The 72,089-nt window shown below is 38.8% G+C and overlaps 3 protein-coding genes across 3 annotated transcripts; 2 read left to right on the top strand and 1 right to left on the bottom strand.

Annotated features, from left to right (window-relative positions):
- The first annotated feature begins 6,698 nt into the window (after positions 1–6,698).
- Positions 6,699–31,878, top strand: mkrn1 (makorin, ring finger protein, 1). The gene is made up of 8 exons (XM_084710718.1): positions 6,699–6,856; positions 8,834–8,965; positions 18,717–18,898; positions 20,905–21,128; positions 24,035–24,249; positions 26,742–26,852; positions 27,421–27,565; positions 31,068–31,878. The coding sequence occupies exons 1-8, from the start codon at positions 6,783–6,785 to the stop codon at positions 31,278–31,280; spliced, it is 1,296 nt and encodes a 431-aa protein (XP_084566844.1). The 5' UTR covers positions 6,699–6,782; the 3' UTR covers positions 31,281–31,878.
- A 3,965-nt stretch (positions 31,879–35,843) lies between these two features.
- Positions 35,844–40,281, top strand: tmem121b (transmembrane protein 121B). The gene is made up of 2 exons (XM_084711274.1): positions 35,844–36,454; positions 39,652–40,281. The coding sequence occupies exons 1-2, from the start codon at positions 35,906–35,908 to the stop codon at positions 40,279–40,281; spliced, it is 1,179 nt and encodes a 392-aa protein (XP_084567400.1). The 5' UTR covers positions 35,844–35,905.
- Positions 40,282–51,891: 11,610 nt separating this feature from the next.
- il17ra1a (interleukin 17 receptor A1a) lies at positions 51,892–64,605 on the bottom strand. The gene is made up of 11 exons (XM_084710951.1): positions 64,380–64,605; positions 61,732–61,756; positions 61,236–61,382; positions 60,062–60,183; positions 59,080–59,206; positions 58,287–58,334; positions 58,047–58,201; positions 56,446–56,532; positions 56,282–56,351; positions 53,732–53,842; positions 51,892–53,631 (listed from the first exon to the last, which is right to left on the bottom strand). The coding sequence occupies exons 1-11, from the start codon at positions 64,473–64,475 to the stop codon at positions 52,181–52,183; spliced, it is 2,439 nt and encodes an 812-aa protein (XP_084567077.1). The 5' UTR covers positions 64,476–64,605; the 3' UTR covers positions 51,892–52,180.
- Positions 64,606–72,089: the final 7,484 nt, after the last annotated feature.

Raw genomic sequence — 72,089 nt, 5'->3', positions numbered from 1 at the left:
CCTTCAGCTTCAGCTGTACTGTTCTAGTTGGATCATTTTATACTCACTTCACCTAAAATCAGACTAACAGTGTGGTATCTTTGGAGACTTTTGAGATCTAACAAGAATTTAAAGCTGTGGCAGGCAGATTGTTTGGTGTCACCGGGCAAAAATTCCATAATAACCTTTCGGCATATTGAAATTCAAGTGGTCTGAGAAAACTAAACTTCTGCACCTCTCTCTGCTCTGTTTTTTCTGTTTTTGTCTTGGTGACGGTCGTGCCATGGAAAGTAAGCCATATGATGAGGTTTGAAATAAACCATTGAAAAAAGGTACTGGTATCAAAATTCTGTAAACTATACCCAGTTCTAGTTGGAAGTGAGTTGCTGCTCCAAGCGACGGGATTCAAGTATCTCAGGATTTTGTTCCTGAGTGATGAAGTTTGAGATGGACAAGTAGATTGGTGTGTTGTCAGAACTAATGAGGATGCTGTACTGGACCACTGTTGAAGGCAAAGTCGAGCTATGTTCAAGCCCTCATCTATGGTCATGAGCTTTGGTTGGTGACCAGAACAATGAGATCACAAATACAAGCAGCCACAGTGATCTTCCTCCATAACCTTTCTCTAGTGTTAGGGTTGGCACTGACCTGTTTTTAGGTTTTAAATACATAAAAGTACTACATATATTTGTTTATTGCATCAAGACTTTTTGACTTTGTCAGGAACTTCTATTTAAACAAAATATAATTTAAAAAAATGAATTTTACTAAATTATAAAATACTTTATAATTTAATTAACTTTTGAAAATTATGTCCTTTGTGTTGTTAGGGTCAGTTTTGACCCAATTATAATATAAGATTAAAAAACAATAATAAGTGCCAAAACTGAAATCATAAACACACTATCAGCCAGCAGCTCACAGCCAGCTGTTCCTCCAACCACTTGAGCTTCAGTTAAGGGCTTCTCTCTTTGCCTGTTTGACCAAAGACGGACATGTCCAGGTACGTAAGGCCAATTCAGTTTAGAGTTGGTGACTTGCAGAGTACACATCTCCAGTTTACAACATGCAACAATAAGAAGATTTACTGTAAGGACAGAAAGACAAACACATTGTGCTTCACCTGCAAAAAATATCTCTGCAAAGAACACACTAAAAGTGTCACTTTTTGCCACACATGCATGAAAACACATATGCATACACATGCATGTTCTTGCACAGAGAGGCTTTTTATGGACCTAGTACAAATGTACTGTGTCTCTTCTGCAAAAAATAGCTCTGTAAAGTGCTAGTGTCACTTTTTTTATCACACTTGCATCTAAAAATACACAAGTACACATACATGTTCTTGCACTGAGAGTCTTTTTATGGACTTAGTACAAAGGAATTGTGTCTTTTCTGCAAAAAATAGCTCTGCAAAGAACACACTAATGTCACTTTTTGCCACACATGCATCTAAAAATACACAAGTACACATGCATGTTCTTGCACATAGAGTTTTTATGGAACTAGTACTTGATTTCTGTTGGTTTGATTTGCTTGATTGGTTGCTGTTTGTTTGACCTTGCAAATCTACATTTTGTATTATTGCTAGCTCTGCTTTTCATTTTGTATTTGTATTAAGTTCTATTTTTGAAAATATTATTTTTGTTTTTTGCCTTTTTCTTGAAGTAAATATATATGGGTCAAAATTGACCCGTAACACCATAGATGTTACTATAGTTAATAATATTAAAATTAAAATATATTTTTTTGAACATTTAAGAGATGTGTTCTAATACCCCTCAGTAACAGTCAAGTAACATAACAACCTTTTATTTATTTATATAATTCTCTTGAGGTTCATTTGACAGTTTTTTTATATTGAAAACGAGAGGTATGCTGTCGAAAGAAAGGCCCAGGGGGCCACAACAAAAATATTAAAACCAAACTTTTCATGGATAAGGAAGCCTAACAAGGTAACCAAGAGGTAAGAAACAAACTGGATGATAAATAATTGCTTTTAGGGTTTTTTATGGCTGATTCAAGACACTGGTCAAAACCGACCCGTTAACATAAGAGATAGTACAGAAAGCTAATACAAGAGGAAGGCTAGGTGGCTTGTCTCAGCCTCAGAGATAGGGTGAGCAGCTGGAACATCTGGAAGGGAGCTCGGAGGTAGAACCACAGATCTGTCTCCTTGCTTTGAAAATCTTTGTTTCCCCCCTGTCTCTCAAAGGTGATGAGAGCTGACTTTCTGATTGGTTTATTGCATGTTCGGCCTAAGCTCTCCTGTGAATTAATGAGGGCACTTGGGTACACGCTTTGCACTGGTGACGCAAATGGCGGGGCAGGGCAAATTATCACTCCCACCTCTGGCACAAGATGGCAAAGGTGGATTTGGACACACCTTGAATAGATTAAATCCATTGCACCTTGTGCTTTCCACTTGCGCTTTAGATCAGTGTAAGATAGGACCCTCTGTCTTCCTACTCTCAGAGTGTTCCCATTCTTCTTATTCCTCCACCAGACAAGCAACAAATGCTTGAGCAACGCTTTGATCTGATGGCCAGTAAGTCAAGAGCCTAAATGATCAAGCGTACCTCAGCAGTCGTAATGCTGCCCCTGCTCCTTACAAACTGAAGATGAAGGGTTTGGGACAAACATGAGACATGGGCAGAAAAGAAGTCAGTCATTCAGCTGAGCCTTTGTGCTGTAAACTCGATTTCCCTTCAAGGAAACCTTCACCACACTCCCAGGAATGTTACTGTGGTGGAGAGAGAGATAAAGTCCCTCTGTTTTATTGGAATGAAATGAGCAAATTCATGTCTCAAGTCAGCTTCTCTAACCTTTGGGCCACTGCTAACCTAACCTAACTCTGATCATCTACAATAGTGCAAGACCATCCCAATAACAATCCTCCAATGCACTGACACATGGCTGTATAACTGTATAACAGAACATGTCCTCAAGTGACTCTAACCTGGCCTTGTGGCTCTGTTTGTCTTTGGATTACACCTCAGTGAACATACCCAGAAATCATTGGTTGGTGGCAACAACACGACACCACTATACGAGAGATTTGAGAGAAGTGAATGTGCACAAAGGAGGAAGTACAGAAAGAGGACATAACACTCTGTAAACCCTGGCATTACTGAGACATGTTTACTCCGTGGTTCAGTTGTTGCTTATCGCTTGTTGCTTTGAGCAACAGGTGTGGCTGTGTAACATCCTCAAAAGTCTGGTCCAATGTCTGAATGCTGCAAAGCCAGTGTAGGAGGCCTGCAAATGGTAAATGCAGTAGTGGGTCTAATAAAATGTTATGGTTGTCTTGTAGTTGGCATTAGAAGAGTGATCAGGGAATGTCACTCCATCTGAGCCGATGTAATATCTGTAAGTTACATATATTTTGGATACACAGACAATACACACTAGACCATAAACTTTATTGCTGGTTTTTGCCTCTTTCGGGAAATTGAGAACTACACAATAAGGAACACCATGGCCATTTTACAACAAGGGATCTGAGGTCATTGTTGAACGTCAACAATGCCATATCTATTGTAATGTTTTAAGAATAGCTTTGCTAAAGCAACATGCCTGTTAGTTCCAGTTTGTTCTAGGCATTATTGTGTGATTGACATTGAAACAGGAACCTCTTCCTATTGAAGTCTTAACAGATTCTGATGCTAAGCTTCTGACTTCCTTTACCTGTGATTTCTTATATTCTTATTTAGAGAGGTGGAAGTAACTAAGTACAAATACTCAAAATATTGCCATTAAGTAGGTTTTTTGGGTACTTGTACTTTTCTGAGTAGATTTTCAAGTCTGTACTTTTACTTGTAGTATGCATTACAAGATGTAATCTACTTGGTTACTTTAAAAGTCATAACTTAGTATTAAGTACAAGTTGAATTAATATCCAAAACTTTCATTTGCATTTTAGTAGCCAATAAGGTGATCTGATCACAAATGGGCCAATGAAAACAAAGACATATGAATGAAGAACAAAACAAAATGCTGTTTCAGCACACGTTTGGAGTAACAATGTTAATGACTGATCATTAATCAATTAATTGCCGTAAGAGTTTAACTAATTAAAAAAGTATTCATGGATATTTAATCAATAGTCATGGCAGTAATTGCATTTCATTTGACATTGTTTTGTCTGACAGAGACATTTGTTGAATAAGGAAAATTAAACTTAGACTTAAAATTAGAAAAAAAAATGGCCCCAAAAAATGAAAATGAGGAAAAAAGCATGTGTTTTGTATCTTATGAATTACTGATCATTTATCGAGTATCAGGGATTTCAACTATTGGTTCAGAAAATTGCAAAACGATTCCCGCACACTGACGAACTTGCAATATATTGTTTATTTGTGACGTTTTGTTACTAGACCTTCATCAGACTAGTATCGAAACATCGCAAATAAATGACATATTGCAAGTTCAACAGTGTGCGGGACTCCTTTTGCAATTTTTTGGTCTTCTCTCTCCAACACACCTGTCTTATTTAATAGATGCACAAAGTGCTCCCTTTGTTTCTAACTAATGGTTCAGGAAAATGCACAAAATTTGCAACCCTAGCTTGGAGAGGTGACTGTGACACTGTGAACGGTTAAAGTAACTACAACTCTGAGTAGATTTTGTGACAAATACTTTGGACTTTTACTTAAGTATATGTCTAACAGCAGTATTTTAACTTGCAAAGTAAAATATTTTCAGTGCATTTATTTAACTGTTGCACAGAATGATCTTTATTTGTTTCTGCCCTGACAATTATCAGTCTGGTTGAACCAATGTACAGCATTTTGTTCTTCACATACGTCAATACTGTACCACCTACAGACTACATATGGACATGTTTTTGCACTGCTTTATACTTGCTAGGTGCTATTGTAGGCAACTGGACTCAAAGAACCGCAAGCAAAATCTAGTAGCCTGTGATAGCTCCTAGTGAATGCCATGACCTGGATGACTGAGACTCTTCACAGAAACTGTTTTATACATTTTATATTTTATTGATGCATATTGTTCATGTTTTATATATTTTATACTTTATTTTGTACTTCATTGATGCAGATAGATACACAGATTTCGCACACTTTCTACCTAAAATATCGCTTTTTCTTGCAAACCCTTTATACAAAATAACATTTAAAGAGGACTTCCTACAACAGACCATTCAAAAATATATAGAAACCCAGTCAAGCTTTAGTGGCAGGTGATTCCAAACAGCATCCACCAGTTATTTTGCTTACTCTTTGCACATAACACCAAGCACACCTCCCTGAAGTAAACAACAGGCCTGAATGGGGATATTTATTCATTCATTTATTCGTACCACAAAAGTGTATTGTAGTGGTTCCTGGTCCCCACTAGAGGTCGCCACAGCTTCACAGGCATCAGGCCTTCTTGATTCACCTGCTTAGTTTAAGAAAACTTTTTAAAATATACAGAAAGCCTATTTCTCAACATTATATTAATTTCTGGAAATAAAGTTCTTATGTTTAAAGTGTGGATAATTTTTTATTATGTAAAACAAATCTGAGAGGATAAAGGCACAGTGAAGACCTGAACACAGGCTATATTCACTGCTTAACAGCAGACTGGAAAAACAACCAAAGAGCTGACACAGCAATGACCAAGCATCAGGGAGAAGAAACCACTGAATTTGTTATAAGACTATTAAGTATGCATGGATGTTAAAATGAATAATAATGAACTAATACAGAGAGAGAATTGTATAAAAAGTTCTTAAGTTCCTAAAAGTTGCATCAGAGATTAATTTTCTTATCAGAATACTCATCTCTGATGCAACATTCACAGGAAATAATACTCAAAATTCATGCATATTGCTCAGTTTACACAAGCTTGCAAGAGGGACCTTGTGGAAAATCATCTCAGTACCTTAAAACTAACGGGACACGAGTCCTCAGAGCTTATGAGGAAGTGAAAATATTTCATAACACATAGAACAGTTATTTTTTCTTTTTGTGTTTTTTTTTTTTTTTTTTTTTTTTTTTTTTTACATAATTTTTGTTATGTATCTAATGTGCCTTGAATATAAAGTGGTGTTTATTGTTCTTATGACTATGTCATGTATACAGTTTATCTCTCTCTATATATATGTAAAATGTTAAGGCCTATTTATTTATGTATTTATTTATGTATTTACTTACTTACTTACAAAAGAACAAGTATACACACATACACGTATAAAAGCTATGCTCTATATCATAGTATCATAGTCAAGTCCCATGCTAAAGCCTGATATTGTTTTTTTTTATTAGACCTATTTTACATTTTCTATCATTTATATTTCATAATTTCATATATATTTAATTTTATGTTTTCTTATTGTAATCTAAAATAATCAGTCTCTTGATATGTGTAATTATCGGCATTCTGTGTTGACATGGTGCAAATATTCTGAATACATGTTTCATATCTGTCTTACACATTTCTCTTGTGTTGTTCTTTCACATAACTAAGTAGAACTGTAAAACATAAGCTATGTCAAATTATATGAGGGGATCCCCACTATGTTTTCTGTGTTGTAAGGGGTCTTTGGCTGACAATAAACTGAGAACCGCTTTAATGTTTTCTTGTTGTACAAAAAACCCAAACAACACTTATTTTGAGAGCCTTTTGCAGAATTCATACTGACAATGTGACTGTAACAATGGCGCCCCGCTGTGATCAGCACCCGGCGCGAGCTTCTCGGTAAACTCCGACTTGAATCGAACATATGCGAAAGAAGCCGAGCGGGAGCGGAGCTGTCCGGAACAGCCGGCCGTCGCTTCTCAACATAAACAGCAATGGCGGAGGCAGCAGTAGCGTCTACGGCCACTTCACCAGTAACAGGAGGTTGGACCAAACACGTAACCTGCAGGTGAGACAGGACAAACCATTGTTACCATACTGAACATGATTCCATCGAGTATCGTTTGACAGCCGGACAGTAGTGATTCGGCGGCTCCCGAGCCGCTGACAACAGCGTGTTGCTCGGCTCAGCTGTTGGCTAGCTGCTGGTTAGCTCCAGCCTCACTGTTGTTATGTTCACTGTGTTATGGTACACAACAGCTTGTGTGTGTTTGGGGGGGGGGTTAGCTGCCAGACTGCTAGCTACATTTTCAGCCAGTAACTCGGTTAGCATTGATGTCAGGCTGTAATGTTAGCCTCAACAAAACAACTGTCACATAACAGACACCTGAAAAACCCTGAACGCTAATGTTAATAGCTGTTCACAGTCAACCTATACACTTTCACTTTACAACTAACTACCGTTAAAACCAGCCAGTTTAAATGTCGTAACAGTCACAGCACTTGATCAGTGTTTCTATCACAATATAGTCTAACGTTATGAGAGGAATTAGTTGATGTGCCCGTGTTAAGATTAGCAGGACTGTATTCCCAACATGAAAGTGAAAGACGACATTCTCACACATCCGCCTCACTTGGCTACATGTAGTAGGAGGCTGTTGAGCAATTTAAACATTCAAACTTAAGTTGGACACGCAGATTTGAAAATTAACCGATACTCTGTCTAATGTGGAAGTTCTTTTCCGCCATGGTGATGACAGAAAGATCCTGTAGCTCTAAGTTATAGTGCGAAACCTCATTATAATGAGTTTGTATCTCAAAATAATTAGTTAGTATCTCTAAATAATAAGAAACCTTGTCAAAATAACGAGTTGATATCTTTAAATTAATGAGTTGGTATTTCTACAGTAATTAAAAATGAGATAGTATCTCAAAATAAAGAGAAACTATCTCAAAATACTCCCTTAGTATTTCAAAATAAAGAGATGACATCTCAAAATAGGAACTCAGTGTATGAAAATAATGATTTACTAGACTGTCTCCAATGAATTGAGTTCACTTAGTATCTCAAGAAAATAAGAATTTTCCTAAAAGTAAGGAGTTAGTATTTAAAAACAATGAGTCAGTATTTGAAAGTGGGGATTTTTCTTAAAATAAGGAGTTGGTGTTATAAAATAATGACTTAGTATCTCAAAATAATGAGAAATGTTCTCAAAGTAAGTAGTAAGCATTTTAAAATAATTACTTACTATCTTGAAATAATGAGATTGTATTTCAAAACAATGAGCAACTATCTTAGAATACTCTTAGTATTTAAAAATAAAGAGATGGTATCTCAAAATAGTAGTTTGGAGGGCTGTCTCAAAATGAGTTGGTATTTCAAAATAATGAGATAATATCTCAACATAGTGACTCACAATGTGAAAATAATGATTTGCTAGACTGTCACCAATGAAATGAGTTAGTTTTTTAAAATAACAACTTTGTATTTCAGAATAAGGAGAAACTGCCTCCAAATAATTACTTAGTATATCAAAATAATGAGAAATGTTCTCAAAATAATGAGAAATTTTCTCAAAATAATTAGTTAGTATTTCAAAAGTAGGATAAACCTTCCTATAATATGGAGTTAGAATCTTTAAATAATAATAAGCTTTCTAAAAATAAGGGACTGGTATCTCTAAATGAAGAGTTAGTATTTCAGAATAAGGTGAAACTTTCTCAAATAAGGAGTTAGTATTTTAGTATCTCAAAATAATGAAACCTTTGCAGAATAATGATAGTACCACATAGTAATGAGTTAGTATCACAACACACTGACTTGGTATCTCAAAATAAGGAGAAACTTTCTCAGTATTGAGTTAATGTCTCTGAAAAATGAGTTGGTATTTCAACAGCAAGTCAAAATTATGAAATGGTATACAGTGACTCAGTTGTCTCAAAATAATGATTTGCTGATTATTTTGAGAAAGTTTCTCAGGATAATAACTAACAGGTCTAGTTTTCTGTTGAAATTGATGGGATTGTTTTTGTTGTATATTTTCAGATATTTCATGCATGGTCTTTGCAAAGAAGGAGACAACTGTCGATATTCACATGATCTGACCAACAGCAAGCCAGCAGCTATGATTTGCAAGTTCTTTCAGAAGGGAAACTGCGTGTTTGGAGACCGTTGCAGGTAAAGAACAACTCAAATCCAAATTATTTTAAATAAAAATACAAAAATGAGTCAAATGTGGATGTGGTTTAAAAGGCTTGGGTGTTTAAATTCAATTGACGTGTTCAGACTCAGCTGCCACAGCCTAATAACAGTGGTCCCAGTTGTCAGTTGAGCTACATTATAACTCCTTTCTAAAAGTGGCCATGCTCTTAGCCAACTGACAGCACAGCAGCTTCACTGGCAGGGCTTCTCAGAAGTGCTACAGCCTGCTCCTCAAGTGGATCTGACACCTGAGACTGCTGCAAACCAATGTCAACATGTTGTTGTTCTGTTACATTTACCTCCAAGAATCACTTGTCTGTGGCGTTACAGCTTTGCACTGCTGGATGAAACTGTGTATTTTAGAAAAGTTTGTGGAATAGGTATTCATATTAAACAGCTTCCTTCTGGTTGTCCTTACCATAGGTCTTCGTTAAAAAAAAATAAATAAAAAAAATAAAAATAAAATAATAAAAAATAAAAATAGAAGGGACAATGATTGCAGCACATGTCTTGCCACAATTGTTGTCCCTTGGCTGATTAATAATGGAAATATTCTTTTGGGCAAATTTGTTGTTGCATTCTGTTTGTCTTGTTGTGATCTGAATATGCTGAATGGAAGTGTTTTTTATTTGTGGTATATAATCAGAGCTATAACCATATAGTTACATGAAGCTGCAAAGACTTGAAACTTGGTTAACTGTTTGCTAAGGTAAATTTGAACTTGATATGGAACAATATACTAACTAACAATATTCTAAGAATTACAGTATACTTAAATATACAGATATAAATGTACGAAACTGTAAAGAAACTTGCATAATAAATTCAAATGATAAATGAAACCTAACCATGTGAAATAAGTTAACACTAACAGTTACAGTAACAGGAAAATGAATTTTAAGTTGGTATTCTACAATCTCAAGCATCAGACATCAGCAGTTCTTTTTAAAAAATATGATCATATTTGCTAACCTGAGGAGTTGTCATCATCAACAGTGACATCATAGATAGTATAAGATAGTGTTTTATATCTATTCTTTCCATCTCTGGGGTCAGGGACGCCCACACTGCTGGCTGATGTGCTTGCCACACAAGCAGTCGAGTACAGTGCGTCTCTCTGCTTTCTGTAGTGTATCCTGTGCCTTGCTGGATGCTTCCCTCCTTTGCGTGCAATTGTGCAACATTTATTGCACGTTCCGCCTGGTGTTTGAATCAATGCAAGTGAAATTCAGCTGCATTTTTAGCTGTGTTTACCGTAGTTCCTAGCCAATGGTAGGCTATCTCCTGCCAGGGTCATGTGGAGAGAATGTTGCTGTAATGTTAACTAGTGGTTTGATGATGCATCTGTAATATCTGCACTACAAGGTCACTATTTCAATTGAAAGCTGAGACATCTGGCACCGAAATAAGGCACTGAAATCTGCCTTGCGATTCAGTCTGGTAGGTAAGTAAGGGATAATGTACAGTGAGCAGGTCATTATTGTGAAATAAATCCTGACAGGATGATGCAGAAGGGGTTTTTTCACAACACTGACCTGCCCACTGTAGATTATTCTACTTATTACATGTTTACTTACCAAAAACAATGTTTGGCACACATTTATGCGACACAGAATATGAATTTTAAAATTAGTTTATGGTTTTATTTTGCAACAGTGGTCACTGTTTATTATCCTGCTTGTTAAAAAGCAATAATTTTGACAGAATATACTAATTTTAAAATTATCTTAGTGGTTTTAAGATGATTTTTTTTTTTTTTTTGCTTCTTCAGAATCTACGATAAGAATTGTGTCCAGTCTGTTCTTCATAACATCAGTCTATACATAGCAATGGGCTGCTATACAGAAATAACAGACATTATAATGCTGTAATTGACCAATCAGAATCAAGTACAAAACCATGTAATAATGGTCATATAGACCCTTTTACAATGAGAAAGCTACACTCACAGTTTGGCAGTGGAAGTATGGTGGACCACAACAGCCTGTCAGTGTTTGCTGCAAACACAAGTAGTTTTGATCACGTCCTCAGTTCAGTCAACATTGTTGATTGGACTGAAATGGTCATGATCATGTTGGAATCCTGTAAAACTTGAGTAGACCAGAGGAATATTGATTCTATCGATCCAACAGCCAGACATTTTGGTGCTAGTAAAATTTCCGTTGCTAAAATGTGCACAGCTTTTTTGATGGTGTCAGCTGTAAAGGGTCTATAGGAACAGGTTTCAGAACCCAATCCTAGTTCTATACTTCTTCGACATACAATGTGAATTCCCTCAAAGATCGGTGGTTTATGAGGTCCACTGCAGGTTTAGGGCTGGGCGGTATGACAAAATTTTCATCACGTTTTTTTTAAAAAAATCATATCGGTTTCACAGTACTTGATGGTATTTTTTTTTTTATGCAACAGTGTTCTTACCCTTTTCTTCTAATGAGAAAAGAGTTACTGCCGTTGATTGTCTTTAAACAGCCAATTTTACTGTCATAAGGATTGTATCATGTTTTTTTCATGTCCAGACACAGGTAGAAGCATGACTCCTTTAAAGTATGGTTACCATCACATGGCAGGGACGACTATACGATTAAACGTCCCCACACACACTAGTCGGCACCAGAAAACTAGTAGTTTAAAATTTTTAAAAATAAAATATTTTAAATATTTATCAATCTTTTATTCAGGCATGATGCCAGTTATCTGTTGCCTCTAAGATTTTATGCAGCCGTCCACCACTAGTCGGGGCTGCGGCTCTGTCAGACAGCAGCTCCTCTCACCCAGCGCGTATGAACCGATCGCCCTGGCAACCCTGGATGTTTACATCAGCGAAGTCGGACAGATGAATGTAGACTGTGACAGAATAAGCTGATATATATTCACTCGAATGGAGAAACGTGACCACATTAAGCACATAAATAGACATAAACCTGCAAGCGGAGCTGCTGCTGCTGCTAACGTTAGCCACACTGTGTGTCAGGCTGGCAGCTAACGTTAGCCACACTGTGTGTCAGGCTGGCAGCTAATGTTAGCCACACTGTGTGTCAGGCTGGCAGCTAACGTTAGCCACACTGTGTGTCAGGCTGGCAGCTAACGTTAGCTCTGTGTCCTTTACCTGCAGACACTGTGACCCTCTTAGGTCTGAAAAGGTGAAGCATTTATTGAGTTGTTGTCATGTTTTGTACATTAATGTGTAAAGCTTGTATTGCACAGCGCAAAGTAGTGCGCATCTCAGCGGCATTTAAAGTACGATTTGGTGATTGTAGACTGTGACTAACAGCTTCAAATGGCTCTTAATACACACACTATTTTTTTTCGGACAGTGTTTAAAATTATAGATTAATAAATTCCGCAAAATTTTAACTGCTTTCTGTGTGTTTTCTTAGTGTTAGACTAGTCTAAATTAAATTTTGCGTTTAATCGACAGGGAATTTAGTCGCCAGGAACATCCCTAGTGCACACGCTCACGGAAACACGCCTGTAGTGTTGGTGTGTAGCAGTGAAATGGGTCCCCGCTAAAACACTTTACCGCTGCGCAGGTTCTGGACGTTGTTTGGGCTATTCACTGGTATAGCGGTATATGAAAAATGAATATCATAACGAAAATAAAGACTGGTTTTCGGTACAAACCAGTATACTGCACAGGCCTATGCAGGTTCTTGAAATACAATTTGGTACTTGGCTGTGTGAGTTCCCACCATCACATTTAACAATTCTCTGATTCAGCTTCACCTGTGTCAATATTTTCTTTACTCATCTGTAAACTGAATATCTTTGGGTTGTGGACAAAACAAGACATTTGAAGATGTTACCCTGGGCTTTGGGAAATGGTGATAAACATTTTTCACTATTTTCTTCAAACAAGCCATTAATTGAGAAAAAGATACTGATACTGAAAATAATTATTAGTTGCATCTAATGTGTAGACTGAAAAGTCAGTATTTATTGATGGATTGCCTAACATAAGTAACTTTCCAATCTATGCGACCTGATTTTAGACTGAAACAAGTGTCAACCAGTGGCTTCCTTTAAAAAGTCCCTGCAGCATGCTGTGAAAATGCTCTGCAGTATGTATTGGTAATAAAAGGGCTCCAACATGCAGTGACGTGGTCCTTTGAGAAGCAGATTAGGCTGCCAGTCTGTTGTCAAGCTTGAGTGTACCCAGACAGCAGCAGCCAGCTTGTACAGACACTGTCTGCTCTATGTCTGGCTTCAGGAGCATCCCCATAGTTACCGAGACAGTCGGAGGACCACCCCAGCAGCAGCAGGGGGACATTAGTTCCACACATACTTGATCATTTTTCTTGAATAGTCAGCCTAGTGCCTGCAGGAAGCCTTTGGTGGAGCATATACAACAGTGAGCTGTTGTTGTTGTTGTGGTGTTGGTGGTGTTGGTGTTAAGTCACATTCCTCCATCCTTGTGATGGAGCTGCAGTAAGGAGGGTGTCCTCATTATTTGTGTGACCCCGTGGGGCTATGCACCCTGTATTAAGAGTTGGGAGAAAGGCTTTGGCTGTGGGGGTTTATTATGGTTGAATTCCCTGGGCTCTGTCTATTGTGATGGGCTCTGTCTCGCTCTCTCGCTCTGTCTCTGTGTCCCTCTCTCTCTCTTTCCTGCAGCCCTCAGGGCCAGACAGAGTGCACTGCAGCCTGCATGGCAATTGCATAACACTCTCTGTCTCCCTCCTGCTCTCTTTCTCTGAGCTGCTCCCCCCCTCTCCTGTGCTGTTGCTGGGTTCCCCAGGTTCATTCTGCTGCAGCACCCCTCTCATTTATGTATGCAGAGCTCCAGCAGCCCTCCTCCCCTCCCCGCTCATCCAGTGCTCCAGTTGCTTTCTGGGAACAGACTGGTTAACAGTGTGTTGTGATGGAGCTCGCCATCATGGAGGCGGCTGGAGGAGGGATAAGCAGGTCTTCCTTTTGTATGTTTGTGTACAGGCTGTCATGACCTTTTAGTCATGCTGTATTGTAGCTATGACTTGACTTGTTTTCTATACTGAGGCCATTCTGACAGATTGTTCCGTGAGAACAGTTGAGGATCTGTTATCATCAGGGCTTAGGCCATGGTATCGGTGCACAATACCTTGAAGGTATTGATTGAAGTAACCCAGTACCAAATAATATCAAAACTTATCCAATCAAATGATACCTGCAGTCAGTCCTTTTGGTACCCAAATCCAGAAGAAAATTACTATTTGTTTAGGTTTGCTCGCAGCCAGTCGTCACAAGTGTTCCTCATAAAGAAGTACCATTGGGGAAAAAAGAGACAGAATGAAGTAATGTTGAAATGTCACTGCCTTCACTAGTCAGCACCAGAAATACTAGTCGGTTAAACTATTGAGCAATATTTTATTCCGATGCAACACCAGTTTACTGTTGCCTCTAAGATGTTATGCAACTGCATACGACAACAACAGCCCCTCTTGTCCAGCACCAATGCCCCGATGGTCCGCCACAGATGACAGATGACAGCTTGTGAAACCAATGTGATTTGTCAGTGTTTTGATAGTGAAAATGAAAATAAAGTTGAACGCATGCCGTGTCAGAATAAACTGGTATTTAACTACTCGACTGGAGTAATGAGTGACCACATTCAGCACAGACATGGACATTAACCTGCATTACCCAAAGATCCACACATTTAGGAATATAAAATATGATTTGGTGATTGTTTAATGGACAGGGAAATTAATCACCAGGGACATCCCTACACCATTTGTGATTTTGAGTCATTTGTCAACCTAATCTCATTCTTACATGACAGTGGTTGTCCATACGGCTACCCAGATCAATCAGATCCTGATCTTGATCGTCTGACATCACAAATTGCATAAACTGACAATGATGAAAAAAACTTCAGCCCAATCTCAGCTCAGTTGGTGTTATTGTGGCATGTTTATTAATCAAAGGAGCACTTCACCCCTAACATGATTTGTATATGAATTACTCACCCCGTGTAGCCTTGTCTTGCCTCCATGTGAATATAGAATGAATCCAAAATGCAGTATCCAGACTTGTTAGAGTTGATAACTTATTATGTATACACTGTACAATCATGGAGCTGAGAACAATAGAAATAGTGTGTGTGGATTTTCAGAGGTGTAGAGTGGTAAGTTGCTAACTGATACATTGCTGGAAAGTTTCTTGTTTTCAACTTTGCCTGTCCCCGATAACTGTTATATACAAATTCTTTCTGTATTTGTTTCAAATTAAAAGTTCTCTAGCATTTAGTGGACAAAAACCCACTATTCCTTAGTAAGGCTTTTATTGTTAATTATTTACAGGAACGTGTTGTGTAAGACTCATTGACTGGCGTCTCCACTCTGATTCATGGGCTCTTCTGGGCAGGGTGGGAAATTAACTTTTTCTTGTGAAGTACCAGACTGTTACAGAGAAATGTTCAAATTCACCAGCCCGATAAATGGCCAAACTCACCAGCCATTCAAAAAAATAATCATTATTTTTTTGGGCTGCACAACTTTGTAAAAAAAAAAGCCATATTGTGATTATGTTGACTGAAATTGTGATTGCAATTCGATTAGTATAAATCAGTGGTTCCCATCGTTTTTTCCTTGGAGCCCCCTATTCTTGTATCTAAGGAAAGCTGAGCCCTCCCAGCCTGAACACAGACTTGTATAAATTGCAGGTTTGTACAGGTGCTGGAAATCCTTGAAAACACTTAAATTTTAATATAGTGTTTTCAAGATTTGAAAAGGTACACAGGTACCCTGATATGCCAGGCATTTAATTTTGTTTAATCAGTCCGATCGTTGTCGGCAACCTCTGGTACTGAAAAAAGAAGCCAATGCAGAAGTGCCCAAAACTGCAGGTCCCTGGGTCTTTTATACAGTCTATACTTATTATTCATACAGTTATGTATTGATTTTTTTTCCCCTAGATAATTGACCATGATGTAGTGTGTGTTAGTATTCATATATAGCATTTTGGTAATGTGTTATTCTCTCATGCTACACCGTAGCCTGTTTCCATCCTGTGTTTGTGCAAGGTCCCAGAAAACTTTATCTGAGCTGGGAAAAAAACATTAGACATAGATAGATGTATCTGTCTCTCAAGTTTTTCTTGAGGTAGGAGACTGTACAGCCCAACAGGGGAAATGCCACAGGAAATGCATTCCAGTTCCATGCTTATTATTTAGGGAAGAACAAAGAGAACCAAAATATTATTTTCAAGTAGAAGCACTAGAATGAACAGCTGGAGACGTGTCTCAGGTCCTGTCTTTAACAGAGGCCTTATCAAAGTACAAACAGTGCACTGGTCTGCACAAGCTGAACATACTGAAGGTCAAGCTCAGTATCTTGGAGTTGTCTTTGTCTTCTGTGTCTGTAAGCTTCGGTCTCACTTCACTATAAAAGGACATACCACAAACATTATTCAGGTACAGTGGCTGATCCATAGTGTTTAACAGTTTTAAAATTGGAATCCATTTTATTCACATGCATCACAGGTCAGAGAGGTTGAAAATGATTTAATTGTATTCATCTATTCAGACATCACAATCAAGAAGTCATGTTTATGGCATTTTTCAATTTGTGTTGCCTCAGTGTCACTATCTCAGTAATATGTTAAAGGAATTAATAAATAATTCAAGTTGTGAGTTTAAAGTGACCCGGGTACTTTTCCTAGACCTTACATGTCAAACAGAGAGGTCAGTCAGCAATAACTACATGGCTGCAGCGACATAGTCACCTGCATGAGACTAACTTCTATGGCACCAACAGAATAGTATCAAAATATGTCCATTCTAACAACTGGAGTCACAATGACTCCCAACACTCTTCTTATCTTTGTTTGATATATCCAGTGTGTTTCTGATTCAATGCAAAAATTTCTTGTCTCATGAACATGTTGAATATTAAATACATTACAAGAGCAGCAGACAGGAACGGCTCCTCACCTGCCATGTTTGTGGGATACAGGTACACGTGGGCCGTGGTCAGGAATGACAAAATGACCAAACGATGGTCTGTTAAACACTGTGTTGTGTAGGCTTGGACAGTATCAAGGTTTTACAGTATACCAGGGTATTTAAAAATCTTATATTATGATTATATATGATTTACAATACTGTCATCACAAATAAAGTCTGAAACACTGCAGTTCAACTATTATATATATATAAAATAAAATACTAGTATCAGGAACATGGGGAACTTAGCCAACAGAAGAATTATTTGGCAGTAGAAAAGAAATAATTGGCTGGTCAATTCTACTATATATATGTATCCTTGCTCATTAATTAAATATCAGTAGATATGAAATCATGAAAATATTGCCACATATAACTCAAAATAATTTATTGGCCACATGGTACATCTGTAAATCATCTCTGCTCAGCCAAATGATGTGTTTGTATGCATCAAGGGTTGTTGGGTTGTAGCACAAATCAACAGAATAAGGGTGCTTATTGCATATGTACTCATTATTGTATGGGCCAGTATCTAAACCCTTCAAGACTTGTCTAAGAAGGTTAATTACATATAAGACTTCTCTCACCAGCTTTTAATGATTTGGGGTTTTTTTGTACACAAATACTGTCATAAGCCTTATGCCCTGGAGAAATGTCAGGCAGATATGTAGGTATGAAAAAATAGATACCGCCCAAGTCTATTGTGAACACAAGTGCACTGCACTGCAACATATATGGTGGTGTTTACCTGTATGTTGCTGCTGATCAGGTCACTCCTGTGGCACTCAAACCAAAGGAGGGAAAAAGTATCTCCTGACATCCAATCCAGAATCGGTGCACCTTTTCAGATTGAACATGACGCTGACCTTGCCTATTCTTCTTCTTCTGTTGACTTTTATGGTGATTGGTGTCCGTAAGTATTGCATTACTACCATCAGCTGGACTGTCCCTTGCCCCATCTATTCCAGCATTGCATGTGAGAAAATGTGCAAGATGGAAATGTTCCTGAATGTAGCTGCATGTGTGAATAGTGAAAGTAGCAGAAAGCATTAGTGGTCCTTGAAACATGAACAGTCATTTACTGTGAACTAAGTGTCAAAGAAGATTAACTGACACTCACCTGGTTCAGTGAACAGTTTGCTCATGCAATGAAGACTTATCTTTGGTGTGAAAGAGAACAAACAAAAAACATGGTAGTTTAATGCTGTCTTGAGACGGTCAACCAAAGATGTGGCACTCAATACTGTCTTTAAACAGTGTAGATTTCCAGTGACTATAAACCTGTGTGGTAATGACTTTGTTGATGCTAAGTTCTTGTTTTTTTTATGGCTCTTTTGATGAACTGCTAGAAGGTTAGTAGTAATTAGTATCTTCAAACTTTGTTTTAAATATCAGCTGAGTTTTAATTCAGCTCCATTTTCCTCATCATTGTTCTGGTTGTCCTGTATTAGTGCTGTAGGACAGTAGATCATTTGTACTGTAACTAGGGAATGAAATTAGCAGCTGCAACTTTTCATATGAAGGCTAAATGTTGTCTGTGGCAGGTCACCTGCCACCATGGCAGACACGTTTTTCTTATATATTATTTTAAAAAAAAGCAATTCTTCAATTAAGCATACTTTGGGGATTATGGTGACATGATATATTCAATATTTATACTTTCAGGCACCAGTGACTCAGTGTTTCCTATTATAAAGATGTAGGTGGCAGACAAAAAGTTGAGTGGTAGAAAAGCCACAGTAAGAGGTGAGGGGAAAAAAATCATTTTCTTTCAGACTGTGACAATCCTGGTCCTGTGTGCTTCTTCAGGTTTGAACATTGTAAACCGGCAAAGAACGAAGAGCCACCAACCCCCCAGACGCTGCCGCTGCCCTCCGTCTCGCTGATTGGCCCGTCAGACCCAGAACCCAGTGGGTCGACACCTGGCCCAGGGGCACAAGACTGGGTCAACGCTGCCGAGTTTGTTCCAGGACAGCCGTACTGCGGACGGGGTGAGTAACCAGCATCGATTTCATTGTTTGATAATGATATTCATACCAGAACATAACTCTGAGTTCATACTTCTCTCAACTTTTATTATGGGGGGGTCTTTCCTAATGTTCCATTTGATGCTATCCCATGATACCTGAAAGAAAAATAGGTGGCGGTGTCACTGCTTACACAGGTTAGACTCTAAAATTAACAGATTTTTGCCAGGATGCTTAGCTCAGTTATAAGTTATATTGTTGAAGTGTTTATGTGACACTGATGTCCATCACTCATCTGTGTCATGGAACAGATTTGCATCCATTTAATAAATGTAACAACCTGTACTGACTCTGACACTGAGTTCAGACAGGAAGCGAAAGTAATTATCATGCAGTAGTAACCTGGCTGTACACACTGGCTGTGTGTTTGTGTCTGCTCATCTCTCTCACTGTGTTTAGATTAGGGCTGTACAAATAATTGCAAATACAATAAAATCAGAATATTGCCCAGTCCGAATTGTAGAACCAGATGCAAATCGCAATTTTTTGATAAAGAAAAAATGTGTGAGAAAACAACATTATAATGAGACACTGTAGTCCTGCATGGATGACCTGACCTAAAAATCTTGTTCTCCAGATGAAAGAAAACATGTTTGTTTGGTACAGACCTCAACAAATGTAACATCATTCATCACAATTTAAATAGTTTTTTTTCACTGAACATGAAAATTGTAATGCAAAACAGATAATTTCCACTAATCATATTGCATATCGCATTCATAGTTTCAGTCAGAATAATCTCAATATGACATTTTTGCCACATCGCACAGCCTTAGTTTAGATACAGGTGACAATTGAGTGGAATACATAAGTAATACAACACAATCACAAACGGGAGAGATAATACTTATCATAATCCTTGCAGATGGGCAGATTTTGAAATGTCATCATGTTGGAGGGAAAATCATGGAAAGCATGGGATGCTTATCATAAATCAGAACCAGTTCATTTATATAATTTGGTAAATTCTCAGTATATATTCTTCCCAGACTCGTTCACAGCACGTGGATAAAATAGAGCAGAGGCCGAAGCTATTGCTGGCTGCAGTACGTTCTGTGTGAAGAGCCCAACTTGGTAAAAAGGGTGCCAAAAGGAAGTGGGCAGCCAAAGACAAATCCTCAACCCAGCATGAAAAACATGTGACATTAAGACAAAACCAAACAAGTTGGAAACTTGTATCTTTTATGGGTGAACACCTCCATTTTTATTGTGCGCTTTCTGTGTTGTCATATAGATCTACTACGGTGAAAATAAATCATTGAAACAGTAAATAAAAACAAAGCAGTTTTCTTCTTCTACTCTTCTTTAAAAATATTAACTGTATAACTATGGTTGCCCACCTAATTTCTGATGTTCATCAAACTAAAAAAGACAATTTGCCATCATTCTTTCCTCTGACAGGACAGAGACAGTGTAATGGAGGTGTTTGTGGCATGAACAGTTGAATGCTTCAATAAGGCTTACACACCACTGATGTCTTAGAATATGGGGTTAGGGTATTTTTTTTATTCTTTTTATTTTTTTTTTGGTGCAATTCAAGTAGCCTTGGGTGTTGTTTGTCCATTGGGCTTTTATTCAAACTCCAATAAGAGTCAAACAGCCAACTCAATTTTCTCTTAGAGTAATAAAATATGTTTATTACTTACTTTATTAATTAAAAGTGTGTCTGAGCACAAAATGATGAGAAGTAAAAGGCAACAAAGTCTTTTTTTTTTTATTCCTTTAGTTTGTCCCAAGTCAACTGAACAAACGTTAATATTGTAATGTGTGGACAGGGTCCATGTACTGTCCTGTCGTTTAAAAATGCAGACCAGCTTCAAATGATGATTTCTTTGTCAAGGTTTTGCACAGGATAAGTTGTCTTCTTTTCACCTGTCTGAGTGAAAAGAAAGTTAGTGTGGGGAAGTTTTTGTCTTCTTTTTAACATGGCACAAAATAAATGTGTGTGATAAAAATGCCTCTGTGTGCAGCTGAGCCAGTGAAGGTGGAGAGTTCTGTCCCTCTCATCGAGGAGTTTGACAGTGACGCAGCAGTGGACAACAAAGAGCTGAGGAAGCAGCTCTGTCCGTACGCCGCTGTCGGAGAGTGCCGCTATGGAATCAACTGTGCCTATCTCCACGGTGACGTGTGTGACATGTGCGGCCTCCAGGTGCTCCACCCCACTGACAACACCCAGCGCTCTGAGCACACAAAGGTAACGGTTATATTCACTTGTCCCACTGTCACATAGGGTGGGTTTTCAAGCAAAAATTAAGTCATGAATAATTTTTTCACTGAATGCTTTCATAGTTACATGAGTGATGTTGTTTTTAATGTATTCATCCCTCCGGCTTTGGGGATCTATAGAATATGCAGAGTCCTTGTATTTTTTCATAAATATATCACCCTTTTTACATTTGTTAGGCTCATATGCTTATTGCTGATCTCTTCCAACTTGATTCACAGATTTGTTGCATTTCATTGAGGTTTTGAGGCCCACCTGGAATTAAAAGCAGTTCATTGATCTTTTTACTACAGACAGAAGAGAGCAGGGTGTTTATAGAATGCAGTGAAAAAGCTTCAGCATTTTATGGAGTTTATTTTAGCCCTTATACTAATCCTTGGGATTGGTTCAGAGCATCTCCAGCTTCCACATGTTAGTTTTGGGTTGGTAATTTGGTCATGATTATCTGTTCAGCACCACTCAGTAGCCTAGTTTACTGTTTGAACAGCAGAACATGCAATGGATCAGAGTGTTGTGGGTCTATTTAGATGATCTATAGGGCATGGTCTAAAGTGCATGGTACAAGTGCATGTCTGACAGCACTTTTGCCATTTAAACAGTGCACAGTCCAGACGTAAAGTAAGATGCAAGGCACGAGGAGGCTGTATTTATTCTCTTAAATAATCATAGATGTGTTTTTTAGTGTCATCTCCCTTTCCCTTTAAGACCCATGTGCACCAGCCTCTTTCACATTGCTATTAAAATTACAGATTGGACAAGTTTGTGAAGAGAAACAAGGATGGTGAAATGATATTGTAGTAATTCAGGCAGTGCAGTTAACCTGCACAATGGACGGGCCAGACGGGCAGGCAGGGTCGGGCGGGCGAGTGGTTTTTATTTCAAACTTGTAAAAAAGAAAGTAAATAATGAATACGCCAAAATTATGGTAAGAATAACATAATGAAAACAGAACAAAAAAAACTGTACAAGTTCACTGAAGAAATTCTCCAAGAAAAACAAAAGAACATCAAGAAACATGAGAGATGAGTTGCAGGTGAGTAAAATATGAGGGAGCGTTTATGCATTCAAAGCAGCAGAACTACAAACTGTTGTTAGAAACTTGACAGGACAGACAAAACTCTCCAGAGAAAATGGAGGAAATCATTTTTTAGACTGCTCTGATGGAAGTCAGGATTTATAGAGCTGCTTTTCTCTGAACAGTTTCACTGGATGAATTTCAGCTGTGTGTGAGTCCTTCTGCATATGTCGAATATAGAACATTGAACATCAGATCCTGACCTGTCCTGTTGGGTTTAAACAATGTGACATTACAGTTGCTGTGTCTCCCACGTAAATGTTTACAACATCTCTCTTAGTGGGCAGACGCTTCATTCTATCATCCACCTGCAACCCATCCACTATTAATCACAATGTACATATTTATAATCAGATTAACTGCAGCTACTGTGTCCTACAAGCAGAATGTACACACATTTTGAAACCGCCTGTTTAGGAGCATCTTACTATCGGAATAATGTGTCCTTTAAATAGCAGGAACATATGGCACCATTGACTTCAGACCAGCACAATGGCGCAATCACTTTATGCTGCCTCAAGATAGCAATGTGTCAACAATGTGTCTGACCACACCTCATTTTAAGACAAACATCCTCTGCTTGAGTCAAGGTCCTGTTCCATTTCTAGACATGAATACTGAATTTGGTCACTTCATTACAGATCAAATATTTCACTTTTTTGGTTTAATTCTTAATATTTATGATCTTGATAAAGTTGAGAAATGTATTACTCAAATACCAACAGTACATTTAAAATCAAGAGAGTTATCAGAATTATTGTAATGTAATGCTGTTCACATTACAAAGTCATCTACTGGTCCAATGCTTTGTGTTGCATTTCATTGCATTAGAGACTGCATTCTCAAACCATGGTATGTGTAGCACTGGTGGTACACAAGCTCCCTCTGGTGATACACAAAGTAATGTCTGAAATGTATATTTTGTAAAATGAAATAAATTAATTTAAAACATATAATACTATTGAATTAATACAACATTTCAAATGAAAATACATAAAATATCAGATCACTGAAATGTTTCAATATCACCCTGCTCTATAGTCATGACCACACACATAGTGTGTGTGTATACATCATCTATCTGGTAGTTACAGCCAAACTGTGATGGCAAAATAGTAAGCAGCAGTAAAATGAAGAGAGTAAAAATGAATGCTTCAGAAACACAAAGTGGAACTATTACAAAGAGGAGTGAAGATCAGGTGGAAAATATTTTGAGCAGCTGTGTTGAAAAAGAAGTAGACAGACAACTGAGCACAAGCACTAGTGTCCATTAATCTTACACAATTGTACAGTCATTTAGCAGACACTTTTATCCAAAGCGACGTACATCTGAGAGCTGATACCACACAAGCAAGGGTCTAGTCAGGAGAGAACAACACGAGTAAGTGTCATGAAGCAAAGCTCAAGTCTGGCAGGACAAGGTGCACCAAACAGTGCAAAACAGTAAGGTGGTACTCAGAGAGCTTAATATTTTCTGACGTGGCACGCAGTAAAAAGTCAGAGAAACACTGCATTAGAGCAAAACTTGAGCCAGGTTCATTTTTTTTTGTCCAACAAGGAGCTCAGCTGCTTCAGTGCAGTGGTCTCATTTAAAATGAATGAGGGTGCTGCTGTTTTCTGGTGAGGGTACTACTAGTTTATAAGGAGTTTATCAAAACAAAAAGTCAGGACTTGAACATTAGACATGTAGTGAAAAGCTGTTGGTAGATACTGCATTTTTTGAGGACCTCATTTAAATGGAGCCCTGTTTAAATTGAGAAAAGCATGTGGCGTTTTTTGGTCTAACTGTTCCCTCTCCTAGGCATGCATCGAGGCCCACGAGAAAGACATGGAGATCTCATTTGCCATCCAACGCAGCAAGGACATGATGTGCGGTGTGTGTATGGAGGTGGTGTTTGAGAAGGCTAACCCGAGTGAGCGCCGTTTTGGCATCCTCTCCAACTGCAGCCACTGCTACTGTCTAAAGTGCATTCGCAAGTGGAGGAGTGCCAAGCAGTTTGAGAGCAAAATCATCAAGTGAGTCAGTTTGAGAGAATTTTTTTTGCTGGAATACCAACATTTGTTTGGTATGAGGCCCTTGTGATTGTAGACTGTATCATCACTGTAAGGCTAAATGATAAATGATTTTCTATCTTTATCTCTGGTTAGAATCAGGAGATTCATCAAGTAGTTTTTATTTGAGTTTCAGCCTGTAGAGCATCAAAACGAATGACCAAAAACTTATGTGGTCTATATGGTAAACAGTGTATGAACCAAAATGTATTTAATTTAAAAATTTAACAGAAACAAAACATGAGAGGCTTTTATCAGCAAATGTCTGATATATTTTCTCATTCCTAGATTCCTAAACAGACCAATCATTTCAACGCTGTTATCAAACACTGTTCAGAAGTGACCCTTGTTACATCAGCTGTATTAAAGTGAAGCTGTTTCAGTTTTATGTATCTATTAAAATCTGCAGGAGCTAATAATCAGGTTCACTGAGGCGAGATCAGGTCAGCTTGACTTCAGGACACCACAGTGTCAAGTCTGCACAGTCAAGGAAACTTTTCTCCTCCAAATCACTTCATGGCAGAGATCCTGACAGCTGGTTCACACTACACACTGGAGCAGTGTGTGACAGCACCGTTGAACTGCTGTGGCTCACACACACACTGTGGTGTCCACACAGGCTGCGTTTCTACTGCGAGGTGGCTGCTGAATGTTCTGTCTTTCTACACAGAGTTTACAGAGAGTTTGAAAAGAAAAAAATAGCTGTTTTCTGAACGCAAGCAGTGATCGTTCAGAGAGGCAGTGAGGGAGGGATGAATGATAGGAGAAGAGAAAAGAGAGAAAGTAAAAAAAAAAACACTGCCCTGCACCAGATTATTTCATGTCTGTAACATACTGCACAGACGTAGACAATGAAACTGCAGTGAGAGGTGTCCTGTTAATGATATAGTGTCCATATGACCGTCAACAGATCATTTTTAATGTGTATTTTTTGCAGAGAACCACATGCATCATATGGAAAACATAGACGAGCTGTGTGTGCGCTAACTGCTTAATATGGGCGCCAAAATGAAAACCCAACAGTTAACATTATTGCTCAAGCATGAAGTGTAAACCTGCCATGAGGAGATTTTCATGTCATTTTTTTAAAATCCTTCAGTTCATTTAAGCTCTTTGGTCAGTAAAAGTACTTTCACATCTGTAGTTCAGTTCATTTGGTCTGGACCGAGAGGAAAAAAGACATTGTCATTGCATTTTAGTTCTGGTCTGGTTCCTGTTCACGCTGACTTTTTACAGTGTTATCCAGCATCGTCAGGACCCACACAGGGAAATTAAATTCTGGTGACTGACAGTAGTTTATGCAGCACTTTAATACTTCTGATGTGTAGATTTATGTTTTTTGTGTTGTAAAGAGCTCACTAAGAAATAACAGATTTATTATTTTATTATAGTATTATTTGACCATAAATCAACTGCATGTCATAAATAATGAGTAACAGACGAGACATAAAGGACACGTCAGTATAGTAATAATTCAGGGCTTATTACTGTGGGATCTCTGTCACACATGTTGTAATGGACTTCGTGAACTGACAAACAAGATAATAAGGAATAAGATAAAAGCACAGCAGTTTTAACAGCTTTTGACCAAGTAATCAGGGAACTTGCATATGTTTCACATGATGACATGAATACATACATGGTTCACACAGTTGTGTGATGCTTCCTTTCACAGTCAGCAGATGGATTTATTAGTAGTTTAGCCATTGAAATCATGGTAAAATCACATATCTATTATCATAAAATCATGTGGTTGGACCAAGACCAAGAGCAGACTAAGACCCACCTTTTCAAGCAATTTCGGTCCAGTTGTTTGATCGGTTTTCAACCAGGGTTTGATTGACAGCTTTCACATCAGCCCAAATGAACCACAGTAACTGGGAAAATGCACCAGGGTCCGTTTTAACTGACAAATGCATTAGGTGTGAATGAGTTTGAGTTTGTTAAATGATCATTTTAAAGCTTGTGGTTGTATACCAGCCTGTGAAAAACTCAAGAGTTTGGGAATGTTTGTAGTTGTAAGAAAAAAAAAGAGAATTTCTTAAAAAAAAAAAAATGTAAGCAGTACTTGTGTTGACAAGTTACACCGCTGATTTTTTTTGTTCAAAGTACAGAAAAATGCAGTAAACTGTATGCAGAACTCAGCACTCTTAGTTAATCTTAGTTCAAAATTAATTCCTTCATATGTAAATACTCACATACTGTCCATACATTAACACAATTTTTCGCAAATTTACAAAACCACTGGCTGATGTCACATGCTCAATCTTTGATTGGTCTTTATTTGAGCCCTACATGCATATTTCTGAGAGAAAATGTGAGCAGCAATGTTTTGTAAATAGATGGAGTTTGGTTTCCAGGTTGTATTTTTTTGAAATGTCATGGTCAGTGTGCCATACTGCTCCGACCTCAGTGAAAAGCCTCATCTGAAACTCTTTCTACCATGTTTTTTGCAGGTCTTGCCCAGAGTGTCGAATCACATCCAACTTTGTCATCCCGAGCGAGTACTGGGTGGAAGACAAAGATGACAAGCAGAAACTCATCCAGAAATACAAGGACGGCATGGGGTACACATCAACACACCACCACAGAGGATACACATCCACACACTCACTACACAAACCTAAGATAATAAGACTAGAACTGCTGTACTGATGGCCTGTTGCTACCAACTGCTTTGTATCTACAACCACTCAGAGAATCATGAGGCATTTCTGTACCTTTAGTTCTTGAATTTATTGAGGCTCTTGTTAATCTGGTCATCTAAAAGTGGCTTATTAAACAGATGAGTATCAGCAATTAAAACTTCATTCTTTCCCCTGAAGGATGGAGCAGCCAGATTTTGAATAGAAAGCTGCAGTGCATGGATGTGATCAGAATCATCACAGGAGTGGGATTGTAAATCTGCATGAGTGGGTGGTGATGGTGGGAAATTCTGCAGGGAGCGTGCGGATGCAAGACAGAAAAAAGTGTCCAGTACAGACCTCAACTCTGAAAGCCTTTTATTTAATTAATGAGAAAACATCCATCAGCCAAAGATGGATGAGTGTTGCTTAATGTCTCTGGTGTTTTCTGAATCACTTAGACAGTCTAACTTGCTGTGTGTACTCTCTGCTTGTCCTTTTGTCTCCTCAGGAGTAAACCGTGTCGATACTTTGACGAGGGTCGCGGAACATGCCCATTTGGCTCAAATTGCTTCTACAAGCACGCCTTTCCTGATGGACGGCTGGAGGAAGCTCAGCCACAGCGAAGACAGACCGGATCCAACAGCAGAAACCGGGTAACAGTAAAAGACTGTTATTTTACCAGCAAGTGCTCCTTAAACACAACACACTACTCTGCTTATAACAAAGGCGCCTTCACCTCCTCAACTGTAGCACCCTCTACTGGATGTTGTATAACATGCAGAGTACAAAAGAAACACTTAAGACATCTCATACCAAACACTAATAACACATACTACCTTGCTTGAAAGGTTCTGTAGTTGTAGATTATGTAAATTGTTTCTGTGCTGACGTTTGGGATAAAGGTTTCATTTTCTAAAATATAAAATTCAGGATATTATAAAAGTGATTGATCATACAGTTTCTCACTGAGTGTTTGGAGCAGACAGCCAGTGGTGTCAGTGCAGTTGTCAGTGAAAGCAGCTCAAGAAGTACGACTGAACACAAACTTCAACACAGTGTCTACAATATTTAACTCAGCACAAGTGAGAGCTGCTGCTCAGCTAGACACTCTCAATCACCTGCACATTTCACACTCACTGCCAGGGTTTTTCCTGGTTCAAAATAAGGCTGAGGCGGTACCATCCTGATACTGTGCATGTGTACTGTGCCCTCACTTGAGTCAAGCAGACATTTTTATAAGTAACCTATTTCAGGAGTTCCAATAATTATGATTGTAGAAAATGAAAATGTTATCATGTTATTAAGCATATTTTATTTAAAGAATAAAAGACCCCTGTTAAACATCGAATTAAATGCAAACTAAAAGCTAGTGTATTCATTTACTGTTAAAAAGCAAAGATTTTTCAAATCAAATATAAATTGATATCTTTTGTTTTCAGTCGGGGGCCCTCCTGCAGTCTAGTTGAACACAAATATAATATAAAAACATTTTCTTTAGTTTACATATCTCACAGCAAGCAAAATGTGGCCCTGTTACATGCTCATTGAACTGTTTTGTTTTTTATCTACACATTCGACAAGCAGAGGCAGCACATTTCAATGCTGCCTTTTTTCATTTAAAAAACCCTCGTAATTAATGTTACATCCCATCAGTGTAATGTTTTCATCTTTGCAGATACGATTCATAGGATCAGTGATTACTGTATGATTACTTTACATCTGATTTTTATGGCGATTAAAAAGTAATAATGAATGTTACTTACATGATGCGGTAAATGTGCAGGTAGTAGTGCAGTCTTTTTAATTTGGGAAACTTTTTTTCCTTCTTTTTGGATGCAAAAGAAACAATATTCACCTGGGTGAACAGCCACGAAGAATCAGGAAGCTGCCATTCAAGGAAATTCATAGAAAGTAGTTGATAGTTGTTGTTGGTAGTTGTAGCAGTGTCTTTTCCAGCACTGTGCAGTAGGGCTGAACGATTTTAGGAAAAGATCTAATTGCGATTTTTCTGGCAGATATTGCGATTTCAATTCGATTCACGATTTTTCCTTCAAATCAAGCTTCAGTGCAATATTCACAATGTAAAGTAACATTTACAATCATTATTAATTTTTCAAACTAGGTATTTGTGAGGGCTTCAAAGAAAAATAACATTAAGGGAAAAACTACTGACTATACTGAAGACAATTCGCACACATCATCAAATTAAATCCGTATAAATAAATAAATTAATAAACAAAAACACACACACAGGTCTGGTCCATTCATTAAGTTCCATATGACGTTTGCTGCATTGTCGGTTGTGATGCACGTCAGAGGAGTGTAACTACGAAGCGAGGTTAATGTGTTAGCGAGCTATGTTGAGTCTAAATTCAGGGTTTTCAGTGTCACGAAAGTGGCTCTCTTTTAACCTGCTAGATCACCGTGGTAACTGATGCTAAACTCATAAACTGGTCGGCAGCAGGTTATGTTAAGAGTTTCAGATTAAATCGTCTGTAAAACGCGCCGTTCTTTAACTTATAATTTTCCTAACAAGGTTGTTTATGAGCGATATAGCTTTTAAACTGAGGGAAGACATTAAAAATGAAAAGTTGCTGAGCTGTATGTTCGTTATATCACTGAACGAATCCATATAATGTAAAAATGAAACAGCGGTACAAACTGTCTGCATCGCGCTGTCATGATGGTAACCTCCGTTTGGTGATGCAGAGTCATTTTCCCCGTTTGCTCCAGATCATATTAACACTTTAAATTGACATCGTATATAATCCACACACTAAAATAATGATGAAGCAACTACAGAGACTTTGAAGACTTTTTACTGTTATCTCTTTTGTCTTGGTGATTTTGCAGCTCAGATCACTGATTAGAAAATTCATCATCATTTATCATGGACAATCTTAAATCAGTTACACTCATTTTACGTTCGTTTAGCCAAAAACTTCAGTGATGTCCATGTCTCTGTCATCATAGGACAGAGTCAGACAGACTTCATCATGTTTAAATCTGCTGGATGGAGTTTTATTGTTTAATGTGCGGTTTTCATGTTAGAATAAACCGCAGCATTAAGACCACATTTAGTCCATCAGTCATTTTCTGACATCATTCTTCTTCTCCTGCTTTATTTGCAGCAACAATGTTGTTTTTTGCCGTAATGTATTTAGTATACTTTCCACAGCTCATAATTATAACAACTTGATCATTTTGACTTAAGTAAGTGGCTCGCGATCGCTTCACTTCATGCGGAAGAAGAGTGAAATGACGCAACAAACGCCCCTTTTTTGTGAGCGCGCACAGAGTCTGAAGACGAAAGCCTGGATTAACCAAGTGAGTTGATAACCACCGTCGTGATACCCGTTATCTCTGATTGTGGTTTTAGGCTTTGTCGATCCAGAGCATACAAAGAAAGCCTGGCTGTGTTGAGCTTGCTCCGTAGTACAGCCCTCAGGAGCACTGCAAAAAACCGCAGCTTTGGCGATCACGTGATCGCGTTGTCTGAAATCGCAATTTCGATCAGAAAACGATAAATCGTTCAGCCCTACTGTGCAGACTACAATACAGCACCACACCATTGCCACATCAGCACAATTCTGCAATTGCAGTTACAAATGATAGAAATCCACCGAGGACAACCCTTGTCAGTTTTGTCTATGAAACATCCATCTGGAGAGCTGGAGGCGGAAATTTGAAATTTGTTGTTATTCTCAATTCAGGAAAACCCTGACTGAGCTGAGGAATGAGCAAGATGAAAACAGCCTGTAGAGCCACAGTTTCACCTCAAACTCTGTGAATGAAGGGTTTATTTCAACCAAACCAGAGTCTGAATTGTTGGAACAGTGTAAAGATGAACTAATAGATTTTTTTGTTTCTGTCAAGTTTGAATTATACCTTGTCAAAGAGAAACTTGGATTCAGAAGGTGTACAGTTGTGTTTTTCTGTTTCATGAGGAAAATGGCTGTATGAATATTTTCTTTGTTTGTGAGATCATATTTTTGATTGGATGTGTTCAGTGCCCTCCATGTGCAATAAGAAATCATGAGCATACATTCTGCTTGTGAATTCTTTAGACACAAAACAGGGGAAATTAGGGTCTAGGTTAAAAAATAACATTACAGTCTTGTTTGAAAGTAAAACTCTTTCCCTTTACCTCTGCAGAACTCAAGGCGAACGCCGCTATGGGACATCTTTGACGAGCGGGAAAGCACCGACTCCTTTGACAACGAGGACGAGGAGATGGTGACGTTTGAGCTGAGTGAGATGCTGCTCATGCTGCTCGCCGCGGGAACCGACGACGAGGTGACAGATTCAGAGGATGAATGGGACTTGTTTCACGAGGAGCTGGACGATTTCTATGAGATTTACCTATAGCAGCCCCACCCACTAACCCCACCCCCCCACCCCCTCCCCTCCAACCTGTATACTAGACACTAGAATGGACTGTCTTGTGCGAGTGATGGACAGTAGCTTTTTCCTCCCACCCCTTGTATTGTGGCAGTGCCTTTAAGCAGGCCATTAATAAATGAACTTGTAAAAGATCTAAGAAAAAAAAAAATTTAAAAAAAAATCCCACAAGTCAGTGCGCTCGTGCTAAACATTTTCTAGACATCTATCCTCGTGAGTTTATCTTGTGCGGTTCATGTTAAGAGGTAAAATAATAAAATGACAAAAAGAACTCAATATAAGATTTAACAAAAACTATAACTTTCTTCAAATATTGCTAATAAACATTGTCAAGTTTATTTGTGGGTGTGGGTTTGACTTGTTTATCATCTACCCAGGTGTTAATACATACTTCTGAGACTCTGAGGATGCACTCGAACTTACTCAGCACCATTTACTGTAATCGTGATGGGCATGTTGTAAGATTTTACTTACGGTTTTTGAAGGCCGGAACTTCTTTTTCTTTAATAAAGCTGCTGATAGCCAATATATTGTGCTGATGTTTAATAAATTTACCATAATCATTTTCATGTTGTACTCAGAAGTATTTAATGTGTCCCAGAGAAGTCTATACTTGCTGTTTTCAGGGTTAAAAAGCCTCTCATGAGGTGTTTAGATCATTAGGGTGGGGTTAGTGGCTGTTTAAAGCAGGGTGACCCCTCTCGCCCTGATCCTAGATAGCCATCTTTGTAATTTGGACATTTCAGTCACTGACAATGCAGGATTTATTTTACACTCAGCGGCTGGAGTGTATATACAGAAGAGTATTAGTGCCAGGCATATGGGAGGAAAGAAATATCAGTAAAGTCAAAATGTCAACAGTGAAGTCGAAATATTGAGAATATAGTTCAACTTTACGTTTTAGTGTGAGTAGGCATAAGAAAAAATGAAAAAGAGGAAGTGATTTTGAATTTAGAGAATAAAGTTGAAATGTTGCCATTTCAGATTTTTACAACAATACCATTTCAACTTTATTCTTGACATTTTATTCTTCAGCATTCTCAAAACGCAAAACAAATCTTTCCCTCTCATTTATTTTTTTTCTTAATACTAAAAGTTCAACATAATTCTCAAAGCTTCAACTTTATTCTCGATATTTCAACTTCATTTTCATCATGTCAACTTTATTCTCAAAGTTTCAACTTTATTCCTCACATTTCCACTTTATTCTAAACATTTCAACTTTATTTTTGACATGTTGACTTTAAACTTGAAGTTTCGACTTTATTCTCGACTTGTCGACTTTCCTGTCATATCAAGTTTATTCTCGGATGTTTCGACTTTATTCTCAACTTTTTTGCAAGCTGCTAAGTGACTGAAGTGTCTGGGTGCAGGAGATGGAGATCTGAGGCCCTGATATATTGTGTGACAGGTCCTGGATCAGGGTGAGGGATAAACCTGCTGTATGACTCTCCCACCTTTCTCTTCCATTCCCTCTTTCACACACATACACCTGTGCACCTATTGAAGTAGTCTGGGAAACACACTGACTTTGAATGGACTGACTGTGCTGGAAGGTTTTCCAGATACTTCTGTCTGTCTGTGCTCTAACTACAAAGATTTGACTACTGTAGTTTTGCATAAAAATCCAATTGGGTCCAAACATCAGTCAGATGGACAAAATAAAGACGGACTACTTTATTTGAAATCTTCACCCCTCCACCATCCTGACTCAGCATCCAATCACACCTGTGGTACCAAAAAGCAAGTCCTTCCTCAGAACCAGGTTACAGAGTCATCACTTGTGATTAGAAACTCTTCAGCAGACTTGCAGTGCAGAGAATCATGGAGCTAAAAGACTTTTCATGTCCCACAACCCCCCTGTGTGAAGTGTACACTCACTGTTCTCTGTTGGCTTCACTGAGTAATGCATATTAAGCTTTCTGCTGAGATGCTCGTCCACAGACTTCTGATAGCTGGTCTCAACCTGTTGAACTCCCATTGGAATGCATATGTTTATACTGAAATGTGTGTTTTCTATGTTCCACAGCCATCCATCCTAACTTGAAATTAAAGTTTATTATCAATCTCTGTACTGTGTGGAGTCTCATTGGTTGTCTTGTCTGTTTGATACAGAGTAACACAACCCCAATTTTACAATGATTTGCAAAACTTTTTTGACCTATATTCAGCTGAGTACACTTATTCTGAATTTGATGTCTGCAGCGTGTTTCAAAAAGTTGTGACAGGATCATGTTTACCACTGTGATACATCGGCTTTTGTTTTAACAACACTCAGTCAGTGTTTGTGAACTGAGGACACTACTTGAAGTTTTGAAATTGAAATTCTGTCTCATTCTTGCTTGATATATGACTTCAGCTGCTCAACAGTCCGGGGTGTTTGTTGTTGTATTTTGTGCTTCATAATGCACTACACATTTTCAGTGGGAGATAGGTCTGGACTGCAGGCAGGTCAGTCTAGTACCTGAACTCTTTTACTATGAAGACATGCTGCTGGAACATGTGCAGACTGTCTCTTGGCATTGTCTCGCTGAAATAGGCAGGGATGTCTGAAAACAATGTTGTCTGGATGGCAGCATATGTTGCTCCAAATACCACTGTACCCCCCAATTTGTGAAAACTATGTGAAATGTGGACTCTTCAGACCACAGCACACGTTTCCACTTTGTGTCAGTCCATCTCAGATGAGTTCAGGTCCAGAGAAGTCTGCAGTGTTTCTGGATGTTGTTGATATATGTCTTTCTCTTTGCATGGTAGAGTCTGAACTTGCATTTGTAGATGCAGAGACAAACTGTGTTTACTGACAACGGTTTTCCAAAGTGTTCCTGAGCTCATGTAGTATCCTTTATACAATTATTTGTGTTTTTAATGCAGTTTTTAATGCAGTGCTGCCTGAGGGGTCAAAGGTCACAGACATTCAGTGTTGGTTTTCAGTCTTGCTCCTTACGTGCAGAGATTTCTCTGGATTCTCTCAATCTTTTAATGATATTATGGATTGTAGATTTTGAAATCTATAAAATCCTGCAGTTTTGTGATGACAAATGTTCTTAAACTACTGGACTGTTTGCAGATTTTCACAAAGTGTTGAACCTCACCTCATCCATGCTTATGAATGACTGAGCCTTTCCAGGATGCCCCTTTAATACCCAATCATGATACTGTCACCTGTTTACCTGTGGAATGTTCCAAACAGCTTTTTTTTTATCATGTTGCAGACATCAAATTCAGAATGAGTTCATCATCATTGCATTCTGTTTTTAGTTACATTTTACTGGAGCAGAGCGTTAGTTTAGTTGAATATCTTAATATCTGAACTGAGCTTTTAGACCATAAGAATCTGTGGCCCTGACCATGGCTCTGGAGTATCAGTAGAGTAACTCTGCTGTGCACTGATGTATCCATGGAGCTGTCTGTGGTGCTGAAGTATTGGACAGGTTTGTAATTGCATTCATCTTGGATCTGAAGTCATCCATGAGTCAATTCGCTCACTGGTCAACAAAATAAGGCAGTGTTAAAAATGTAAAAATCACCTATTGCCTAAAGCTGCCCCAAATAATTTTAAAATTATAATTTTCGCCCAGCTCACTGCTGATGATTTGATACTTAGGCTTGATCTGTACTGAAGTTCAAAACATCAGCAGCTGGGAGGTTTTGCATTTGAATTTTAAAATCAGGTTGCAGAAGTCAAGACATTCAGATGTTTAATTGTTAGAGTCAGTTCTTAATGGCCACATTGTAACAGCTCAGGTCTTGGAGAATATATGGGTTCAACATCAGTCACTTCTCACTTCATTACAACCTGGAGGTGTTTTGAGCATGGGATGCTCTGTAATGATAAATCCATGTGGTGCTGAAGTAGCAGATGGAATTGCAAGAGCAACTTTTTCTGAACCAGTTTTGTCTTGGAGGTCTAATATTCATTGTAGTGGAGAACTAAAAGAATCATTCATGAATTGGGGGCATCCCTGTGATAAGAAGACTAGTTCTGTTAAGAAAGTGATTCTTTTTGTTGACATGACACTAGTGAATCATTTGTCCATTATTCAGTATTCCTATATTTACTAAAGCTGTGATGATTAGTTGATTAATTGATTTGTTGATCAAAAGAAAATTCCTACCTATTTTAATAATCGTTTAATTGTTTCATGTCATTTTAAAGTAAAAATATCAGTCACTGGCCGCTTTTGTTTTTCATTTATGAGAGTAAATGCAGATTCTTATTATTATAAATTATTTTTTATTGATGAAATGATTAATCAATTAGGCCTAATCGTGAAAATAATCAGTAGATTAATCGATCATGAAAATAATCATTTGTTGCATAGTGGCATCACAGACAGACAGACAGACAGATAGATAGATAGATAGATAGATAGATAGATAGATAGATAGATAGATAGATAGATAGATAGATAGATAGATAGATAGATAGATAGATAGAATAAAAAATATCACTCAGTAGAGATACTGTAGCAGCTGTAGTCCGCTCCACTAGAATCCAGGCCTGTGTTTGCGCATGTCTTTGCCTCTCAACCTTTAAAAGCATCAGGAAGGCAGAAAAGGGAAGAAAGGGAGGCGACCGCAAAAATACAATGATCTCAGAAACTGAGGACGACAATCCGAAGGCCGACTATCTCCGATCCGAAGCGAACCACTGCCCAGACTCCCCCGTCTCCTCTTCTCCGGACTCTGGGCGGCTGAGCAGGAGGCGGGACACCCAGACCACCAGCGGCAGCATCGTTCCGGAGGAGAGCGGCAGCATCCAGCCCCTGGTGTCCTCAGCCGCGGCCGCCGCCTCCATCATGACATCGGGGGAGTTCATCCAGAGCGCGCCGCTGCTGGCGCACAGATCCAAGAGGAGCGTGCTGTACAAGGCGCTCTGCTTCCTCCTGCTTATCTTCCAGGGCGGCGTCCTGGACTTCTACCTCATCATCTTCACGGACCTGTACTGGTGCTCTTGGATCGCCACGGACCTGGTGGTTATCTCGGGCTGGGGGATCTTCTTCATGAAGAACGCGCGGAGCAAGAGGGAGCGGGCCTGCGGCTTCCACCAGAAGAGCTCTATCTTCGGCTGCAACCTGGGCGAGTTCACCTACGCCTACCTGGCCTGGCTCATCTATGTGATCGCCTGCACCCCCAAGGTGGGTCAGTCCACCACTGAAGGACAGTTTAGGCATCAATACTTTAGAAAACTGTTCCTTCATCGGATCATTTTGTGTCATTTGTTATGTAGCCTACTTAAGAAAAACAGCTAATAAACCATCAAATGATCTGATTAGTCCAGCTCAGGTACACTTATGACCTAGCATGTGAAAAATGTTCAAATATCTGGTAACACTTAATTTGAAGGGTGTACATGAGACACTTATGACACTGTTATAATGACACCTGTCATGAACATGAAGGAGTCCTTGTGAATTGTTAGGATTGTTGTCATTAAATGTCATTCTGTTAATTATGTCATTTTAATGCAAAGTTGGCATTGTTTTAGATATCTTGACATTATCAACTTTAAATACGCTGTTCAGCTTTATGTTTTAACATGACATTTAACTGTCATATGAGGCTGGCTGTCATGAGACCATTATAACTGTGTCATAAATAATTTCCTGGAGGTCAAGTAAAGTACTACATTTTGGACTTGTCATGACGATACCCAGGTATTTGGTGAAGATAGACTGAGGGTGTCTTACACCATTTAAAAGAAATAAAAATAAAAAATCTGAGTCTTTGTAACCATGGCAACGATGATGCTGAGTGACAGACAACTTGCCTGTCATTCTTTTCTGTGAATTCAGATTTAGTGCTGCCTTCAACTGGGGTCATATTTACCGTGTTCATGAGAAGAGTCCCGATGAACGCCCCTGTGTTGCTGTATTCACAAGTCGAAAGCAGAATTTTTCTGAAAGCTCCCTGTTCATGGCTCGCATACACTTCCCATCTCATAATCACAAGTTCTTCGTTTGACGGCAGCATATTACTTCTACATCTCATGAAACTGGTTTTATTATTTCTCATGTCATTCCAAGAGCATAAAACCTTTATTTTATTTTAGGATGTGCACTAAAGCCATGGACTAATCATGGACTAATCGTGTTGATTTTTTAATACAGCACAATCCCCTAGTGGCAACCCAAGTTTTTAGACAGAGTAGGCCTACAGTACCGAGGTGATTTACAGAGTTAACTGATGGACAGACAGTGGTTGGCTAGTTTACTTGTTGCTAAAGTATGCTTACTGCTATTTGCTTAACTGGTGATGCTTTTAGCTAGTTATCTTGGTTAGCTAGCTAGTGGCAATTTAAAAAAAAAAAAAAAAATTGTGATTATTTTGACGGAAATTGCAATTGCGATATGATTTGTGATATTAAAGGTAACTATTTATTACGTCATTATTCTTATTTTGATTGAAAAACAATGACTATGTTGTGATTTTTTGCAGGAATCTGTACTAAATGTTTTTTTTTAAGTCTGTAGAATTGATTTGTAGGACAGGACATCTCTGCCTCACCACATTCTTTCATTCAAAAGTTTTCGAACACATTTTGCCTTTAACAAATATTGCACCACCCGTGGTTTGAAAACTGCTGACAGCCATACCGTGATTTCGATAAAATTTCGATGAGTCGTGCAGCCTTACAAAGAGCCAAACGCAGTAAGAAAACCACCTTGGTACTGTATTCCCTGTCAAACTGGCCACAGTCAGTGTGTGAGGCTGTGTTCGCCTGCTGTTCACTGAGATGTTCCAGTCCAGCCAGAGCCGGCTTTCTAGCTGCAAACATCAGATTGACACCTGTAGGCAATTTTTGATTCAATGTATTCATTCAATGTGTTTTTGAATTTCAGTTTTGACAAGATTGATAATTGTTTTGTAACCTTGCCTGATTCTGAGCATGCATAATAGCTTGATAAATGCTGGTTGATTGGTCAGTCATCACGTTCCTTCAGTCTTTCCCCTCCCAGGGAATCAATGAGCCACCAGTGGCCAGACACTGCTGGAACTACCAGGTAGCCTATAGTCAGGCTATCTGCCATCTGTACATAACAAAACCTGTTCAAGACAACTGTTGATCTGAGCTGGAGGGAAATGAGACAGTCTGACGCTGCTGTACTGTAACATTATGACTGAACTCCAGCAGCTACACACTCAAGCTAATGTTAGCTCTCCAACAGTAGTAACTGTCACCAGCTAGAGCATGACACTGGAGTAGATTTTCACTCCTGTCCCATTCCTTTCCCACAGAAATACTCCTGTCACATCCCATCCTGTGTTCTGTCAATCCAGTCAAGTGCCTGAAAAAACTGACCCATTGTTATGATGATTTCTGCTCCTGCCTGTTCCCATTGACTTTTTCCTGTTCCATCCCAGTATGTGATCAGTGGTGACATTTACTCCCATCCCACAGGAATCCTGTGTCCCAAAAAATGTCAGTCTCTATCACTAGCGTAATTTAGCTGTTTACCACACTGACAGTTGATATTCATGTATCTTATGTGCCTCAGTTCTCAGTGTGAAAGCCTTGGTTATGAATACAGTTGTTTCTAGTTTCTTGTTCTGCATAATTTAAATGACAGAAGCTAATTCATATTTATTGTCATCAAAAATGCTGCTGCCAAAATAAACAATTACTGATCTCTGGTGGCTCCAACATGCTTACTGCTCTCCTTTTGGGATTCCATTACATTCTAGAAAAGATGAGGAACCAGAGTTTGTGATGGCTGACAAGCCATTCATGAAGAACAATTTCCCCTGTGTCCTGTGACTCACTGTGTTTTTTCTCTGACTGTGGCTGGCTAAATAGGTTTCAGTTACAGACTTACATATATGTTTTGGAACGCAGCTTCAGTGTGGTAAATAGATAAATGATGCTGGTGATAGAGACTGAAATTCTACAACACTGTTTTCCTGTGAAACCCCAGCAGTGTTTTGTGGACTAAAAAAACTGAACCTGACCACCAGTCAGCATGAGGGTGGGCAGATAATGACTGAATTTTCAGTTTTGGATGAACTATTCCACTGCTCTGAAAATACTGGAGTTGGAGTTGAATGACTGCCTGCCAGACTCCAGGTGATTTTTTTGTGATTTTATGTCTTTAATTTATAGAACAGCTGAAGATATGACAGGAAAGAGGGAGTAGAGACTGGGTGAATGACATGCAGCAAAGGGCAATGGGTAGGAGTCGAACCCACAGCTGCTGCAGCGGGCTCACAGCCTCAGTACAACTGAGCTACCAGTCCATCAGAACATCGACATTTTGTCTCAGGACATGTATCAGATACACAGCATGTGCATGTTTTAGTATCATCTTAATGGATTATTTGAAATTTCATGTCCCAGGTGGTGCTTATCCTGGAGACCTCCATCCTGGACCAGATTGCGGTCAAGGTCCCATGCGGGGTGACCGGCTTCAAGATCATCATGCTGCTGTCAGCGCCGCTGCTCTTCTGCCTCATCAACTCCATCATCGAGGACCTGAACGGCGCCACGCGGCATCACTCCCAGAGCTGCTTCATGAGCACCTGCCTGGACCTGCTGGACTGCTTCACCCTGGTGGAGATGCTTCTGAGGAACGAGATCCCCGTCATCTACCTCAAATACACCGTCATCTCAGTGTACTTCGTAGCCCTGGCAATGCCGGTGATCTGGCTCTACGAGCTGACGGCATCGGAGCTGCGCTGCCGCTGGCTGTGGGCACGCTTCTCCACCGGCCTGCTGGTCAATGCCCCCCTGCTGGTGGTCCGCTGCTTCCAGGTCTACGTCTACAAGCTGCCGGTGTCGGTGTTCATGTTCAAAAACATCTTCTTCTTGGTGTGTAGGCTCCTGGAGCTAGTGGAGCAGTGTGTGGCGGTGCAGGGGGTCCGCAGGCTGGCTGGCGGCAGCAACCCGGCCCAGTTCTCCCACTGCGTGTCCGAGAACGACATGTGTCCGCATGGGTACGTCAACACCCTGGCCGTCACCCAGTCCTAGAGCCCAGGGCTGGGCTGAGGGAGTGACTGGTCCACGTGAGCCATCTGCCTGTCGTGATGGCGGGAAAGTGGAGAAGCCGTGCTGCGTTTCAGACACAGCTGGAAATTGGAAAATCGCATTTAGGGTCAAATTACAACCCCAACAAACCTACAAGTCAGGTTCTGAAGTAACAATGTATCAACCACAAAACAGTGAAGGGAGTCCATCCAAAATTTATCCAAAAAGGCTGGATTTTTAAAGGGCACTTCACCCCAATTGCAACAATACATATTTTCTTAGTTGGCTATAGTGATGAGTTAAAGGGATAGTTTGGATTATTTGAAGTATGGTTGTATGAGGTACTTATCTATAGTCAGGGTACATAGTCCTAGTATGGAGACACAGTGGGAGTACTGGTGTAGGAAGCTAAAAATCAATATCAGTGTATAATATTGTACAATATATTTAGATATTTTTACGGCTTTACCTTGTTGTAAACAGAGACAGACTTTTCCAACAGGAAACCACTATTATATAAGCCAAATATTACTCTCTCCAAAGCAACCAAAATCCATTGACAAAATGAGTCATTTTACCTCACAGTACACAGGAGTTGCTGGGCTACGTCTTCCTTGATTGGTTAGTTTGCTTGTATTATTGTCTGACTTCAGTGTTTTAAATGGTTGGTTCAGATTCAACAAAGTCACACAATAACACAAACAAAGTAATGTGTTTAGGTAGTGGCAGACCAGCATCTTCTGTGTTCTATGAGGTAAAATGACTGTTTTTGTAAATGGAGTTTAGTTTGTTAGGACAGAGTAATGTTTGGCTTATTAACAGCAAGGTAAAACGGTGAAAATATTCTAAATATAGCATACACTTCAACAGAGATTTATCTTTTTAGGTGTCTAAAATTGGTGTTGCTGCTGACCCTGTCACCAGCAGTACATTGCTTAGCTTCTTACACCAGTACTCCTGCTGCTTCACTTAACTGCAGGGATGTCAAATGTCATCTGCTGTAGGTAATATGCTGACTACAGAGAAGTTCCTCATACAACTACACCTCAAATAATTTGAACTATTCCTTTAAATAGTCTTATGTAATGCATCACAGATGAAGAGAGGAACCCAAAGAGACTAATTAGTAGACTGGCTCTGTACAGACCTGGCTGTGATTCATCACCAGACCAAAGTCTTAGTTTTTTGCAACTGAACATTTCAATTTTATATTTGTTGTCTCTTGCACAGATTTTAAACAGAGAGAACAGTTTGCTCAGCCAGAAACCTCAAAAAGTACCAACTCTCTTTTTGGCAGCCCAGTTTTAAATGTGTGCAAATTTGCTAATATGACATTATCATACTAGGGCTCCAACCACTGATTATTTTCACAATTAATTGTTAAGCCTGTAAAATGCCAAAAAAATGTGAAAAATGCATTCCAAAGTTTCCCAGAGCCCAAAGTGACATCTTCAGAGGGCTTCTTTTGTCCAACTAAGAGTCCAAAACCCAAAGACTCTTCATTTACTGTCATAAATGACCAAGAAAAGCAGCAAATTCTCAAATTTAAGAAGCTGAAAGCAGCAAATGTTTGACATTTTTGTCTGAAAGATGATTCGAACCATCCCTCAATTATCAAAATAGTTGGCAATGAATTTTCTCTCTGTTGACAAATTGATTTATCAACTAATTGTTGCAACTCTTTATGCTACACACATGAGCCTCATGCCTAGTTTTGTGTACGGACTACTTTCTTTCTTGAGTAGAATCTACTGAAACTACCTTCTTTCTTCTAGAAAAAAGTAGTTCCTACATGAAACTGCCCACAACAAGGTCTGCAGATTATTTTGAGTAACCAGGTCATGATTTTTGGAAAGAGACACTGGTTTTGAATGTTCCTAATGTATTTTTGGAGCTCTTTGAACACCACACACCGAGTACCATTTAGTCCCATTATACTGGAGAGAACACAGGCATCTCTATGACTGACATCTGCAAAACTCTGCAACTTACACCAAATCTAGATGGATCAATAGCACTGCAGAACAGATGAAAAATATGCATTTTTGATTTTGGGGGGAACTGTCCCTTTAACCAGTAACCACATTAGGGTTATGGTGAATTTAAATCAGGTGATGCAAAAACATTAACAAATCTGTAGAATTATCATTATAGGCCAGAACCTGTTAAAACAGTTTGTGTGTAGGTGTGTAGTGTGCAGTATGTTGCCACATTGCCATGACGACAGATAACTTCATCTCTAAAACCTTGGAGCTGACTAATGCTTACTTTTAGGGGGCCAGTGACATCTTGCATAACAGGAGGGAGTGGATTTTCCAGTTTTTGTCCACGTGTGGGGCGCAGCATGTGCACCAGCCTTACAACGCTCCCTTTTCACAGCAGTCTACAGTCCAGGTGCTACAGTCCAACACAACACCTGCAATAGCCTACAGCAAACACAGAACAAACTCTAGTTCATTGGACCTTGTTGAGTTGTGCGTGTGTGTGTTCGTCTGTGAGTTTCATCATTGCACTTGAATGGAAGACAGACAGAGAGAGACAGACAGCTGGACTGTGGTGGGACGTAAAGTGCAATTTGAAGAATCCTCTGATTTGGCTCGGTGTGCAGGGCTCTGCTCCGTCATGTACAGTAGTGTTTTCTATTGATGCCAGTGTTGTGTGCGGGTCTGTGTCTGGTACTGAGAGTAGAGTAGACACACGTGTGTACATTACTAACGCCATGAATACAGATCCAACAGTGCCATGACTAACAGGTTTTCTACAGCCCTTTTCAAATGGACTCCTGGCTGCGCTACTGTTTTACTACTTATGTCACTTTTTGGATCAGGAGTCCAAAAAGATCACTGGCTACTGTTCACACATTTCACATCTGTCAGTTTAACACCACACATCTCTGGGTCACCTACGATCAGGGTCCAGCTCTCTATTCCTCCACCTTTTATTCATTCATGAGCCGACAGTATTTCTTCTTCTTTCATACCAAGTATACAAAACACTCAGCAGACTCTGAAAAAGTCTTTTTCAACACACCTGTGAGTCAAAGTCTGGTATTATACACTGTAAAAACCAAATGCTCACATTAATTCATTGTAATAAGTAGCAAAAACTTAAAACTAAAGCTTCACTGAACATGAAATAATTGTTTTTCGGTCCTGGCCCGTGAAAACAAAGGCAGTTAACTTCACTAGATTTTCAAACTTTGAATCAAACTCAAACTCTCAAGATTTTGAGAAAGTTTTGAAATAAACTAAACAAAGTTTTGCCAACCTATAATCTTTTGTTGAGATGATGTTGAGAATTTACTTTCTTCTTTAGATAACATTGAATCTTGTGAGTTTTAGAAACTACCCCAAAAAAAAAAAAAATCATATTTTAAAAATTATTCACAGTGAACTATCAACCTGATTTGTCTATGGGGATGCTTGAAAACCGAATTAAACAAAACATTATTAGTTGGTAAAACTTAATTCTATTGAATTAAGTTGCCTTGAACTTTTAATTTTTCTCAACTTTTTCGTTTTTACAGTGTGTTAATATGTTGCAGTGAAGAGTGAAGTTGCATTTACTGAAAATATCTGAATTGGCTTAATCAAATATTTTTAATTTAAGTGTAATCAGTCAGTACATGTAACATTGACTATATTTAAGCTCTGATAACCTCCAGATTTTAAGTTGATCAACTCCAAAAAATTGTGGCAAACGATTGCCTCAATTTTTTTTAAGTATTGCTAACTTATTAGGGTTTCCAGTGTAGATATTTGTGTTACTTTCTTAGTACTTACATGTAATACATGGAAGCTGAAGATAAAACAGATTTAAAAAAAACAAAAACAAAACTTCTTCTCAGTATGTGATGACACAGTAAGTAGTTATGACAGTCTCTTACTAAGCCAAGTCAATTTAAGTCATAACTGTCACATAAAGGTGCACTAATCAACATGGCTGGGACGATACACTTCATACATACATACATCCTCCTGATTCTTCAATACTTGGGTGCCGATTCTACAAGAATTGCCATTTCAAATGGCAATTCTTGTTTGTGTTAGCAGCGAGCTAACAGACCAAGTTCTAGCTTAAATATATATGAAAAAATTGATCCTGATATTAAAAAATCGATTCAAGAACCAAACAAAAAAAAAAAAAACAGAATCATGATGCTTAAGAATATTGTTTTGTTTTTTCTCCAACCCTATTAATCAGTATTTCTATTTAACAATAGATCAAATGACAAATGTGTTGTTGTAGGCACTGAAAACAGCACTGTCCTGCTATTAGGGGCGCCAGATCATAATTGCCTATTTGGGTAGTTTTGTGAGGGCAGTGGACTGAGTTGTAGCCCATTCTCATCCCCAAGTTGTCAAATACCTTCATTTTGTCACACCTCTCAGTGACTCATACACCCCTTTAGCAGCTGCATGAGATGCACAGGGATTTTGACATAGTGTTAAAAGTAAAAAAAAGCTTGCGTATGGAGGAGTTGGGGTGGATGGACAGCTCAAACAAACACAGGACTTTCACCCAGGAGATCAGACTCCCTGAAAACTTGGAATTTCATCTGTGTGGCCGTAGTTCTGCAGGGTGAAGCAGTGGACACTGTGTACATGCACACATTATGAGATCAGTTTATTTAATGCATGTCAAGTATGAAGGCATACAGAACATATTATTCATGTTTTCCCATCATTTGATATACTACTATATATGACTCAAGATGTAAGCCACTGCCGCAGGTCAAATAATAACTTGTTAGTGAGTACCTCCAGGAGAACAGAGTTTGTGTCCTGTGTGAAACCAAAACACTGTTTTAAGGTACGTTACATGTGTCATGTGACTTTTCATGTGACTTGCTTCACAAAATGTAACATGAAGTAATGCAACATTAAGTAACATAATTTAAAGTAACTTACATAACATAACGTATGTAACAAAGTAGCATAATGTAACATAAAGTAACATAATGTAACATAAACTAATGTAATGTAACATAGAATAATGTAATTTAATATAAAGTAACATAACATAAAGTAATGAAATATAACATAACATTGCATACTTCATTTAATTAAAAACATGTTTTCTTTGTGCATATGAGGAGCCGAGAGGTGTGTGTGCTGGTATTAACTGAGCTGGGATGAGAACAGGTTGTGTGGACAAGAAGTTGCTGCAGTGACTGAAAACATCATCTCAAAAGTTCTGTTGTAACCCTGAGCTTGGCTAACAGTCCCCCCCCCCGCTTCCAGTCTTAACGCTACGCTAGGCTTAATATGTCTCACACATGTCTGCAATGGATGTGCAGAGATTACACCAGCATCAACCTTTTCATCTGTCTCTGGGCAAAACAGTCGAACAATCTAACTGAAACAACCAGACTGTTCCATTCAAACAAACCATGAAACTGAGAAAAGGTGACACACAGGCTGGATACAACAGGTTGTGTTGGAAACCAACCTTCTTCAGAGTGTATGTAGACGTTTACAGTCTGCTGAGTAGAAACTGGGAGACAATCTGTATCCAGGTGCTGCTGGGAACATCCCAGCTGATCCCAGCCTCCCTCTCAGTGGCTCAGTGCATTCTTTACAGTACAGTCTGTCATGGCATGATAACTGAGCTCTTCCATAAGCTTGTAGTAATGTTGTATCTAACAAACATGGCTGATCATGGTATATTAGATAAATATATGTGACTGTAGTGAAGACATTGTGCAATAGGGGTCAGAGGAGTCTCAACTGATTTTAGTGCCTATTATTTTACAGCTGAATGAACTCAGAGTTCATGAGGTGAAGTTAATCATAGTGAGGGTCTCTGTGCAATGTGCCGGCTTCGTTTGCTTCTCTGTGACTGATGATCAGTGTGTGCAGGTCAGGTCAGAGGTTGTGCCTTGTGAGTGGTGCAGGAGATGTGCTGAGGGGTCAGGACTGATGAAGAGGAGGAAGGACCATACCAGAGTTTTGTCCACTTTTAACCCCTTAACTACAAATCAAAGTATTGTACATTACTGACATTTTCAAGGTGAACTGCAGTGTTTTACATTTTTGCCTTCCTTTCAGGTGTTTGTCATCATTTCAATACAGCTTTGATATTCAACTTGCAGACCAGTAAAATACCAGACACATTTTAAATGCGCAATGAAGGGTGTACTGCAGATATAAATCTTAAATTTGTAGAGTTGCCTCCATAGTTTTTCATTTATTTGGTGACCCAAATAAAATCTTCTCTGAGTCACGTGTGGGTCCCAACCCAGTCTTTGGGAATGACTGCACAAGAAGACTTTTAAAATACTTCTAAAAGACTTCAGTCTGACACCGTCTCACATCTGAAGAGTTTGAAGTCACAGACTTTTGAAAAGTTTGCCCTGTACACTGTAAAAAAAAAGTTGATAAGACTCATAATGTCTAATTTGATTTACTATTTTTTGAGTGTGAAGTCAAACTCAAACTCGTAGTGTTTGAAATAATTATAATTTACTTTTCTAATTTAGATAAACTTGAATGTTTGACTTTACTCAATGGATTTAGAAATTTTGTTTCTAAAAACATAAGATAAGAAAATGAAAAGTTTATCTTGACAAAAGATCGTAGGTAGACAAAACTTTTTAAAATTATTTTTTAAAACTTGGCCATGTAGTTGTATGTTAATATATACTAAAGTGGAAAATCACTGAATCACAGAACAAGAATGCAACATAACTGCAGCAACAACGTGACACTGAGGAAGACTTCTGTGACGTCTGAAGCAGGCTCAGGAGTCTGCAGGGGATTTTCATGCTGTATTGAAATGAACGGATGTGGATGAACGTGTGTTTTGCTTAAAAATGGTCAGAGCTGAGTGTGTCTACATGCACACAAGTATCCTGGTTATGATCAGGTATTGGGTTATATTATGCACATTTACACATGACTCTCCTGGTTTCAGAAACTTGGATATACTATCAGTGCTCCAGTAGAAACAAGGATACTGTGGCATGCTAACATGTGTTAATACTGTTATGATCATGTGTATGGAGACATGAATATCCAGGTTTAACATGTTCCATGTAAACACTGTATCCCGAATATGGTCAAAAACAGGATAAGGCCCAAAACCAGGATACTACTGCACATGTGTGCACAGTCATTGAATGTAATGAAGTGTATTTGTGGATAAAAATGGTCAAAAACTAAGTGTGACTTTGTCAACAAGTTACTTGTTATTTGACTCAACCACAGCAGCACAGTCACTGAAGTAATGTAGGTTAGCCTGGTCTCAGACCAGTTCTGCTCTAACGGATTAAAAAATGAACTGAATCTCTGTCTAATTTAAAAGTACACTGACAGAATGTTATAGCACCCACTACTATTCTAAATATATATAATAATTTATATTATAAGGATCCTGACACATCAAAATGACTTGAAAGAATCAAAATAATGGCTGTATTGCTTCGGTTGATAAGAGCTGGCTACAGTTACACACAAAAAAAATACAAATGGTCGTGGCCACCCAACAGCTATGGCACTGGATTCAGTCTAGGTTTAATTTTAAATTAGATCTAGAAAGCTTTCAAACCAGGACTCATATTGTCACATATGTGGAAAGTTTGGCTAAAAGTTCTTGAAGGAACCTTGAGCTGTTAGGGAGCTTTAAAAGTTCCATGCAGGAAAAATAAGAAAATATTCAACCCATAGAGTCCTAAAAAGACAGTGATTTTTTAATGATGGAAACTTTGAAAATCCATAACTATTGTAGTCAACTAGTGGGACTAAACTTCAGTCATTTCAGCTGCAAATAATGCAATGGGCTCTTTATTCTATATAATAATAATTAAGTTATTGTTTAGAACGATGCAATTGAAAACTGAATAGTTTGAAAAAACAAGAGCTTTAACCACATCTCATGCTCTTTCTCAGGAGATACAGTTTGCTCAGGTATCATCATGAGACATGGATGCTGTAAGTGTAACCACAGGGTTAGCACAGGGCTAACCCAGGGTTAGCTAACCGCAGGGTTGGCACAGGGCGAGTGAGTTGACCCTGGGACAGTCTCACATAGCCTGACATCTCTCCACAGCACTCGGTGCTGAAGAGAGGTCTGGCTCCACTCATATACATTCTGCTATAGGGGAAAAAAACTTGTTTGCCTTGTTTGCATTTCTTTTAACCAACTGTGCATTTGCACTCTTTCAACCAGTCATGCAGCGTTCAGCCCACGATGCAGCAACAATGCTGCTGCAAAACAGTGCTGAGGAGGAACTCACGTCAGGAGGCGAACGCTGGCATTAAATTGACTACATCACTGCAAAGGAAAAAGTAACAGCTGTTAGCTTGTTAACATTTGTACCATTAGCGTCCCGGCTCCTTTTTTCAGCATGTGGATTGCGATTCAATCTTAGGTTATTCTTGTTACCTGTGGATTTTGAAAATGTAGATTGCGGATGTGATATGGAGATGCTGCTTGAACCAAGTGTCCAATGGCAGACTTATATCAACAGTGTGCATCTGGTGTGTCAGACTAACCTTGGGATAACTTAGTACTTTTTCATACACATTTTTAACCCAGGATTAAGCTAAGCCTACGGCTATACAATTCAAAGCAGTTTGTGATTCAATGCCTTGCTCAAGAGCAGCTCAACAGGACCCAGGGCCCACCTACCAGTCCAGACCGCACTTCTGGTGCAAGCTGGACTTGAGCCAGCCAGCCACCAGTCCCCAAGCCAAGTCCTTACAAACTAAGCTACTGTTTATCCTGCGAGGCAGCTGGATGTGCTAAATCACACAAGAATCCATCTTGCCAGGCTCCAAGCTATTCATTTGTGTCTGCGCCAGAGGTGGTGCGAACCTAGTGAGCCTACTGACAGCTATGGACAAGGTTTTAGGTGCTCTAGAGCAGGATTAGCTCTGAGTTTGTTTCCCCTGAAAACCGACTAACCATGGATCTAAAAAGTTGCCAGTGGGAAACAGCCTGGTGCTCATTTACTCTCTTGTCCAGGGTCCTTGCTGTTTCACTGACTGTTACCCACAGCTGTCACATATGATGCCAGTTGTCCTGTTTCCCACTTGCATACAAACTCATCTGCTTGTTTATACGTGAATTGAACTTCATGCTTATGTCTCATGATTACAACAGAGGTATCTCCCTGACAAAGACTCTGCCTGCTGATGCCGGCCATGATGATGTGGTTGAAAAGATCTTGAGATTTATTTTTAGCAAAATATTCACAAAGTTAAAAATTAAAGAGAAACTTGAATCATCCATCTTCCAGATGTAAAACCTTTGACTGAACAGTTTCTTCAGAGTGACCCTGATGTTACAGATCATGGAGGTGCTGCTACACACACTACAGGACATGTTGACTACTTCACTGGTTCTCTCAGCTTTGTTTCTCACGTTGCACTGAGAACAGCTTCTCTTTGTTTAGTGCTTATCATATCTTGCCAAAGTATTTAAGATGTTATATTTTGTACTATTTTGTATTATTTCCTTGTGCCAGTAATCTACTAAACCTTGCGCATGTATCATAGGCTGTTGGAAACAATCTTTATTTGGATTTGCACATGAAGCTTAGCACACAGTTTAATCACACAAGCAGGTTTACATTCAACTTTAAACTGAAGTATGTTGGGCCTTTAACCTGCATGAACAAGCACAGTGCTGAACTACACTGGAACTACCAAAGGCTTTCATGGACATGGATGTTCAAAATGACCTACACACATCCAGATCTTTTTTTTTTCTTCTTCAGCCTACATGCAATGACAAACACAAGGTGTGCAATCTGAACACTCTCCTGTCTTAGATTATATGTGCTTTCCTTTCTTCAAACTTGTTTACAGGGAAAGAACATTGCTGTTGTTTACAGATAGGATTCTACCTGTGCTGTAAAATTGTGTGGTGTATATCTGTACTGATATAATCCAATGTATGTACTGTAGATGTAAGACAGAGTATTATGTGGTTGAAACCTGAAATAAATCTGAGGAAAGTACTGTACAAAATGATTCTTTATTATGGATTCAGAGGAAAATAAGCTAGTAATATTAAACAAAGAGATTCATTGTCAAAGAAAATTGAATCCTTACACTAACACACTGATTAAAATGGTACTTTTACCGTTTGGTGGAGCTTTGCAAAAAGACAACACATCACCTGTTTCCTTCAGTGAAGTTTAACAAAAAAAAACAAAAAATCAGTATTAAAAAACCTCAACAGTAAATTCAGATGTTGTTGCCAGTCCTTCAGAACCAAAGAGGCTTCTTTTTAGATTCAATCCTGCGGAAAAATCTTCAACAATCATACAGGTTGGCTGGCCAACTTCATTTTGTCCACACTAAGCAACAACCACCTACAGACAGTTTCCCAGAGGAAAATTTAGTTTCTCACAGTTGTCTTTTCTTGTCTTATGACCAATAAATGAGATTCTTAATTTGAGCTCACTGAAGTCTGCTTTTCCTAAATGCCCTCTTAGGAGAAAAAAGGAGCAAAACAAAAGAAGAGCAGGAGATCTTTTGCTGAGCTCAGAGGTGTCTCAGACCGTATGGAGCAACACAACTTTAATTCAACCACTGAGACAAATTTAAAATCTCATTTAAGACAACCAATTGTTCTTTAAGATCTAACTGTTATCTCAAGAACTGATTATTGAAGACAAATTTAAGATTACAGTGAGACAAAAAGAAGATTTTAAGATCTGTTGGGCTTAAATTAGTGTCAGGCTGAGTCGAGACAAAGGCTTTTTTCAGGAGCCAAATTTAGTAAGTATGAGAAAATGGTCAAAGTCTCATTTTGGTCTTGAACTGAACTTTTCCTTTCCTCTGGGTTTACCCAATAGTGTGTAACATGAGCTGCAGACCTTTCTGTTTCGCTCATTCCTTGTGGAATGTGTATTTATTACTTAGAGGTACCTTAACTAAGAACACAGGTATTTAGTAAAATGCACCATATGAGCACAATATAAACTGAAATAATAAAAGCCTTATAACTAGACTTTAACCAGATTTTCCCTAGGGCCCTTCTCTTGAATGCAGGAGTTACCTTATAATGTGTTTTAGTTATTGACAAATTGTGAACCTGGAGACTTTGTGTATCCCTGACACCCCACTACCTACCAAGGGAGTTTGGCAACATCATCATATGTTCCAGAGAAGCGGTTAGTTGGACAGTTGTTGCTCTGCCTAGTTAGCAATCAAGCCTTGCAACCTCCTGTCTGTGATATGAACCAAAAACAAAAGTTCATATAACTACACGCTGTCTCCAAGAAAATGTCTTTTCTTCTTTCATCCAAGAAGTCAAAAACCTCTTTTGGAATAAGTCAACAATTTGCTGTCCAAATCTGTGTAAATCCCGTTGCGACATCCATTCAAAAACTATTTACTTTGACTTAATATGATAAATTTACAATCCACTGAAAAAACTCTCAGCATGTACTTCTTTGTTCTATTAAAGTATGATCATGTTCATTTTGATCAAACAACATATTAATAATGTATGACATATTACCTTCAGAAAGTTGTCAACAAATATTGGATGTACTGCCGTCCAGCGCACACTGTCCTCCTACAGTGTGTGGACCTTTTACATTCTTCTACATTCAGACACATTGGCCGGTTGTTGGGCTGACAGTGGACGGTTGCAACCCTATTGCAAACAACCTCCCCTTCCAAGCGTGTTGAAGAACCTACAATGGCCAAGAAACTCGTGAAAAATGAAGAATGCCCTCTCCAGAGCCAGTGTTTGGTTTGTCCTTTCTGGAATACTATGCAATCACTGAGGTGCAACATGGTGGCCTCCATGGAAGAGGACCTGCAACCTCTGTAAATATAAAAAGTTCATTATAAAATAATACAAACAGTTGTGGATTTCAGGTAATTTAAAGACAGTAAAGGTTCAGTACCTATAACTTGGTGTGAACTAAGGACTGTGAGTGTCAGTTTGCTTCTGGGTCAGTGTCACAGTATCTGAGGTTCCTCTGAAAGAGTTCATCCTGCAGCTTTCGCAGAGCCTCCAGTGGATCCTCTTTGAAAGGGGTTTCATGCTGGGAGGACATTTTGGATATGTAGCCTTGGTCAGATCCACTGCTCTGACCCTTTCCACTGGGCTCCAGAACCTCATACTCGTCCACCTCCACGGGCTGAGAGTTGCTGATCTCGGATGGAGGAAAACACTCACTCTGCGTGCTGGCACATGAGGAGTCTGGCAGGTTTGAGTCCAGGGAGTGTAGGGCCGAGTTTCTCTGGCCCCCATGAGTGGAGGTTTGGCTCATAGGTAGTAGGGAATCCTCTTGCTCGTCATCAGTAGAGATTTGACTGAAGGGTTGTTCCTTGAGGCAGAGCCAGTTCGCTCTTGGTGGTGGCGGCTTGTTCAAAACAGGCTCAACTATGTAGACAGATTCTGGCCTGGGGCTGTGAGGATACACCTGATCCATCAAAACTTCTTCAAGGTTTGATGGATACTGATGTTTGACTACAGGTGTGAGTTCTGCTACTGATGACAGCTGGCCCTCTCTGTTCAATTCAGGTGTGAGGACATGGACGCTGTCGCAATTTTCATTGATTCCTACCTCATGGATGTACACAGGAAGCCTATCTCTGATTAGAGGAACACACTCGAGGACTGGAGGGATCTGGTCTATGAGCACGCTGGTCTCCGCTATGACATCCTCCTCACTGTCCACACACTCCCTCTCAAACCAGTCAGGATGTTCCACCTGGTAGGCCTGGAAGGTTTCAATTGCATTCTTCAGGGCTCTACCTGAGGGACAACTGAAGTATTCGTCCCCACCAATGCCCTCAATGTGATTGACCTGACCTGGCTGATACTTCTCAACATCTAGGATGCGGAAGTACAGCTCTTCAAAGTGCTTCATCAACTTGTATTTTACTCCAATGTCAAAAACTGATGGGATGTCTTGCTCGCTGCTGATGTCATCAAAGTAAGCCACCATGTACTTGCCCAGCATGCCTGCCTGGTGCATGTCTGGCAGGAAGAGGTTGAGAAAGGGAGTGAGCATGTCATCAGTGGGGGAGAGAACGTCCTCCCTCAGTGTCACCCGGCCTTGACCGCACATGGCCCTCCACTTTGCCTGGACGCCTTGTGAGCACAGCACCAAGATTTTGTCAGATGGATTTTGAAGCTGTTGCCGTTGCCACTCAAGCCACCGAAGGCGACCCACCATGCTGACCGAGGTGGAGTCTAGCATGTCCACCAGCACCTTGGCGCCACATTTGGCCTGAAGGAAGGCGCAAAGCTTCAGCACGATGTCTCTGTAGAGGTGGTGGTCCTGGGAGTAAATGACCAGCACTTTGGGAGGCTGTTTTTTAAGGGGGTGCTTCGGTGGTTTCTCAACTCTTGGAGGTGCTGCAGCAGCACCAAGATTGCCTGAAAATGCACAAAATATTAAAACGAATGTTTCTTATTGAAGTTACACTTTAGACCTTAATAGAAACAGAACAGAATATAAACTGTATATGTGACTAACCTGGCCTCGTGCAGATGACACACATAATAACTGCCAACAATACACACGTAAACACCACTCCCACGATGACATACGTGTACACAGGAGGATCAGGGGCCTCTGTGGGCTTCACTGTGAAAATCAGAACACAGTTCATTGATTAAAAATCCTAATTTTACAGAGTAAACTTATGGTTAGAGGCTTTTATCTGTATCTGTTCAACCAACAACAAAACCAACAATAATATCTGTATGAATGAGAGCAACACATCCAGGTACTTTTATTTGCTCCTGTGTCATGCTTCCACCCCTTTTTATTAAAACAACCACTCTGATTTGACTGAATACAAATTCTGAGGTCTTTAGAATAAGAAATCAGTATCAGTATAAGTAAATCTATATCACTCTTGAGCTGTTAGGAGCTGAACTCATATGGCCTGTTGAGTGAAAAATTGTTATATCTTAGCAGATCAACAATCAGTTGTAACATAGAAACAAATAAAGACATAAGCAATGATGAGTGTCTTTTCAGTCTGCCTCCTGAAAGTGAAAAGTGGAAGAATGACTGACATGACAATATCCTGACATATACACGTGCCTTATTCAATCTCCAGATAATGTTTTTCTGCTCTCCACTGCTTTCTAGGACACCATTCTGCTGTTTTAGTAGTCTGTCCACTGTGGCGTTATGGTGGACAAATTGCATCGCAAAGATTAACATAAATATGAATGACAATAGTTTTTTCAGTTTGGTGACAGAACCTCAACAGCGCTTGTTGTGGGCAGCGTGATTGGGGAAGTGATGAGTGGCTGCTCTCACCCATCTGTATAGACAATCGGCACCCAGGCAAATGTTTTATTTTCTAACCTTATATTCATTGGCAGTGCAACTGTTGTCCCTTGAAAGCAGCTGATTTAATATTAGCATATAATTAGTTATGAAATTTATTTCCACATCCTCGCTCTGTCTGAAAAAAAAATTCTGTTTTGCATTGCAAATAAGAAATCTTTACAACAAAGATTTAAAAAATATATCCTCCAGTTGAAGCGAATAAGCTTAAACTGCAATGATGCTGCATTCAAGTTTTTTGATTTGTTAATATTACTGTAGTTGACAGTACATGAATATTACACATATAATAATATATTAATATTATAATATATTCAAATAATATAAATGTAGTTAAATAAAAGTAAGTAGTGCTCTTGACATTACTGGGTTACATTTTGGAAAAAGAAATCTGAATAATAACCAGCAACGTCCATCAGCCACCAACCATCAGATTATCTGTGCTTTCACAAATAACATATTCAGATTTGGGTGCATTCCTGTTCATGGTCCCCATGACTGACTGTCAATGAGTTTGTTGATCATAATAATAGATGTTGACAATATGGCAGAGCTGGGACCATCACTGATCTGCAAATCACTAGAAAGTCTTTGCAGTCAAGACCCAAGTGAAGACAGACAAGTCTCAAATCCTAAACTTTGACTTTAAGTCCTGAACAAGTCATAATGCACTCTACACTAAATGTAATGTCAACAGCTCGACTGGTGACCACCTCATATTTTTTGTGTACTAACAAAATGATGCTATCATTTTTTCAAACTGGTGCCCAGTAACGTAACGTTAGTTCTTCATGGTTCTCTGATGTCTGCGTGGTTCAAATAAAGTGGATCTGAATGAAGCATTGAAATCATGTTGGCTTCATGTTGGAACTTGTTTGAGATCAATTCTGCCTCAAAGCCCATTGAAAGATATGAAAACTGATCTTACTCAAAGTTGCAGACTGTGATTTTGGATATAGTTTTATAATATGGTGTAGGCCTATAAATATTTGAACTCATAAATCACATAATTCTTTTACAGCTTAGTTGAAACCTCCTGACGTACATGAACACCTGCTAATCATCAGCATGTAAACTTTGTAACTGTGAATGTGAAAGCATTTAGCTCAAAGTCTAGCCTGAGGGAAGACATCGTCAGCTTGTTTGGCTGATCCACTTCCCTTAATTATTTCCTCATTTCTCTCACTTGCATCTTAATCCCTTACATTCAAGGTACAAGGAACAAGTACAGAGAACAAGGAACTGAGGAAACATATTTGGGAAAAGGAGACATTCTTTCCTTAGAAGTGACTGATAGGTCACGCTTAAAATGAGGCTACAAAAAACCAAGTATTCCATCATTATCAGGCCGCTGTATTTCCTTGTTCACGCTGAATAGCAGCAGCTGTACAAGCTGAATTCAGAAGCACAGTGTCTGCAGAGTCTGTCTATCTAAGATAAGACTTTATCTTTCCTGGCAAGCATTCAATACTGTTGCTGCTTTTTTCAAAGCACACTTCCTCTTCATCACTGTCATCACAGAGGTGATCAGTGTGGTTCAGCTGTAAACACAGACTGGAGGAATCTGACAGTATAATTACATCTCACGAACACAGGTTACAATTCAATATATTCAGACTGCCTCATTAATGCTGAAATGTACACAAAGGTTTTGAAGCAGCATATGCTACCATCCATCATCTCTTATACCATAATCGTCATATTTCACACCTTCCAACATACCAGAACAAATATTCAAATGTGCCTGTCGACGGGTGCAGTCCTGGGCACATTGTGGGAAAAGAGGTTTGATCTGCATGGAGAATAAAATCATGTTAATTTCTCAGCTGGAAAAAACAAACAAAAAAAAATTAATTGATTCAGTTTTTAATTTGAATTAGATTTACCTGAGCAGAAAACTGGCAGCAGGATTTGGGCCATTTATCAAGGTTGAATGTTGCATTCAGGGTCGTCTGGTTAGTCTGGAGAAGAGACTGTTTTCATGCACATAGTATTTTAGTTTTAGTATTTAAGAAAGAAAACACTAAAATGTTTACATTTTAACTGTAATTCTGGTACACTTGAATATGATCCCTTGTCTGTTTAAGAAAATCAGAAAATAGTAAGTGGGATTTATATAAATTTTTATGGGGTAATCACATACAGGCATGCTACTAAAAACATAATGCCTGAAAAATGTTCCTGTTGCATCTGGTGGACATGTATCAATCAAAACTTGCTTTGCATTTTCCACTATATTAATTAGGTAGAGTTGGCTGAGACTAATGCAGTAAAATAATACAATCTTCCAATGTATGCTAACATGATATATTAAAAAAAGTGGTCATTTGATCATTAGCACTCAGTGATGGACAGAGTACTGAAAATCTGTATTCAAGTACTGTTACATTGCTAAAATAATACTCAATTACAAGTAAAAGTACTTGTGTTAAACATATGTTTAAGTAAAAGTACAAATTATTCATCGCAAAAACTACTCAGAGTATTAGTTACTTTTAACCGTTGATGTCACAGTCACCTCTCCAAACTAGGGCTAAATTTTGTGTGTTTTCCTGAACCAATAGTTGAAAATGCTAACAATCGATTTTTTTGTCATTTTTTTCTCATTTTAAGTCCAAGTTTAATTTTCCGTATTCAACAAACATCTCCATCAGACAAAACAATGTCTTATGAGCTGCAATTACTGCCATGAGTATTGATTAAATATAAATGAATACATTTAAAATTGTAACAGCAATTCATGGATTTATGATTTATCATTTACATCCTTACTCCAAATGTGTGGTTCTGCAGTGTTTTGTTTAGTTTTTCCTTTGTATGCCCTGGTTTTCATTGGCCCGTTTACAATCAGATCACCTGATTGGCTAGTAAAATGCAAATGAAAGGCTTGGACATTAATTCAAATGGTACTCAGTACTCTACTATGATTTTAAAAGTAACTAAGAAGATTACAGCTTGTAATGCATACTTAAGTACGAATAAAAGTACAAACTTGAAAATGTATTAATTTTGAAGTACCCCCCAAAATGACTTAATTGCAGTAATCTGATTATTTGTAATTAGTTACTCCCACCCCTGGCACTAAGACAGGATGGGGGAGATGAAGACATGTCATACTGAACTGCAGCTCAGCCCTTTGAGGGGACACCGAGCTGCATTCTCAACTGTCAGTGTTCTTATTTGGCGCTGAAGTCCATCAAACTACAGGGGACAGAGTTACATACACTCAAGTGATTTGAGTCTTTTTTTACAATCAGTAGAATCGTGCACAGAGACGCAGGGCTAACAGCCTACTGCACCGAAGTAAAGAGAAACTGGGGTAAAAACTAGGTTAAGGTACAAAACACAGGATGTTGTAATGAGCACATACAGTAATGTTCTGGGTCAAATGGCCGTAAAAGAAAATGCATTCACCCTCTGTGTGAGACAGTCCACTGTACACATATTCTTCACAAACACAAGCATTTGAGTCTCCAGCATGACGTACCGTGTAAGTATGATCTGTGTATTGGGTCTCAGAACATCTAACAATCACCATGTACTTCTCAGACAGCGGGTCAGGACTGAAGCTGACACACAGCACAGATTTTCCACTGGCTGTTGTGATCTGAGCCATGCTGGTGTTGGGCTGCCACAGACTTCCTGCAGCACAACAGCAAGACAACATGTTAGTACTGCTTTAATAATTGACTCACTCACGCTAGACTTTAGAACGTCAGGGACTCACCTCTCTCGATGCAAAACTGGGTCCTCTTCATTGTGGGATCTTCACAATCTGTGTAAATCAGAATCAGAGAATTCCATCAAAGTCAAGATAAATTCTGCAGAGCAAAGTGAAAATGACACAATATATCACTTCAGCTTTGTTTATTTGACCTAAAAGGCAGCCTTTTAAGCTTGTATAAGACAAATATCACTCCCTCCAAAGCAATCAAACTCCTTCGGCACTCAAAATATTCTAAATACAGCGTTCACTTATACTGATATAGATTTTTTTAGGTATTGAAAACACACATTGCTGCTGACCCTGTCCACAGCAGTACATTGCTTAGCTTCCTACACCAGTACTCCTGCTGCTTCTCCAAACCTGGGGCATGTTGACCACCATCTGCTGTGGGTAATACACTCAGAAGTCCCTCATACGACCATACAAAAATCTGAACTGTCTCTTAATAAATAACAAATTGCAGTTGATTGCAGACATCAGACATGTATGTAGCCTACAATGTATGAAGCTGTAATAGTGAATTTCAGAAACTATATATTTCAATATATATATATAATGTATACAATACTTTCTATTCCAGTTAACCATTTTATTTAGGTTCCACACAGTCAAACAGAGTTAAAAATGAACAAACAACATTCTAAAGATAAACTGGAATAAGAAAGGATTGACTAACCACAAACACAGCAATACATTTAATAAAATAAAATGAATCCATCACTTCAACCAAACAGATAAATTCTTTCAGGTACAGAACAAAAACAACCAGATGTTAGATTTGACTTCAACTCACGAGGAACTTTGACATCAGTGCTGACGTCATAGCTGCTGTGGCCCAGCTCTGGTTTTGGGATGTTGAAGATAGAGACCCTGTAAGTCTGACCGGGGTCCAACACCACCATGTTAGCTGAGAACGACCACTGAAAACACAAGATAACACCGTCTGTCAGGGAATTCAGCTCTGATCAGAGACCAATTACAAAACCACAAACTACAGGAGATCACTCACTCACTTACTAAATTATTTAGAACATTTTGTTATGTTATCAGGCAACTGTACAATAACGCAGCAGATATAAATCCACATTTGGAGGACTTCTGACTAACAGCTGACAGCTGTTCACAGGTCGGAGCTGCATGTCTCAGCAGTAGTAGTTTCTGTTCAGAGGGTTCATGTTTTGACTGCATCTTGATAATTTATTCATGTTGTTTCTTGCCAAACTTCAGTGGATTACAACATATCAGGTATGGATTTAATCTGCAGATGCTCTGGTTTAAAATGAAACAAAACATTTCTATGGATGTCAGTTTTTGAGCCACGACAAAGGCCAAAATATGTCCTGCAAACAGACTAGATAAGGCTTATTTTTAGCCTTGCAGTTGTTAGCAGCTGGTTAAGAGTAGTGAGGAGTCAGCAGATGGTACAAAACGTGAAAACAAAGAGTTGTTGAAGGTTTTTCAAAAATTGTGAATCAACACAATCAGGAGAGGTGCTTGTAAGTAAAACAGAAGAAAATTAAGAAACAAATTCACCGAACAACACATACATGGCATAAAGAAATGTGCTGCAAATACACAAACAATACTATGAGTCATACGGAACACAATAAAAGCTCAACTAAAACTATGTGGTAAAGTGAACATAATCACACCAGAATGACAGGTTTAGAAAAACAAGGAAGTAATCACATCTGAAAAATGTTATCATGGCCATGATTTGATAATGTCGCCGTAAACACATTCCATAAACACCTCTGTGATTGTGAGACACCCACCTTTTCCTCTGATGGACTTCTCATTGTGAGTTTGTCTTTGAAAGAATATCGAACACACAGGTTCTGGTTGGTGTCCGTCACCAGAACATGAAGCTCTGTGGCTTTCAGGTAACGAATACTGCCTGAGGACACAAACACAGCAGAGGTTAGCCCCTGTCTTCATTATGTCATATCAGTATATACGCTCTATGGTTGAAGTTTTTTTATCCCCACCCCCTCCTCCCCAGACTCAAGGAAGCTCAGGCAGGCAGCAGGAACACTGCAGGAGTGCAAGATGCATGCAACATTTAACTTGGATGATAACCAGTGGCAAGAAGTGAGTTGTCTGTCAACGTAAAGTTAAGCCTGTTATCCTGAAATGAAAAACCCACTAATTTGAAATAACACACTCTGGACGCCAAACTCCATTAACATTCTGCTCAATTCGATAGTTCTAAACATCTGTACCTTCTACAAGATTATCGATGATTTCTTACACTCCTAAACAGACGCTAACTCATTCGAAACTGTAGCGTTGTTGTCAGAGAGGCCAGTATTTCAACTTGTCATGTTTCCTTGATTTTTGATGATGCATCATGGTCATTTTTTTGTTTTATTAGAGTAAATATATTACAGATTTCTCCTTTAAGATGGTATGTCTTTGCATAAGGCCCTGTTTACACCTGGTATTAACATGTGTCTTGGGTGATCTGATCAGAAGTGGACAGCTCTGAGTACAGGTGTGAATACATCCACGAGATCTGATCGTTCAGACCACAGTCAGAGGTCTTATTCACAGTACACATGTCACATTTTACAAATACAGTAAATAGTAACCACTATTCTTTGTGGAAGAAGTCTCCAGACTCCGTGAAAAAAAAAATCGCACAATTTTGTGAGTTTAGTTAGGAAGAACTTTATAAACTTTTTGAAACAGTGCACGGCAAATTTTCAGTTATTATTTGTCCCAGTGTGCTAATGTTGGGCCTCCTGTTAACAACAACACATCTGGACTTTGCAAACTGAACTAATGTGTTTATTGATGTGTTTATGTGATAGCTATGTGTATATTTGCATATATAGCGGGGAGGTGAGATCTGATCACAACTGGCATCCTCAGAGATGTCCACTTGTAATCAGTTCACCACAGTTAATGTCAGGGGTAAACAGTACCTCAGACAGCAGACTGACTCACCATCATCCTTTATCTTCCATTTAGAGACCAGTACAGGCTGCAGGTGTCCTGTCTCATCCTGAATGATGTCCACAGATGCATCCAGCTGCTCTGGACTGCTGGGAGTGTACTCATTAACTTTCAGCCATCCTGTGTCCAAACAGTTACCTGCACAGGGACACAGATACACTGAATATCAGACAGCTGCAAAACCTGACAGCACATCCTTTATTTACTTAATAGGGTTAGGTCATTTATTTCTTAATGTAGATGCAAGAAGGTATTTCACAGTTTCACAACAATAATTTAGTTTGGAGTGGAAAACTGATTTGTTTCTTATTTTATTTTGTGGAGTAAAAATGTTTTAAAGATCAGTCTCACTCTCTGTATACTAAAATCATTTGAACCTTTCAGAAGCTAATCAAGTCATCTCTGAGTGTTAAGCACTCTGCTTTCTTCAACTTTTCAAAAAAAAAATTAGAGCAACAATGACAATATAAGAGTAAAATTCACTTACTGCTGGTGACTGTACACATCAGACCCTGTGGCAGGAAAAAGAGAGGATCAGAAATGTGAAGCATAGTATTATCAATCTTACAAAGATACGCTGTGCTGCTTTGAATTAGACAAAGTGCCTTACAGAACACAAAAACCCCACTGTGAAAATAAAGAGTAAACAAGGAAAAAATGTTGGGGACCACCGTCATACATAATAATTTTGTGCCAGTGAAAAACTTTCACATGTTGCTTTGATGGAAAAAGATCTGAGGCCAGTTTACAAAGATATTTTAGACCAGTCGGTAGCGGTAAACTAGTCTTAATTTTGCTCATACATTAATCTATTGTGAGTCTGACCACTTCACAAAAATAAAGACTGACTAAGTGTAAGCCAAAAAATTACACAGTTAGCCCCAGACCCATGTTACCATGGTAACAATCAGTGCCACCAATTGATCAGCAGCAACCGACAACAAAAAAGAGGGAAACATGGCTCATAACTTGTGGTTTGTTAACATTGTTATGGAGAGAGGAATGATTTCTTTGCACCTTCTACCTTATTTTTGTATCTTTTTTGAACATCTTTGATGCTCCTCTAACAGCAGGGTTAACTCTGACATGTTGTCCATATCAGGTTTTTTGTTTTTCTGTATTGTTTCACTCTTAGCTAAACTTTCTGAGTAAAATGTCTTTCCAAGTGTTGAATTCCTCAAAAAGACACTTATTTTCTATGAAGACAAAACTGGAATGCTCAGTGGTGAAGTGGTGAAAATGAGTGGTGAAGTGGTCTGTCTGTCTGTCCGGTCTGACAAAGTTTTTTCCTCTCTTTGTTATCCTTTCCTCCCTTTACCGCTCAGTGGCTCATTTTTTTTCTATTTTTTTTCTGTGGGGCTAAACAGAGCTGAGTGATCACTCAGTCTTTTTTTTTTTTTGGAAAAAAAAAATCCATATGCCATAGTCCTACTTAAGATAATCAAGAGTTGAACTGTTTTGTGCAACGGATTAATTTAGATGTCTATCTGAAGTCTGACTAGCTCTTATATCTAAGCCATAGTCAAAGTCAGTCTCTGTAAAACCTGGGTTGCATTTTAAACCTGATGGTTTAACTTTAACCTTAACCTCGACTGCTCCAGTGGAGCTGGCAAGTGTGTAAGTGTGAATGTGATCGTGCTGTTCCTGAGACCTGAAACTGAATAAATTAAGGTGAAAAAAGTCCACAGGAAAGCAGTCTACCAGGCTGGTCACATCAGAGGCCAGAGCATTAAAAAAACACGACATCTCTATAGTCTGAGGCCTGCAGCTGATGATTGGCCGCCAGCAAAAGGTTTCAAATGCTAACAACAGTTTTGCTGCACAGAGAAGGCAGGGTGGTCAACATGGAAGGTTAAATAAAGAAAAACATCTACTCTGGTCACACTTCACTTTGATGAACCTCTTGGGGAGTAACAGATTACATGTCATGGCATGACTGGATACAAAAAAACTACATTCCATTACATTTTAAAAAAGTTCAAAGTTGGTTACATTTAGTAAAAACTGGGAATATTAGTGGGATTACAATTTTAAAATAAAGAACAATACACTACCACACACAGTGCACACACAGCTGCCAATTCATTATCATGACCTCTAGTGAAAAATGCTTCACTGGGTGGAAATTTCAACTTTTTTTTGTCTTAAGATCAATCAATCAATCAATCAATCAATCAATCAATCAATCAATCAGTCAATCAATCAATCAATCAATCAATCAATCAATTGTGCACAACAAAGGGAAGAACAGCTGGAAAAACTAATAAACAATGAACATAAAACATTTTGGACTGCAACTATTAATCAATTATTAATCAACTATTAAATTAAAATTCAAATAGTTTTTTTATTCAAAACAAAGACTCAAAACAATAAATAAATTATGAAAATATAAATATTCTGACTTCAGTTTGTTGTGAATAATTTCTGGTTTCTTTACTCCTGTCTGACAGTAAACTGAATATCTTTATGTTGTGGACAAAAGAAGACTTGAGGGAGACTTGAGGACATCATCTTGAGCTTTGATCAACATTTTTCACTATTTTATGACATTTCATTTTACCAAACAACTAACTGATTAACTGAAAACACATTCGAGTGATTAATTGATAATGAAAATAATCATCACAGGAAACACTTGAAAAAAAGGTATTTTCATGTGACAAAATTGTTACTAATTAAGTTATTGATAATTAATTAACTGATTAATCATTTCAAGTCATAAAAAAACTAAAAATTCTCTGATTTCAGCTTCTCCAGTGTGAATACACACACACACACACACACACACACACACACACACACACACACACACACATTTTATAGACCAAACAGCTATTAAAAAATAATCGACTGATTAATCAATGATGAAAATTAGTTGCATCCCTAAAAACAATGTATTAGACTAAACAGTTTCACCATATTTTACACTGAGATAATCCAACAATAACTGAAAGCATCCAGTTACATTATGTTAACATTGTGATCATTTGATTACGCAGTTGACGACAGATTAGTAACTGCATCAGAAGTAACCCTGACTTCAGCCCATGATAACCTGTATGAACTTGTAGGACATGTTGAGTTTGTTCAGGAGGTGACAGAAGGACACACAACACTCTGGTCTTGTCTCACCTGTTGGGAGCAGTTGAGCGGAGGCCATGTTAAGATCCTGACGGCGGCCGACAGCGACACACACATCAACACAAACACTGCTCGATGGACGATCATTGTGAAGTTAGTTTACAGTCACTGCAGCAGCTCCAGTCCACACACACACACACACACACAAACACACACACGGTGTATGTTCACAATTCACATACAAGAACGAATCTGAGACACACTGCTGAAGAGAAAACACACCGGTGTGTGAGAGACGCAGCTAGTGCTTAATGAAAAACTTCCTGCTCGTCATCTAAATTTACTGTAAGTTACCTCATGCTGCGTTCACGTCACCTGGGAATATTCAGCACCACTCTGTAGATTTTGGTTTACCTTTATCAGAATCATGACACACACGTGGAAAGTGATTAAGTACATTTACCCTGTACACATTTGATGTATTTGTGCAGTATGCTGCTTTTTACTTCTATTTCACTGTGCCAATATTACTGCACTGCATTTATTTGAGAACTTAATTTACTAGTTGCTTTGATTATTAACATAGAATATAAATCAACCAATAAAACAAGATGTATTATTGTAGATCAGTCATTCCTAGAGACTGGGTTATGACCTACAGGTGGGTCATCACAGATTTTATTTGGGTCAACAAATAAACAAAAGACTGAGGAAGAAATGTTGCAAATTTAACATTTAGTTCATCAGTATGGCTTTCATAAGGCATTTTAACATGTGTATATTATTTTATTGATTATTTTCCCCAAATGCAATTATTCTGTCTCATTTATGAAGAGGCTAAAATGCTCTATATTGTTTTCATAATGAGAGGAAATAAAAACAATGAGATGACCTGTTAATTCAACCTAAATGCAATTATTTTTCATGCATGAAGTTTCAACATGTGTATATGCCTTCAAAAACACGTCAAGATAATAAGGTACAGAAATGGCATTAAAAGAGGTCTGGAAGGTTCATTTATGCACAAATGAAGACTTATCGATAAGGTCTGTTGTAAATTGGGCTGTTAATTTTAAAAAGTGGGTCCTCAGAAAAAAAAGTTTCAGAGAGACAGTTACAGATAAATCTATCCAACAGTATATAAAGTAGCTCAAATTAGCTCCAGTTTTACCAGCTGCAACATTAAAGAGATTATAATTAATTATAATCCAGTAATATAATAGGCTACATATGAGTAGTACTTATGAACATCATGAGTAATTTTCCTTTTGGTACTTGAAGTAGCCTATGTTTTAATCCTAATACTTGTATACTTTTAGGTAAAGCCACTACAAGTTTTTAACTGCTTCAGTTTAATACTGGTGCCTCTATATGACCTACATAATATAGTTATTTTTAAAGTCTTCTTAAAGTCTAGTAGAAAGAAAGTAGTTCTTATAGAACTGCTCACAACAAGGTGTGTGGATTATCTTGAGAAAAAAGGGCATGATTTCTGAAAAGAGACATTCAAATGTGTTTTTTGGTTCTTTGGTTATTTTTACATTTTCACAGACAAGGTGACAGTGACCAGAATGTAAGCCAGTTAAAATGAAGCAGAAGGAAATTTTTGTTGAGAAGATTTTAGTTTTGATTGTATATTTTGTGGTTACCACAGAAACACTACAGCTTTTGTCCACAGACGCCTCCAAAATCAACAAAATATGAAAAAAAAATCCTTCTGTCCTTTTTAACGTACTTGAGTATTTTTATATTTTACTTCAGTAAAAAATGTGAGTACTTCTTCCACTGCATTCATACATTTTAATTTGAGAGCTTTTGTTACAAAATAAATTATTAATGATACGTAATTTGTTCATATTTCCATCATTTTTGTTAAATTCCTTGAGAACAGGTGCAATCCTGATGACAGCTTTGCTTCTTAAATCATTTTTTTGCCCACAGACCTTGAGCTATAGGTAGTTTGTCCTCTCTGTCTGGGACTTTCCTCTTTCCTTTACTCTTTACACTACTTTGCGAACAAACACTTGTGTAATGATCTAGCAGAGTTTTCCAACTCCAATTATACAACTATTGAAATGAGACTAATCAGCAATTAACAACACGCACCCCTTTCGTCAGGAGAGCAGAGTTTGAAACCCCTGGCACAGTATGCTGCACCCTTTTCAATCGATAAAGTAAAATTACAAACTCAATATCTAAAATTGACTAAAAATGTCACTAAATTTGCATATAAATGTTGCACATACTGAAAAGCTAGGGGAGAAAAAAGAACTAGTATCGAGTGTGAAGAATATGGGCACAGATTCTCTCATTATCATGTGTAATATTACTTTCCTTTTACATTAAATATCATGTTTCAATATCATGTGTTACTTTTCATTGTTATCATGTGCAATATTGTGTTTAATATTAAGTGCTATTATTATATTCATCATCTGGTGCAATATAACTCTCAATATCACTGCCAATATTACTTTTCAATGTAATTATCAATGCTACTTTTCTATTTTATCTTACTATTGTATGCATCTCTTAATACTTCAGTTCTTATTCTATTAGGCACTGTTTCTTTGCATTTATTCCTTATACACTTAATTTATATTTTATGTTTCACTTACATTTGATGCTCTGTTGTTGTTATATTTTTGTAACTGTAGTTTTGTAGCAAGCTGGCATAAGAATTTCCTTTGGGATTGCTAAAGTTCCATCTTGTCTTATCTTAAGTGAAAGCTCCAAGGAAGACTGATTTCTGACATGTGTTTTTCCTATAGGCCTTGAATGCAACATGAGGGTAATTCATGTCGCTTCCTTGTTGTGTGGGTTGAGTTGAGAGAAACATGCCTAAACTTAAAAGTGACATATTTCTGACTGAACTTTCTTCATCATCATGATAACAAAAGCGAGCTGGATATGTGTGGGCAGCAGGACAGTGTGGGCAGCACCACAATGAGTCAGGCTGAAACACACACACAGATGATCTAACAGGAACACATCGGTCAGCCTCTGCACTACACCTTGTCAGGTGAACACTGGAGGAAGCAGTGTGGGAGTAGAACATGTTGACTTTCCACAACAGTCATTTCCAGTGCTGCACAGGTGCAGTTTGACTTATTCACCCCTAGATGGCACAAGAACTGCAGCTGCTGAATCTTCTGTCGACTGCTCCAGTCTTTTCTTCAGTATCCACACATACAGATGTAGTACCTTTCTTGTCCTGGTGCTGTGTAACTGACACTGAGCCTATAGCTTAAAGTAGGATTTGTCAGAGCTGTTTGTAAATGTATCAAATACCAACATTTTTGTTTGAGAAAAAATAAGTAAATACAGACAGAGGCATATCTGTATGTAAATGTATCATAATTCGTATATGAAATCTTGAGATATGACCAAAAATGTATTTAGTGAGGTCACTCTGTCCTTGACCTTTGACCTTTGATCACCAAAATCTATCTTTGAAGTCATGAAGTCCACATTCATGAGAATGGGATGACGTGAAAATATACAATGCCACTGGCCCTAAAAACATAAAGGCATGAATGTCATAAAAAGATTTTTTTTTTTTTAAGTTTTTTCAATAATTACAGATGTCTCTCAGCATACAGTCATGAATGTGCACAAAAAAAAAATAGGCTGATTGGTCCAGTAGTATTCAAGATTAATTGTAGGTTCTCTGATCATACACGCACACACATACACACACAGAAGAGATTACATGATTACATTCAAGAAAAGTGAAAAATTCAAAGTGGGTTTGTGTATCAGAATTTACAGACAGAACTTAGTTTGCAAAGTTTGCAAATCATGGGACCAAATTAGCTAACAATACTGCTGAAATTAGCCCCATCACTAAAATGCTACTTATGCATTGATGCAAAAACATTAACTACAGTACTTTCAAACCTAACATTCTTTTTGTATGTGTACATTGGGTCAGCCTTGCTAAGTCAGCCAATATATTGCATTCTGTCCAACAAAAGTATGGACAAAACAATGTAATGATGTAAAATCTTCTGTCAGCCTCATGAAGCCGTCCCTCATATGTCATCCTTCATTCTCCTGACACCTGGATCGGACAGTATAATCTGCCACACCTGTATTCAAGCACCCCCAGCCTGCAGAGACAGTCACTGAGTGAAAGTCCTGACAGTCATGGATCAGTGTGCTGCTGCAGCAGAGCGGGGCCTCTCCATGGGGGCCCGGCCTGCAGAGAACTGATGGCTGATATCACATGTGGATAGCATGGCTGCTGTGTTTGGTGAGGGTAGCCCTCAGCCAGTGCAGGTGTGTGTGCTGATGTTCCAGCTGTTCAGGCAGAGATTAGACCTACCAGAGATAAGATCAAGCTTCTGTTGAGGAGACCTGAAAATGTGACAGTCAGTGACAGTATGTGGTGGTACTGTAGGACATGAGAACTGCTGGTTTCCACTGAGCTGTCTGACAGGATCCTTCAGCACAGCTTACTGAGGTGACTGTGGACTGGAAATGCTGCACGCTATTAGCATCCCTCTATGGACACATGAAATCAAAGCATTTCAAAAGAGCTCTGGCAGTATCTGGGTCTTTGTTTCATTATGGGTAGATGTTACTGGATGCTGTGGGAGTCATGGGATTTAAACCATCTAGTCTACTTATGTTTTGTGGACTTGGAGAAGACCCCAGCCTTCCCCCAAAGAATCCTTTTGAGGGTACTGTTGGAGTACAGAGTACCGGGGCCGTTGCTTGGACTGGTCCTTGTATAACCAAAGTGAGAGCTGTGTCTGTTCCCTTGGCACAAAGTCATACACATTCTCAGTGGGTTTTGGACTCTGCCAAGGTAACCCCTTGTGTCTGATCCTGTTTGTGGTATCCCCGTTTGTGATGTCATGGACAAAATCTGTTGATCTTATCAGACCAAGACCTTCGGCAGGCACTGGGGTGGCCTGCAGCTGAGTGTGAAGTAGCTGGGATGAGAGTGAACACCTCCAAGTAGGAGGTTCTTTGCTGGAAAATAGTGGATTGGTGCCATATGTGAAGGACTTTATGTGTCTTGGGATCTTGTTCATGAGTGACAGCATAATGGAGTGCAAGAAAGTGGATTGGTGCATTGTCAAGAGTACCAGACCGGTGTGGAGAAGAGGGAGCTGAGCTGGAAGGCAAAGTTTTCAGTTTACAGCTTGATCTACGTTCCAACCCTGAGTAATGATCATGAGCCTTGGGTTGAGGCTGAAAGAACAAGATAGCAGATTTTAGTGGCTGAAATAAGTTTCCTCAATAGAATGGCCGGGTTCAGCCTTAAGCCGGTATTATACTTATTGCATCCAAATTGGTTTTGACAACAAGTACTTGTCAACTGATTTGTCCACACAGCCATTATGTATGTTGGTCTACTGCACGTGTGCAACATGTCCTCCAAGAAAACTCCTGAGGATAGTACAAACAGAAGTAATATGCATCCATGGTGTCTACTGCTGTCTGTGTACATGTCCTTTTGGTAGTATAATCCAGCACTTCAATACAGTGAGTAGAGCCACTCCTTCTTCGCATCCACAGTAGTCAGCTGATGGCATCTAAGGATGTTTCCTAGGTGCCTTCTGGGCATGTCCTGGATAGATGGATGGATGGATCTGGTTAAGTATTCCACTAGCAAGGACCATAAAGACCAAAATCCACTTCACAAATTTAAGATTTAATCCATACCAATTGATTATACTGGGCATGGCACATCTCTGCCACTGTTTTGTGCCATCCTGATTATGTTGACTTGCTCAGGTGTTGTTGATCTGGTCGTCTGTCGTTGCTTTTTGTGCTTCTATGGATAAGCAGATTATGTAGTTAAATGGTCTGTCTTTTTGATTGCGAGTCTTCACAGGGTCATTTATCCAGATGAACATCCTCACTTGTTCTGTCCTCTGTCTCCTTGATGAAAACTTCCACTTAACCCTCTCTTCTTGCTGCAGTTATTGATCGCCCCTTACTGTGGCTGTGATGAGCTGTCTTTTTTCTCTGAAGTCATTTTCATATCAAGACATTTCTTCTTTATTTTAGCGACAGTCCGACTCTCTGGTAACACAACATTAACAGCACTCGCTTTTCCCATTTCTTTGCTTTAGTGGGTCTTTTAATTACACTGTTGACACCGTTAAAATGACAGATTTTCCTGTATAGATCTCTGAAAACAGGATGTCAAATTCCAAACTCATAAAGTACTGCCATTTTCATGAATCGACACTTCCTGACGTATGAAGCAGGAAAGTGCCGCTTTATATGGTATCTTTGGGGTGTTAGTTATGCTAATTTACAAGTCTCATGTACGTGCACTCAAATATGCACAGGTGGATCATTTACATGGTTGTCTGAAGTTAAAAGCATCTGTTGAGTCTGACGTGGCCTGTTTGTCTGAGCCCTTCATACGAAAAAAGTAAGAAAAATTTAAGACAAGAATGAGAAAATGTTCTTGCATGAGGCCCGTTGTGTGACTGTGACCAGCTCTGGTGCAGCTGTAATATGACACAGCAGTGTCTAGTGGAATCATTAGAAAAACCCAGACACCTGAGCCAAATGATACAAGAGCTCAGATACATTACCACAGGCCAGAGTTGTACTTTGATTCCAACCGGGGGATCTTTGTTCCAAATAATTCACCACCTCGTTTCCCCTCATTTCCAATATTTCCACCACAAATAAATTCTATTTTTATTACTGTATTAAATTTGAGTGAACCAAGCCTTTGAAATTGAGGAAGTGAGGTATTGCTATTTTATTTATACTGCATGCAGCTACATGATTCATGAACAGAGCACATCTGTCTTCATTAACCTCTTGCCCTTTTGTTCCTACCTACAGGTGGCTGATGTCATTGCAGTAAATATGGATTCTGATGTTTTTATATGGGCTCTGTTGCATAATCACACGTCTTCCATCAATATTTATTCTCACTCAGATCTGTGACTATTGTTTTCATGATATCTGCAGGGCGTCCAGACCTGTCTATTAATAGCAGTGAAGTCCGCCTGTCATCCATCAGAGCTGACCCATATCTGCAGCTCTCTGCCTCCATCTGTCCTCCCCACAATGTGTTCTCCACAGTCAGCTAACAGAGATAAATGGGCTGCGGTTGCACAGTCTCTGCTTTACCTAAAACACTACAATAAAAGTTGTAAAAACTTTCACTTCAGTAAGAACACAGCAAAAGTTTTCCTCACCTCAGCCAAATTTACACACAAGCAGCTGTTGGTCAGGAGGGGGGTGGTCTTCCTCATTGCCACATCATTCTGCACCTTAAACTGCAATGTACTCTCATCCCAATTCAACTGCCACCCTTCAGCATCTGATACTAAAACACCAGGTATCCTTTGGCAGCTGTATCTGATGCGGCCAAAAAGCCTATTTAACAAGTGTTTAATGACATGAAACATTGCACTGCGTTATGTTACCATCACCGAAGACATGTGCAGTCTCTCAGAGGTGGCTGTGGATTCTTTCTTGGATTCTGGGTGTGTGTAGTTTGAAGACATGGCTCCTGCAGGCCAGGTCTTCACCTGCTTCAGAATTGGTTTGGAGCATCTTGTTCAATGCACAGTTTTGATAATCTGCTGCTCTGTTTTGTCACCATGTAGTGTGTGTGTTTGCATGTACAAGTGTTCATTCTGTCTGCCACTGATCTCACATGATACTGGACCCATCAGCATGATCATTTTTGTTTTTCTCCACATTATGCTCACACACTGGTAAGAGAGAGATGCAGTACACTACAACCCTGACTGTGACTCGCTAAACTCTGAA

This window comes from Lutjanus erythropterus, chromosome 22 (genome assembly GCF_056507025.1).
Source record: "Lutjanus erythropterus isolate fLutEry1 chromosome 22, fLutEry1.hap2, whole genome shotgun sequence".
In the NCBI taxonomy this organism is placed as follows: Eukaryota; Metazoa; Chordata; class Actinopteri; order Lutjaniformes; family Lutjanidae; genus Lutjanus; species Lutjanus erythropterus.
The sequence above is the reverse complement of the archived record's forward strand: the minus strand, read 5'-3'. Positions and strand labels throughout refer to the sequence as shown.

What these genes read in the sequence shown, in the direction of transcription:
- mkrn1 (XM_084710718.1), top strand. Translation starts at nt 6,783, where the DNA reads ATGGCGGAGGCAGCAGTAGCGTCTACGGCCACTTCACCAGTAACAGGA. An exon ending in ACCAAACACGTAACCTGCAG is followed by an intron (nt 6,857 to 8,833) that starts GTGAGACAGGAC and finishes GTATATTTTCAG; the next exon opens with ATATTTCATGCATGGTCTTT. An exon ending in TTTGAGAGCAAAATCATCAA is followed by an intron (nt 24,250 to 26,741) that starts GTGAGTCAGTTT and finishes TGTTTTTTGCAG; the next exon opens with GTCTTGCCCAGAGTGTCGAA.
- tmem121b (XM_084711274.1), top strand. Translation starts at nt 35,906, where the DNA reads ATGATCTCAGAAACTGAGGACGACAATCCGAAGGCCGACTATCTCCGA. An exon ending in TGATCGCCTGCACCCCCAAG is followed by an intron (nt 36,455 to 39,651) that starts GTGGGTCAGTCC and finishes TTCATGTCCCAG; the next exon opens with GTGGTGCTTATCCTGGAGAC.
- il17ra1a (XM_084710951.1), bottom strand. Translation starts at nt 64,475, where the DNA reads ATGATCGTCCATCGAGCAGTGTTTGTGTTGATGTGTGTGTCGCTGTCG. An exon ending in CGCTCAACTGCTCCCAACAG is followed by an intron (nt 61,757 to 64,379) that starts GTGAGACAAGAC and finishes TTCCTGCCACAG; the next exon opens with GGTCTGATGTGTACAGTCAC. An exon ending in GCTGCCAGTTTTCTGCTCAG is followed by an intron (nt 56,352 to 56,445) that starts GTAAATCTAATT and finishes TTCTCCATGCAG; the next exon opens with ATCAAACCTCTTTTCCCACA.